This window comes from Papaver somniferum, chromosome 2 (genome assembly GCF_003573695.1).
Source record: "Papaver somniferum cultivar HN1 chromosome 2, ASM357369v1, whole genome shotgun sequence".
NCBI lineage: Eukaryota > Viridiplantae > Streptophyta > Magnoliopsida > Ranunculales > Papaveraceae > Papaver > Papaver somniferum.
This window is the reverse complement of record NC_039359.1, coordinates 64,870,090-64,931,037: the sequence shown is the minus strand read 5'-3', so window position 1 is coordinate 64,931,037 and position 60,948 is coordinate 64,870,090. Positions and strand designations below refer to the sequence as shown.

Genomic DNA, 60,948 nt, shown 5'->3' with positions numbered 1-60,948 from the left:
AAAAATAGGCTTGTTTGGTTTTCACAAAAATTAAGAAAACCAATCACTGGAGCCACTTTTCCATATTTTTTCCTAATCTATCCTTTGGTCCCCACTCATTTGTTATTAGAGAAAGAGGAGAGAGAAGTGGTTCCCTTTTTGTATTAGGAGAGAAAATGGAGAGAGATAAGCGGTCCCTCTATGGGTATAGTAGTAAAATCATAACATTTGACTTTCCACATATGGAAACAAGCCTATTTTTTTGACATACCCAAAAAAGGAAACCTGCCTATTTTTTAGAAATGGAGGGAGTATTGTCTATACTCATGAACTCAGTTTCGTTTTCGAACTAAAGTCCCTGGATTTTTAATGTATTAGGGTATGCGAACTTGTTTTGCAAACCGTGGCATTATGTTCATAAATTGGTTCTTGTATATGTACTTTGTCCACTTACAAATCAAACCGAACATGTTTCAAATGGTTCATGGATATTTCTATGAGATAGTGAACATTTGAACAACTCTCTTAAAACATATTTAGATTCATTTGATTATCTATCATGATTGATTGATTGTCAAATTTGGTCTAGAAGTGTTAGATGAATATAACTAAGCTAAAAGTGTTCATATGGCTAACTTCAGTTAACTCTTATTGATCCAACTTGTTATAAACGTTTAGGTACGTTTCACCCATATCTAAATACATAGGTATATTTAATTTATCTGTATTAAGCTAAACCATCTAACGGTGTAGATTGATTGTTTATTTTCTAAGCAAACTTAGCTTGAATCTTAAATCAGGTGTTCATCTAACGGTGGATATTAATTGCTTTGTTACCAAGCTATGTTATCTTTAATTGTAAGCAACCCTGATTTTAAAGACTATATAAGGATGAACTATATCATCTGGGAAACCTAATCCTGATACTCGTATGTGTCCTAGTTGCAAACTAGAGTCGATTCTACATTAACCTAGGTTTCCATCTCTTCTGAAAACCATTACTAGGTTTTACGACTTAAAGACTTCACTTGGGATTCGTGAAGCCAGGTACAACTATTTTCTTTGTAGTTGATCTTACTCTTTCTATCGTATTGAGTTTAATCTTATCTAAGGTTTTGTCGAGATTTATCTCCGATAAGTAAGATATGAAAAGTAATCACAACAGTTTCTTCGTCTCAGACTCTTGTGATTCCGCAATAACTTCTTTCATTAATCAGTTAGGTTATTGTGAGGTGACTAATATTTCTAGGCTTCTCTTCGGGAGTATAAGACCGGATCAATTAATACTTGAGTTTCCTATTTCACCTTGATATTTATCTTAAGACGAAAAAACAAATAGAAAAGACTTATCTGTGGGAGACAGATTTGTTTATAAGTCTTCGAATTTGGGTCATAGCAACTTCTAGGCTGTAAAGGACGTCAGCTAGGGGAATCGAGTGTGCAAGGTCTTGCGAGATTCAAGAGGCGTAAGGAATGCGACTGTACCTTAATCGGTGTGAGACTTGGTTAGGGATCAACTACATTCCAGTCCGAAGTTAATTTGTAGTAGGCTAGAGTCTTTAGCGGCTTAATACAGTGTAGTGTTCAAGTCTGGACTAGGTTCTGGGGGTTTTCTGCATTTGTCGTTTCCTCGTTAACCATATTTCTGGTGTTTGTATTATTTGTTTTCCGCATTATATTTTCTTTATATATTGAAATATCACAGGTTGTGCGTTGTTCAATCACAGTTGATAAATCCCACCTTGTTTGTTGTATAGAACTTGATTGACACTTGGATGGTCTTTGGTACCATCCAAGTTATTCTCATAACAATCAAGTTCACGAATTCCTATATATTTGATTTACTGATTGTGTTGAGAAAGAGATAAAGCTCTTTGATATCTTTCTTGATTGAGACTCATTAACTTAGTGCTCTCGGAATTATATTGGAGTTTAGTCCATACAGATTTCCGAAAGAAATAGTTAGGTGTGGTTGTTGTACCCCCACGTTTTCAGTCGTATTGTCCCGACTATTGTCCATAGATGATCACACTTGGTATCAGACTTATAGGTTGAAAATAAAAGATTGTGGTATATTTGGGTACCCTCCTCTTTTCATGTACAATTGAGTTGAAAAACGGTCTAGGTTATTAACATGCTAAAGATGGTATTTGTGGAATTACAAAGTCTGAGACGAAGAGAACTTTGTAATTTATATCAATCTTATTCCCTGATCGATAAATGGTCGTATAATAGAAGACCTTTTGAATAGACAAAAATTATAATGATCAAGATGAGATTACGGATAGATTGATTAACGCATTACATGTGATATTCTTATAATAAATATAAAACAATATAATGCGAAAAAAAATAACACAAGACACCTGAAGTTTTGTTAATGAGGAAAACTACAATGTGCAGAAAAACCCCGGGACCTAGTCCATAACTTGAACACCACAATGTATTAAGCCGCTACAGACACTAGAATACCATCGGATTTCGTACTGGAATGTAATTGAGAGTGAATCGACCATACGATCTAATCAACTTCAGTTGTGCTGCTTCACGTCTCTTGGATCTCGCAAAACCCTACGCAATATGATTTTGGCCCCTAGCTAATGTCTTTTAAAAGCTTAGGAGTTGCTTCGACCTCAATGAAGACTTTTTGACTATTCTGCCTCTAACATGAAGCCTATTTGATTCTATTTAGATATTATATATCAAGGTCCGGATATCTATTTGAAATAGACAAGTCTAGCAAACCTCAAGAATCTGCAACACTTACATTTTTATTAAAGAGAAGCCTGGATCACTACCACCCCATAAGAAAAATATAAGAAAATCAAACCTAAAGTACTTTATATATCTATCTTGTGGAATCACAAAGTTCTAAGACGATGACTACATTGTGATTACTATCTATCTTGTTCTTGATCTATAGTTCGAAAACTACAATCAATCAGTAAGAACAAGATATGATACCAAATAACTATCATGTAAATATAGTTTAACCGAGATTCACGAATTTCTTAGTCAAGTCTTTCAAAGTCATAACCTAATACAATTTCGTCATAGGAAGTCTCTAGCCGTAACTAGGACATAGAAGTATCAGGATTAAGAATCTAGTTTGCAGGAAGTCCTCTATTTATATTGATGAGCAGAGCTTGGTAGATTATAAGAAATCTAGGTTCGTGAACTAGTTTTCATGTTTAAAAATTGCTTTGTAACCAAGAAAGCAAAAATTTTCCATGTAGATTATTCATGTAAGCATGTGAGAAGTTTGCTTTGAGTCACAAAGAAGAATTATGTGGTCGTATTATAGTCGAAATGTAGATCATGCACCAAGTGGTTAACCCAGGACCAATAGTCTTGGAACTGAAAAGAATAAATTGTCACAATACCAAATTAGTATGTGAACTATTCAAAACAGTTTGTGAACAAATAGTCGTCTCATAACTCAATAGCCTTTTGTATTACACAAGTTCGAGAACTGTCTAAAACAGTTTATGTACTTGAATGGAAAAAGGTATAAGAAAAACTCTTAAAATTCATAAATCCGTTTGAGTACCATTGGAATAAAAGACATCCAGGGAAATCTAAAATCGACAAGTTCACAAACTGACGAAATTAATTTTTACACACGATTTAGTTTGGATTTAATTACCAAGTCTTTTTATTATAAGTTCAAGTTCGTGAACCGATAAAATCAGTTTAAGAATATAAGAACTAACTTGACATCTCCTCAAGCAAGTTCTTTATTGCTTGAATTTTTCTTCTTTGTAGTTGTTAATCATAATAATAGAATCATATGACATGTCTCTCATGGAATTTTGACGGAATAAACTTTGGTGAGTCTAGAATTGTCCCAAAACTAAAAAAAGGTGGCCCATAAATGTGCATTCATGCCTGGCACACAGTGCCAGTGCACCTACCACCTCATCAAATTCAGTAAGTGAACCACTTCGTTTTTTGTGTGTGTACATTCAGGCTTTGTGAATCTTCTGGCACTATAACCTCAATTTCAAACTAAATGATCTTTGTTATAAACGATAGTTTATTATATAGATGTCCACTTTAGTCGAACTCTATTACTTGGATACCAAGAATATAAACTCTATAAATAGCGTCCTAAACCTTTGTATTCTAAACTAATGAATAAAATTTCTCCCATTTTCTTTCCTCTACTTTGTGTCTCTCCTTCCCTATTTTCTATTTCACAAGACGTTATCATGCACGTTGCTCCACTAATAGAACGCACAATTGGGGGATATGGAAACTAATTGGGGATATAGCTACATGACAAAATAGGTATCCTAATATCAAATCTGGGTCACCCCTTATATAATTACTTTTTTAATTTCTAATCTAGCCCTCACTAATCAGGTTTAGTGGTTAATAATAATTAGTAAAATCTTGAGTATTTTTGAGATGGATTAGCGTGTATTTTTATTTGAATTTGTGTGAGTGAGGTGACAGTAGAAGTAGGGAAAATTATTTTTGGTTGGATATTTTTTTATGAAAATGGAAGATGATTGTGAGGAGAGAATTGCAGCTGCTGAATCTTTAGCTCAACTACAACAACAATCATATATTCAATCTTCGGTTAATGATAACAACTCACAGTTGGAGTTATATGATGAACCAACACCCTTGGATCATGATTTTCGTGAGCATGAAGTGTTTTATGAAGAACCAACCCAAGAAAGTAAACATGTTCAACATACAAGCAACCCCAACACACAGGTAATGCTTCAAAGAGGTCGAAAATTTGATTTTTTTTTTTTTTTTGAAACCGCCATTTTTTTCTCTGAAAAAGATTGGTGCCGGCAATACCCGTAGTATGAATACCACGCCGGCACTAGCAGAACCGTCACGGTATTCATACTATTTCCATTCCGGCAAAGGATATCCCGTATTTTGAAACAATTTCCGACGTGGTCTTCAACCAAAAAAACCATGCCGGCACGCAGTTAACTTTTTATCTACCACTGAATATTCCATGGAATATCCAAACCGGCATGGTTCCCTCCTAACTTTCCATCCCGATACCACAAAAAAAACATCCAGGAGTTAAAGAATTTTGAACTTAAATATTGGCATCTTATACAAATTATCGAGCACGCCGGAAACTAATACCAGGGTGATATATTAATTACGGACAACGCCGGCATACATTACCGGCTTGAAACCTTACATATCGATCATGTCGGTACCACTTGAAAAACATCCAGAAGTAGTCACTGTGGTACCGGCATTGTTTTAAAAGTATCGGCCATGCCGACTCCAGTTTCCGGCGTCGGGCCTTGTGTAAAGAGCATGCCGGTATTACGAATTCCGGATTGATGTTCAAGAAAATACAATGCCGGTACTGTTTAAAATTAGGTCCTCTTTTTCAAGTGCATTTCCGGAATGCCGGAACATTATTCGAGAATGCCGGTACTTATTTCCGGCTTTGGTTGTTTTGGTGGAACTGTTGTCGAGCATGCCGGAATTAGTACCCGGCATAGTACTTTAATTTTTTTTGAAACTAATTCAATTTTCTTTTCATACATTCCTTAGATTGTGATATACATTTATCCAACAAATTCCAAACCGCTTGGTCCGGATACGTCCGAATACTATTAAATGCCTCCGGTATGTTACCAAACAATACTTTTCACCTAATTTTTAGAACTTTATGTGGGGATTTCTTGTAATGAACCTTATAATCTTCCATTGTTTTCCTCATGTAGGGAATAAAATCTCCAGAGGAAGCAATTGCTTGGGCAAAAGAGACGGCACTTAAACACATGTGTGTGTTGGTGAGGAATACCCAACGTTCAGATTATCGTTTTGAGATGGTTTGCGAGATAAGTGGGAAATACAATAAGAAGGATAGACATAAGAGAAAGGGTTATGTATATCCAAAGAAGACTAATAGGGTATACAAGACTCATACGAGGAAGGATGATTGCCCCTTTAAGCTTGTATTATATTTAAGAGACAAAGAAACCAATGAAAAGGAATGGGATTGTACGGTGTGTTTTGGGCGTCATAACCATCGGGATCCGAAATATTTTGTTGGTCACTCCCTAGTTGCGAAGCTAAAACCTTATGAATTCGATGATGTAAAGAGAATGACCAAAGAATGTATCAAACCACGAGTGATTCTCAGAGGCTTCAAGGAAAATGATAAGACGAACGTTTCTTCTCTAAGTACAATCTATAGTGCGCAAGCAACCATTAAAAGGGTGGAATGGGAAGGGAGGACCGTTATGAAAGAATTTGAGAAGATAGTTTGGGATCACAACTACACGCGTATCATTAAAACAGGACCGGACAACAAGCCACTTCAAATATTCATTGCGCATCCTTTGCTTTCACAATTGGCTCATACATGTTGTGGTGTTCATATGATGAATTGAACCTACAAGACAAACAAATACAACATGCCGTTGTTCAACATTGTGGGACAAACATCGGACAAGTTTCCCAATTTTCTTAGCCGGGGTCAGCACCTCTCCTTCCTTATTCTTGCATTTAAACCAGTTTCCCAATTTTCTTAGCCGCGAACGCTGTTGTCATATTATTCCATTAGTATGTTAACTTTTATAAGTTTATAGATATACATTCTAATAATAGGATGTGAACAAGAATTACGTACCACCAACATGAGGGTCTTTAGAAGTACAGGTATAGTAAGTTTTTCACCAGTTGTGGAGGGAAGTTCTTCTTGTGGAGGCACTGTTTTGGTAGACGGGCGTACAATACAAGGATGGGAGTACCTCAAATGACCTCTTAGGAAGCTTGGTTCCGACTCGTAACCGTTTTCCGCCAATTCCCAACCAACCCTATCCAACACTAGTTGTTGTTCTTCCCTTTCATTCCAATGTACAAGTAGAGGAGTTGGTTTGTAAACTACCATCGTATGCTTTTCATCTGATAGACATTCAGGAAAGTCATGAGAGAATTTGGTATCAGATTTACCCGTAAGTTTTTTATGTTTGTACCCAAGTTGGCACATCACACGGCGAGGGTTATGCATAACAAATCCTTTTAAATGAAACAATGGTCCATTGTAAAATGCTACATTGTCATGCCTTGCAAAGTGAAATCCTCTTTCGTTCTTATAAGGGTCAAACACTACATCTTCGACAGCGATAGAGTCCAAAGCCTCTCTCATGGAAAGTAACCGAGTTCTGTTATTGGGCTTCGGTTTATTGTCGAAAAAGTATTTCTTAGCTATAGGAATGTGTAGTGCCAAACCATACATTGACGACTCCAAATATTTGTACTCCTTGAAAAATGTTTGGAAGTGTTCATAAGCCCACACCTACGCCAATGAAAGATCGTTCCAATGAAATGTATAAGAAAATAACTAATTGGAAAACAAAATAACTAGTTCACATTACCTGTAATACAATGAAATTCCCATTAAATTGACAGGCTGTCGCCTTAGAAGATCTACGCATATCCGCTAATAAATGTGCCAAGAAAGCAGTGACCCATGAATACTCATGAACCTCCTCCAAGGGATCCAAGTATTGTAAGTGGTTCATATGCACGCTGTTACCATTAGAGTCAGGGAATATTGCGATGCCCAAGAGGAACAACAGATAAGCAGCGATAGTTTGCTGAATTTGTTAGGCATTCAATTCCTTGCCCATCGTATTCCCAAACAACTCTCTGAGCTTGACGACTTTAATAGTCTTTGTCATGGTATTCTTTGACATGTACATATTTTCTTTTGGCATTGCCTCGTCCCAACCAAACAACTTTTTAGTCAGCTCATAGATCTTGGACCATTCTAGGGTCTTACCGTCATCTTCTTTCTTAACGGCTTTTCCAAGGATCTGTAGACCTAATATTCATTGGACATCTTCAGGGATAATGGTCATATCGCCAAAAGGAAAATGCATGGTATCAGTTGAAGCAAAAAAACTCTCCAAGAAGCAATTCGTCGTCACTTGATCAATAGCCACATAATTTTCTACCGCGGGATACAACCCAGATGGTCTTACTGCCGCTTGAACAGTCCCACACTCCCCTTCCAAATCCCATGTATCCATTTATTGATGGCGGCAAACACGGAAGGCTTTCTTGTGGTCCTATCAAAACACACCAAACAAACTTCAATTCACGGGATGTCATATTTAACAATATAATAACAAGATGCAAATGTCTTACATAATTTGAATAGATCCAACGAGCCCAAGAGTCCTTGTAGTCAAATAAGAGTTTCGGATCTCTCGGCTGACCCCAGTGTTTGCCATCATTGCGTTCTGGAATCATGTCATATGTTTTTGGGAGGTGCTTTGGTGGGTCCTTTTCCTTTTTCTCACCGGATTCAACTTCATGTTGTCCTAAGCCATGTGAGGATGATCCACCTACTAGATCAGGAGGTACAAATTTCTCCTACTGAGCATCATCATCGCTGCTTGTGTCTGTCTCCGAGGGAATCTCCTGAATCATGACCTTACCACGTTCCGGATCATCTCCACTACGTCGAGACTGAGAAGATTTAGGTTTTCCTTCATCAACAGATTTTCCCTTTCCTTTCTTCGTTTTTGCAGCTTTGGACCTACGTACAAAATGAGATTTAACAAAATAAGAAAATCAGAACCAGCATGGATGGTGAGCATAACGATACTGCCGGCAAATGTTCTGGCATTGTAATCTGAAAGGATGTTATGCCGTTTTTCAGGTACCGGCATTGTATGTAAATAAAATCCTATGCCGGTAATATGGGAATTGTCTACATATATTTAACAAAATAAGGTGATAAAAACCATCACAGATAGTGAACATTACGATACTGCCGGCAGAGGTGTCGGCGTTGAAATTCATAAGGTTTCTATGCTGGTATTCTAATAAATTAGATGCAATAAAGGGGGGATACAGGACATATAATCCGACATTGTATTCAAATTTAATGGTACGCCGAAACTAAATTCGAATTTCAATTCACTAAATTCAATTTCAAATTCACTAAATTGCAAATTCAAAGTTCCTTTTACCTAGTACAAATAATAAACATGCAAGTTTCAATTTGTGTTTTTTATATTATGAAATAAACCCTAAGAATGCTTCAATAAACATAGACATCACTTACCTCTCCATCTCTGTTATTTCCTCCTCGTCATCTTGTTCAATAGATGCTTTTGATTTAGATTTACCACCAGGATTAGGTTTTGATTTTTCAGGAGGTTTGCGAGGACCCATTCTTTTTTGGGTTTGAAGAATTGAATGAATTTGGTTCAGAGGATGAAACCAAATAATGGAGTTTAGTGGTTTTGGAATTGCGAAGTGAAAACAAAGAAATTGAAAGATGGAACCGTTTCCATTCTATAACCATCAATTTTATGTAATAATGGAGTTTGTAACAGTCACATAAATAAAATGAGAGAGTTTGTAACGGTTACAATGGGGGATAATTGGTGCGACAGTTACAATGGAGAAGAATAAGGAGTTAGAATTAGTTGTCTAACTTTGATAAGTGGAATTAAGGGGTTTGTAACTGCCACATAAATTGGGTTTGTAACAGTCATAATTCCGGCATGGACATATGGTACAATTTTATGTCGGCATTCTGACAATAAGTTTAAATTATGTCTACAATACCGACACTTGTAACGGTATAGTATTTGGTTCTTTTTCGATGTCGGAACTGGAAATAAACTTAAGGAAAAAAACAACATTAACCACATAATCTTAAGGAAATAAATAACATTAACCCAAACAGGCCCTCATAATAATCTTAAGGAAATAAAATTAGAAACATTAACCGCATAAACAACGTTACACATGAAATGAAAGATCTTAAGCTAATTGCAACTAACATCATTTCTTGGGACGAGATTCAAGAAACAAAGCAGCTTCGAAATGCCTAAAAGGCTCTTTTCTCCAGTTGGTATATGCGTCTGAGCTTGATGCCTATTCCCTATGAATCTTGCGAGAAACTCGTTGTATTTGCGACATAATTTTATGAGAGCAATTGTGCGATTCGCTACAAACACATCCCCGTAATCCATTTTGCGTTTCTTGCACTTACCGTCCACAAACTTCGGCATATAAGGACCATCCTCAATAAGACCCCAAAAAAGGTTTGAAGGGCGGTGATCTTCCGGGAGATCCGATACTATGTAGTAATTTTTAATCCATTGGGTTTCTTCCTCAACATCTTCTTCTATCTTCGCTTGTTTTACACGTTCGTATATCTCTTTAGTTTCTTTGCGATATTTTGATTCTATTGCTGCCTCTTCTTCTACTCTTTTCCTTCTAAGTATCTCTTCTTCCATTGCGGCGAGTGACTTGGTGGTTTTCTCCTTCTAAGTTTTTCTAGTATCATGGGAATTGAGTTGGTGGTGGATGATGATTGATTCCCTATCGGAGTGGATAATTTTTTTTCATATAAAAATTCTCTGAAATCGGTAGTTGGTGATTGATTTTCCATCAGAGAAATTTGTTGGAGCTCACCTATTTTTTATTTTTTTTTAGGTATCAACTGCAATAGGTGTATCCACTTTAAATAGATGAGGACACAACAACTCTTTTCCACTTTATCATTCTGACATTGTCAATAACTTATATCTCACGCCGGAAATGGTCTTTTACTGGTTTATGGTTTAAAAAAATAGCCGTTATGCATTGAATGTTCAATTCCGGCAGTGAACGGAAGATGTTCGACCATGCCGGTAGTTTATACCGGCACAGTAATGTATATAAATTCAATGCCGGAACATGGTTTATTGCACACAGAATTTTGACACCATATTCCGGCATAAAATAGTATATAATTTCTATGCCGGAGATATAACAGTATTGAGTTATGTTAACGATATAAGCCGGAACTATAATTTATTTCAAATGTAATCCTTGTCGCAGGAAGCACGAATGCACTTAGCACGTGCATCAATCCTTTAAACCACTTGGTGACCCAAGTGGACGAGTTTAGCCTCGTGAGGGTTTACATAGAGATGTACCTACAAAACCTTACCAAAAACTACCCTAAAAACCTAACCATATACCACTAAACCTATCAATCTTCTTGGGAAGAATCCGTATCCGATTCACCCAGCTGGGTGGTACTCCATGACTTTGCTTACAATGTGGTTCACGTTGACATCAAACATGAATGCTTCTCCCTTTTCCTATAAGTAACGTGTTTTCACGGCTTCATGCTACAAAAACAACACAAAAACTTAGTTTGTTACATAAAATTTGAAAAAGAGTGGATTGTGTCGAATTTATCAGAAGATACTTACAAGTTGTTTAGGGAAAAATCTATTGCGGGTGGCGTGCTCGATCCGGTGTTTCATTTTTAGATACTCAACCACCGCATTTAGGATGATGTCGTGTCGTTGCTCGATTTGTTCAGCAGTTCTTCCTTTCGGGTTACCGTAATTGTGAATAAATTTGTCAAAAACCTTCAACCACATGGAATCCCGCGTGCTGTTATCTATAGTTGAAGGACGAGTTTCGGCATACCATGCTTGGGTGATTGCTAAGTCTTCCTCGGAGTCGAACGATGCCATTTGTTGTATGTGGGATTAGGTACTATACTTAGCTATTTGTAGATGATTATTCTAGGGTTTAAGGTTTCTAAGTTAAGAGGCTCAAGGAGATATATAATAACACACGAGTTTTGGGATTTTGGGTCCAAGTATTAGCTATTTTTATATAGAGAAAAACCTCAACGACTAGTTTTTTTGAAATCACCCAAACTCCGGCATAGAAGTAAATGTGACATAGGATGCCCGCCCCCAGTACCGGTATAGTTTACCGTATGATGTTTCTGCCGGAACAAGTGAATTTCTTCACAGAGAAATATGCAACAATTACCGGCATGGTTGAACAACATGGTTTTGAACCGGTACGATATATCGGCGTTGAATATATTATTACGACTATGCCGGTATTTGTGAATTAAAAAAAAACGGCTAGTTTTTTGAAAAATAAGACCGTTGGAGATTCATTTCTATATAATACCCCCCATTCCTTTGGAAAAATCAACACAAAGAACCCACCAAATAACAAAAATCCTTCTCTCAAGAAATAGATCAATCAAGCACGGTTGAAGTTCAAAAGAGATGAGAGATTTATCATCAAGCTCTATTTGCAAAGTAAGTGGATTGAACATTACTAACAATATATGGACAGTTAATATCTTCATTACTATGACGCATAATTAATATAATATTCTCTTACAGAATCATCATTGCAGGTGTCAAATTTGCAAGTCACCTTCTCATGTAGCCATGGATTGTCCTTTTATTTATTCAAAGTGTAGAAGTTGTGATGGGACACGTCGATTTTGGATTGCAAAAACTGATGATGCTGAAAATGGAAGAATGTTTCTAAGTTATTTGAATTACCCAAAGTGCGATGAGTTTCAATGGTTTGACAAAGCTGTTGAACTAGCAGAATCAAGAGAAAACCACAAGTGACAATGCAAGCCTATTGATGGGTGTGATGGGTGCTATATGAAGGGAAAGGAATATGTCGAAAGATAAGATGAACCAATGAAGATGGTCCTTGACACCGAGATTCCAGACGATGTCAATGGTTCCACAATTGTTGAAAATGGATGGCTTACTAAATAGGAGATCATCTTAAACCAAAAGTGCTCAATTACCATGTTTTAGTATGTTTTAATTTAAAGCTTGAAATCTAATGTAATAGATTATCTAGGAATGAAATAAATAGAGTATTCCCTAACCTATTTATCAAAATTTAATGTCGGCATAGTATATTTATCAAAATTCAATGCCGAAATTATGCAAAACTATGGAAGAGTAAGAAAATCAGAATTCCGACGTAGATTCAGTAATTTCTTTAATGCCGGCACCACCCATAATCTACACAGAAACTTGGTCATTTTCATCCACTGTGTCCGGCATGGATTTAGAGATAATTTTCAATTCCGGTACAAATGGCGGCATAGAAATATAATTGCTTTTAGTGCCGGAACCAATACCGAATTTGTGAAACTTTAACATTTCAATGCAGAAGCTACCCATAATCTACACAGAAACTTGGTCATTTTCATCTATTGTGCCCGACATGGTTTGGGAGAAAAATCTTCCATGCCGGTACAAATGCCGGCGCTTCTCGTGTAAATAAAACTTACAAAGACAACATTTTACTAGAAATCTAAACATGTTCAACATAAACCAAACAACTGAATCGTGCTTAAATGTTCTTCATCAAGGTATCATAAACCAAAAGTAAACCAAATAACTAAAGAGTTCAACCAAAAATAAGTTAGAAATCGTTCAAAACATAACAACCACCATCCAAATAACGAAACAAAACTATAGAGTTCATCACTTGGTCTTTTGCTTCTTGGAAACATGCACCTTCCTTCTTTCCCCAAACAAAGCTCTTTCACTTGGGTCTTCAATTTTATCAATCTTTTCCACGACATCCTTCATTTCTTCAAGGGATATCACCTCTCCTTCCTCGTACTTGCAACCTAACATCTTCTTCAACTTGCCAAGCCGACACCACTAGTTTCATAATTCAACACATAATTAGTATATATATGCTAATATAAAATTATGTGTACATTAAACGACTAAGTAATTTACAATACTTACTAACAATCAAACGGTCTTATTAAGTTGGGACATTGTAGGTGGTGCCTCTATATGAGTTGGAACAGGAGGATTTTTCTGGGGTGGAACTTCGACGTCTTCCGGGCGGACGACAAAAGGATGTGACCATTCCAAGTAATTACCAATGTAGGTGGGATCGGCTTCATCACTGTTGATCGCAAGCTCCCAATTAATAGTATCTACCAAACGACGCGGTTATCTATCCCTCCAATGTGTTGGTTCTGGAATTGGATCATACTCTACCCTCAACCTTGTGGAACTTGTCATGGACACAGAAAGGTCAAGCTGATACCTTTCAGTAGACGCTGTCATGATGGAGGGTAATTGCTTGTATCTAAGTTTCCACATCACACTTCGAGGATCAGCCATAACGTATCCCTTTGGGTGGAACAAAGGCCCATTGTAAAATGCAACGTTATAATACCTCAAATATTTGCGGTTTTCTCTAGCCTACTTGTAAGGGTCGAACACAACATCTTTGGAATTCATTGCGTCCAGAGCCAATCTCATATCTGTCAGTCGATGATTGTTACCGGGCTTCGGATGGCTGTTGAACTGGTATCTCTTGGCTCTAGGCTCCTCGGGGTTATCAACGGGAATAATCTTCAAGAAGGGGTTGTCCTTGAACAATGTTGGGTAGTGTTCATAAGCCCACACCTATACAAATGTGAAATGATACATATAAAAATCAGTAAATTTTGTTTCTAAGTTCATGATAAAGGTACATGTGAACAATATAAATAAGAACATAAGTTTAAAAACAAAATTACCTGGAGTAGAGTGAAATTCCCGACAAATTGGTTTGTAACCGCCTTAGAGGCCCTTCTCATATCCGTCATCAAATGTGCCATTACCACGGTGTCCCAAGAATAGTTATAGACATATTCCAACGGATCCAAGTATTGAAGGTAGTTTGCACTAACCCTGTTGCTACTAGTGTCGGGGAATACCCTAGTGCCCAAGATGAATAACAGGTACGCAACGGCTGTATAACGAATCTGTGTGGGGTCCCATCCATCCTTCAAACTTCTTTCCTTCGTGTTTTCAAATGTCCTCTTAAGCAACGTCAGCTTGATGGTCTTTGTTTTACTAACCTTAGATACATAGAAGCTTTCCATATAAGTTTTGTAGTCCCATCCAAACAACTTGTTAGTAAGCTCGTGCAACTTCGTCCATTCTAGCTCAAAAGAATGATTATCTTGTTCTGCATATGATTTTCCGGTAACACTCAAGCCTAGAATGTTCTGAGCATCATCAGGGATCAAGGTTATCTCTCCAAACAGGAAGTGCATGGTATCAGTTTCACCATGATACATTTCGACAAAGCAATTGACTATCACCATGTCTGGCTTCACATAAATTTCAATCAAAGGATATAGACCAGAATCCTTTACTATTTCTTGGACCTCTTCATACTCCTTGGACATATCCCAATGAGTCGCGGCTTGGTTTCGGCAAACACGCACAGCCTTCTTATGATCCTACAATTAGGAGATAATACGATTAAGAGATTTTGCATAAATACAAAACAATACATATGCACGAGATAGAAATTCTTACATTGGTCTGATATATAGTACGAGCTCACGAGTCCTTGTAGCCAAATAAATACCCCGGATCATGAGAAACTGCGCCCCAAATTATACCACCATCAAGGTCAGGTATCATGTCATCAACATGAGGAAGGTGCGAACCTTTAACTTTTACTTTGCCTTTGGATTTCCTTTTGCCTTGTCTGGGTTGTTGACTTAGACCACCTTGTTCCACTACTCCTTGGCTTTGGTTTTCTAATTGAGTTGGATCAATCTCATTATCTTCCTCCTCACTTTCCTCTTCATCTTGCTCATCTTGATCATCTTTTTCCTCAACAGCTCTGGTAGATTCACGGATTAAGATTTTACTACGATCACGACCACTCTCCCAAATTGCCCCTCTTGTATCAGCACCCGCTTTTTGTTTTTCCCTCGAGGAGGCAGAGACTGAGGAGTATCAAGACCATCCTTCCTTCTTTTCTTAGTGACATCATCTTTAGCTTTTCCTTTGTTAGCATCCTTTGCATTTGATCTATTTCAAAAGAAGCACGAAATAAATATAAGACAACTAACTTTCATTTTTAATACCGGCATAGAATCATCACTACCGACATACTGAAAAAAGTATCGAACATGCCGGGAGCTAATACCGGCATGGTAAATTCAAACGATTGCATGCCGGAAGTAACTACCGGCATTGAAAAATAAATTTCTAGGATGCCGGTACACTATAGGAAATTCCTGGATAAGAAAATACCAGTACCTGCAGCTACGTAAAATAAAAACAAATGCCGGAAAACAGTACCGACATTGAAAAAAAATTGTCGAGGATGCCGATAGTAGTTCTAAAGTTTCTGGATACCGAAACTCAAGTACCGACATGGAATCTAACCTAAAATGTACGCCGGTAAAAATAACAAAATCCCAGGGTTTTCTGTTTATTAGAAGCTTACTACCGGCGTTGAAAAAGCGTGGGTCTAACAACACCACCCAATATTTCGCTTAGCAATCTGTATGGACAAACTCGAATATACTTTTAAGAGAATCAACAAGACTCAATCAATTAAAAGTACATCAACGAGTTTATATCTCTCTCTTGATTTGATTTCCTCAAACTGAAACTGCGAGTACTTATCAAATACAAGGAATAACTTGGATGGTACCAAAGACCAATATCCAAGTGTCAATCAATATCAATCAAAAACCGTTAGGTCGGATTCTCCAATTGATTGAACTAACGCACAACTTGTATTATTTCAATTATAACAAATATAATGCGGAAATAGAAATAACACAGAAACCATAATTTTGTTAACGAGGAAACCGCAAATGCAGAACAACCCCGGGACCTAGTCCAGAATGAACACACACTGTATTAAGACGCTGCAGACATTAGCCTACTCCAAGCTAACTTCGGACTGGACTGTAGTTGAACCCCAATCAGTCTCTCACTAATCCAAGGTACAGTTTTACTCCCTACACCTCTGATCCCAGCAGGATACTGCGCACTTGATTCCCTTAGCTGATCTCACCCGCAACTAAGAGTTGCTACGACCAAAAATCGCAGGCTTGGACAATAAACAAATCTGTCTCACACAGACAAGTCTATCAAAGGATCAATCTGTCTCCCACAGAAAAACCCGAAAGTTTTTGTTCCGTCTTTTGATAATAATCAAGGTGAACATGAACCAATTGATAATCCGGTCTTATATTCCCGAAGAACAACCTAGATAGATCTATCACCTCACAAAAATCTTAATCGTATGGTAGCGAAACAAGATGTTGCGGAATCACAAACAATGAGACGAAGATGTTTGTGACTACTTTTTATATCTTTCCTATCGGAGATATTAATCTCAAGACTATCAATCTGCTTGTACTCGTACAATAGAAGATGCAAGATCAGATCACACAACTACGATAAAAGTAGTATCGGTCTGGCTTCACAATACCAATGAAGTCTTTAAGTCGTTAACCTGGTTTTAGAAGAAGAAAACCAAAGGTTAAATGAGAAACGACTCTAGCACGCAAAGTAGTATCACACATGAGGTGTGGGGATTAGTTTTGCAGAGTTGCTAGATGTCCCCTTATATAGTCTTTCAAATCAGGGTTTCGCCTTGGTCACGAAGCAAACAAGATCCACCTTTAGATGAAAACCTGATTTAGATTCAAGATAATATTTCTCAACCGTTAGATCAAAAACTTAGCTTGTTATACACAAATGAAATGCACACTTCTAGGTTTGTTAACCGTACCCAAACATGTACATTGTTGGCTCAACAATAGTTAACCAAAAGGTTAGTCAAATGACTCAAATGAACTAGTTAGAGAGTTGTTCAATTGAAAGGAAATCTTATGTACTACACAAGACACAATTGAAGCAAAGATGATTTGATTCACTCGAATCGGTTCATGAACTTTATAGCCACAGTTTGCAATTTGCATTCCTTAGTCTTTATAAGTTTAAGTTTAGAAATCATCTTCAGATATATAACCTTCTTAAGTTCGCACACTAGGTTCGCGGACTTAAGAAACCGGGCAGAGTTTACAAACTCCAGAAGAAAATCTTGGCAAAGACTTTCCGCCGGTTCGCGGACTGGTAGTCACGCAACTAGTTTGTCAAATCCAGCAGAATTTCTCGGGATGAGAAGTTCGGCAGTTCGCGGACTTGGAAACAAGCCATTCTTCCGATTTCCATTGATCAAAAAGTTCGCAAACTTTAGTTCAAGGGATAGGACTTATGCACATATGTGTTTCCACAACAATGCTTATGTACACCATTCTTTATGCAATCTAAACTTTTATTTCAATCATTGAAACATTCTTAGAGGACGTTATACAGTTGTTACACCATTTCTCGTCAAAGTAATTTTCAATATGATTGAAACATATCATGACTTTCGTCACTGATTAATGATTTTTTGTGGGTTGTAGTAACGAGGTTCAAACTCTCGGACTTGTGAAGGATAATTTTTTAAACTTAATAAAAAAGATAAATATATACAATAAAAATATTAACACTGGTGCGAGAAACTAGGACTAAAGTTTCGGCCATTTTTCATTTTCAAGTGGTTCAGAATTTAATTCTAGGCGATTATAGTCCAAAACAAAACAAATATTAGCTCTATTCTTTGCCAAAGTAGATTCTATAAAATATTACTTGTATTTTATGAGCATGGCGCATCAAGAATCCCTAAGACTAAGCATGCTCCATCAAATAAAATCACAAATAATTAATTAAAATCTTAATTCAGTTAAAATTGGTGCAAAAAGTAAATAAAGAATTAATTTAAATTACCACATGGATGAAACACGGCCTCCTCCGTCGTCCTAGTGCTTGGGGTTTAACTCGTCATATTAATCATGTTCTCAAAATACATAATTGATGCTCAAAATTTGATTAAAAGAGTGAAAAAGTATAAAACAGTGAATTTACGACCCACAAAAGGCGTCCAGAAATCAACGATAGAAGTGTACTGCTGTAAAACAACGATACTTAGCTGCTGCTGTTGACACTGTTGAAGAACGACGGTCCTGGGACGTCCGTTCTTCGTCTTCTCCTTCTTCAACAGCAGCAGGAAACTTTCCTGCAGTTCTTCTCTTCGCCTCTGCAACCTCCCTGTGGTCTCCCAATCGACGCCAAACTCTCGACACCCCTTTTCCTTCGACCCTATAACTCTATATATACCCAACAGGCGCAAGAAATATCCCTCATTCACTCCATATAATCTTCATTACTCGGGCAATAAATGAAAATATTTTGGGAATATTTTCTTTCCCTTATCGTCTTCTGCACGCGTATTACAGCTGCAGAACTCTCCTCATTTAGCTATGTCACGCCTCTGCCTATTGATAGAGTCATAACACATGTTCTGAACACGCTCAAATTCCACAAAACTCAAGAAATCCCGTGAATAGATTCCTCCCGTACGGGTCTGCTCTGATTTCATCTGTTGAATTTTTTAGCCAAATTTGATCGCAACAAACACCCATACCAGCTTTGTTATGATATACCACATCTTTCAACAAAGTTTCAGCGATTGAATCTCACTAAAACACGTCAAAAAAAATTCTTCCCAAAGTTCTGCCAGTTGCATGCGTCATTTTTCCCGCCTTTTTTCTGATTTCAAATTAAGAAAGGGACCTCCCCTTTATCCATTCGTGGGGTCCCTTTAGCAATTGGGGCGGAAATAGTAATTTTGGGTCTGAAACAGTAATTTTTTCTGGTGTTTTTAACAACTCCTACTGGTGCTTTTAGAGCATTTCTGGGGTGCCTTTAACACTTTATCCTGGGGTGTAAAACACCACTTTTTGAGCCCATTTCTCCGCAAGGGCTTATTTCTCTAAAATTTCCTACAAAGACATAAAAGAACACAATAAATACAAAATCGAGCACTAACAATACATACAATTGAGACATATTAGACACATAAATGTGTCTATCAGTCACTAGGTAAAGATAAACTTGATCGAAGCGAAAAGCTTACCAACACATATTTCGAGATATAGATAGGCGAGGTATACTCGGCTCGAAATATCAAATGTGTATAATCAAAGTCTATATATATAGAATATGACTTCTTGTCTCAAAGAGTAGGAGATAGAGTAGATAGACTTTTGAGTGATAGATAAGTTCAAGTCTTCACATACCTTTTTGTCGAGAAGTTCCACCGTTTCCTTGAGTAGTTCTTATACTTGTATGATGAATCGCCATGAAGTCCTTTAGCTCAACTACACTTTCTATCCTAGTCCGAGACTTATCTATAATAGACTAGAAATCAAGACTTATAGTTTTGATCACTAACATTGACAAACATGCTTGAGATAGCAACACATGCGAGTTCGACCGAGCAATGCTCTATGATGATTTCTAGTTAGAGGATTACCAATCCCCTGAATGTTTCAGGCTAAAATACGCATGATATATATGACAACAGAATTATTAAACATAATTCGTTTATGTCTCTAGCAACTTACATCCAGAGAGCTCTAAAAAAGGCGATTTCCGACAAGAGTTCAGAAAACTCCGTCTCCCCTAACTGCTCAGATCTTCTTAGATCTGAGCAGTGCTTGGCTCAAATCTATAGAAAACCAACACTAAGCTCAATCCCTAAATCAACAACCATGTTTCTTGCCGATCTAATCGGCTAATCTCGATTCACCGAACTTCCGTATTCAATTGAATCTATTGCTGCTTTTTTTATGATACCCAACCTTCCTCATGGAGATGGCTTGCTTTAACTTCGACTTGATGCTGTTGGGATTTGGTTCTCAATCGATTTACCTCGGATCTGGTTTTCACCGGCTATCTTTCTCAACCTGAATCTGGCCGCTATAATCATCTCAATCTTTATCTTTGAGGTAATCTTTTTCAGGATTTTTACCGGGAGTCTTTTGAATCCAGATTAAATTTCTCTTTAATTCCTGAGAACCCCTTGATTTCTAAGCCTAACTCAGAGAAAATTCAAAAAATTATTTATCTAAATCCTCCAAACCTTGACCTATAAAACCCTTTTCTTCTTTTGATCTATCATTCCAAATTACTTTTGATGCGGCTGCTTCCTTGATTTTTCTGTATCTGAATCCTGTGTTGGTTCATAGCCTATTCTTGGCTAGTGAAGAACCCCTGATTTTGGTTTTTATTGTTATGATTGTTTTAAAATGAAGGCTTTTCTCGTCAACCACCAGTACAGTTTGTGTTTGTTGCTGGGTTTAGTTTTGTTGGTGGTTTCCCGTTCCTGTTCGTTTGTTTCTTTTCCATGCCTTGTTAGTGTTTTAGTCCCTGTATTGCAATTTTTGCAGTATGTTAATTGGTTGTTCTTTTAGTAGTTCTTGTTGGGATCTCATTGCTAGGATTCATGTTTTTCTTCTTTTCTTTTGCGGTTAGAATCGTGTCTAAGGAGGTTGTTTTTTCCCTGGATTGGTTTTATTTGATCACGAGTTTTGGTTTTGGTTTAGTCCAATTTAATCTTTAAGATACACGTTTTAAGCTGTGAGAAATCAAAGCTTATAACATAATCAATTGGTTTATTCGGCTCTATCTCCCATCTGCACCAGTTTTATGGTACCTAGCCAAAGTTATTTCAGTTTCCCAAATTCAGAGAAAATGACAGTTTATTTCAATACCATCCTTGGTGTTTTGGTGGTGCAACCAGAAACAAGCCGTAATCTTTACATTCTTACCTTGTTCCGTTATTAGAATACTAGATTCAGCTATGACCAAGGTGATAGAGTCACCACAGCGAGCAGCACAATAACTATTCACCTCAGGTTGGAATCCATGGGTTCTAAAAACATAAGGTTTTCAAAGCTTCAATTCAACCCACTTCTCAACAGCAAGCAATCTCCTAAATTGATGTACAAATTGGCCGGTGAATTCGACTCCTTTACTTCTCAAGTTTTTTTCAATTTCTTGTTTTTTACACTTCAAGCGGATTTGTATTTGTAATTCTAGTTTTCTTTACCTAGTTCAATCTAGTTAAGTCTGTATCTTGTAGTATATCTGTATTTCAGTCTTTAGTACTTTTGTAAGATTGGTATTAGGGTTTATAGCTACCGTCTTTCAAAGCCAGATATTGGAGTTTACTACAAGGCTCGATCAAATCTAAGGACTCAATTTCAAAGTTATGGATCAAGATAAACAACGAAGAAGTTTACATATATCAATCAAGCAGTTCACCGCAGCATCAAGATATAAAGGCCAGACTAGCATCTTTAATCAATTGCATCGAACACCTCTACCACCAACAAAACTCGTATGGGCACTATCGTGTCCAACAACAAAAGTACAACTTTTCTTGTCGAAAGCATTGACCGAAGGTCTTTTGACTTTCGACTGCAACATCCGCCCCCGATGAACCGATTTGAAGAACGCTTTACTGCTCCAGTATCATGTTGTTGCTGATTCTTGGCTTACCATTCAAATTGTGTTTGATGAATTTTGGGATATTATATACCCTCATAACAATATCTTAGTAGTTTATAAAATAAATACATGCTTCAAAAAAAACAAAAAAAAAACTTACTGCATACTATCTATGGCAACACACCACAAGATACATAGAGAAAAATTGGACTCGGCCTTTCAGGCTTTCACAGAGCCTGTGCCGGTATGGCACGTCGCCCTAAACCCGACAAACGCAAGAGAAAACCTAAAACCCATCGTCTCCGTCAAAAAAGTACTCCTGTTAAAATTACCATAGCGTTCTCTCGAAGCTCTGTAAATTATGGCTGCACCTTCCAGTAAATCCCTCAAGAGAAAACACCAAAAACCAAACGGAAACCCAGAGATGTCGCTAAAACTCCTGATTTGATTTCTCAAGTTGAAGACGATGATGTTCCTGATTTCCCCCGTGGTAAGATTTTATCAGTACATATGTTTGTAATTACAAATGTTTTACATAATTGAACTGTGTTTGTAGGAGGAGGAAGTACTCTCAGTAAGCAGAAAAAGAATACAGCTGAAGATGATGATTTGGGTTCTCTTTTTGGTGATGGCATTGCTGGGAAATCACCTTGAAGGTAATAATCTCATCAAATTACCTTTTTTTTTCCAATAGAATCACAAAACTCCTGTTTCTAACCTTAGGTTACATACTCAAAACACATTGAAGTATTGAATTTACTGTTTAATGTGCATGATATTAGTAGTGAACTTATGGGTTCTTTGAATATTCACAATGTTGCACCTGGAATGAAGCTTTGGGGTAATATTTCAATGCCAATCCGATTCTCGACTAAACATGTTGTTACAAACTCTATGTGAATAGCTAGTTTCACTTTGTTTATTTCGATAAAGATTCAAACACTGGGTATTTCTAATTGAGGGATAAGAAGGTCAATATGGAAACTTGATGTTTTTATTCCTTTAAGCTATTATAATTTGGTAATGCGTCTAAAGAGGAAGTTGATACCCGTGCATTGTGTTCACCCGAATCTTAACGTTTGTGTCTTTTAATTTATTCCAGAAACGCAAGAGAGATAAATTTATGGAGACTTCCAGTTCGAGAAGGGCTAAGAAAATGTCCAATTGCAGTGACCTTACGTTAAACCAAGATCCCGGGGTAGACACCGCCAGTGATGTTGACTTTGATGGTTCTCAAATGCTGCAAGGGAACGACATTCCTGGCAACCTTTTTGTAGATGAAGATTGCACAAATGAAGAATACTCAGTTACTGTAGGAGCAGAGTCAGGGGCATCTTCTTTTCCACTAAAGATTACTCTTGAAGCTGTAGATGACTCTAGATTAGATAATATTGTAAATGGAATCATGGAGCATGTTAATGAGGAAGACCCCAAAGCGGAGAAAAACAAGAGGCCTGTGAAGAATAAAGCGAAGGAAGATTGGTCAGTTTGTTATATCATCTTCACTAGAATAAAGATAACTATTGCCCAACTTTTAGCATGTCTGACACTGAAAATCCATGCACAGGGAACTTCAAGTTAGTGCGGCAGAGCAAAGACTACTTGAGAAAGACATACCTAGGACTGCTGATGCATTTGAGAAATTTGTGAGAAGCTCACCTAATAGTAGCTTTGTCTGGATAAAGTACATGGCCTTTCTGGTTTTTCTGTCTGACATTGGAAAAGCCCGCCCAATTGCTGAAAGGCATGTTTATCTGAACCTGAATCCTATGCTGTTCACCAATATTTGGAGCTTTAAATTCTGATCTTTATACGCATGCCTACAATAATCTTTTTCTTATTATTTAGTGTCCTTCCTCACTAGTACTGATGACTGCCTTTAACTTTGTGTCGTGAAAAGAGCTTTGAGAACGATAAACTCCCGAGAAGAGAATGAAAAGTTGAATGTTTGGGTGGCCTTTATTAATCTGGAAAACGAATATGGTAATCCTCGTGAGGTAAGAACGATGAACTGCTTTAGTCTACTTTAACTTCATAACATCTATGGTTTCTTAATGTGTTCTCTTTTGATGATAATCTTTCAGGAGGCTGTGACAAATACCTTTCAAAGAGCTCTGCAGTATTGTGATCCTAAAAAGGTTCATTTGGCATTGTTAGCGATGTATGAAAGGACTGGACAGCATAAATTAGCAAATGACCTTCTTGAACAAATGTCTAAGAAGTTCAAACACTCCTGCAAGGTATATTCTGGAAATGTTACTGTGTTGTCTGTTTCCTAGAATGCGAATGATCTTTCGAAGGTTTTAACATGTTACGGGTTTGTAGGCGTGGTTAAGGCGAGTAAAAAACATACTTAAGCAAGGAAAGGATGGAATCCAAGAAATAGTCAAGCGTGCACTTCTTTGTATCCCCCACCGTAAACATATTAAGTTCATCTCTCAAAGTGCGATTCTTGAGTTTAAGTGTGGTGTGCCGGATAGAGGTCGATCCATGTTTGAGGGAATGCTGCTAGAATACCCCAAAAGAACAGACTTGTGGAGTGTCTATCTAGATCAAGTAAGTCCTTGTTCTATTATTTATTGTATGTTTAAGTGTACACTCGTTGGAGGGTGATGCTCATATCTATCTACTGCTATCACCTGTACAAATGTACCCTACATTCTACCCCTTAATAGATAGAAATCCCTATTGAATTTGAGTTAGAGAGCAAATTTACTATTTAGTAATAATTCAGCGAATCTAAATCTTAGACGAAATTCCTGCAGCCCTAACTTGTCAAGAAAAGTCCCGGAACATTGCCTCATAAGCTAAATTGATTTCGGCAGTGATGATCATTACACAGCTTTATGCCAGTTCTGCTTCAGAAAATTCTTGATTGAGAGAGCTGAAATGATGCACTACTAGAATGAAATATATCTGGGCCTACTTAGATTTATATATTTTTGTTGATTTGTGTAAGGATTTTCTGTCATAAAAATGATAGGATAGGAATTTTAAAGAAGTATGAACATATATGTGATAAAGATGGTATGAATATTATTAAATGAGAATCCTATGACGATGTTATCCAATTAGTTGAGAGTAGTGGAACTGAGACCCTGTTCGCAGGGAGAACCCCTTGGGGAAACTGCATTCGTATGACAATAGTGGGGATCTAACTGAGGCGTTATGTTACTTTTCTTATTGATCTAGATGCTGATTTGTAAGGTCCTTATATATTTCAATTTTATCACCAAACAAACAGGAGATTCGACTTGGGGATGTGGATCTGATCCGTGCATTGTTTGAGAGAGCAACAAGTTTATGTCTTCCAGCCAGAAAGATGAAGGTGTGCATTATGAAATCCTACTCGTTTGATTACTAGTTTTCTGCTCGCTTTTGGGTTTGATATTTATGACGGTCTCATTTTTCTTGCAGTTTTTATTTAAGAAGTATCTTGACTATGAAAAATCTTGTGGCGACGAAGAAAAGGTTGAATATGTGAAGGTGAAGGCTATGGAATTCGTGAATAGTTCAGGGCCTTGAAGGGTTCTTATCTGCAACCTTTTGGTAGTAAGTTTCAAAGAATCACTGTTCAGAAGAATTTGGAATCCAAATGCTGATAAAGGTCAAGCAAGGAAATTGTAATCATGAGCATATGTCATTCACCAAGAGTTGAAAGGAAACTTTTGTTTTTCCCTTAAAAACAAGAAACCTGGCAAAAATTCTTTTTCTGGACCTGTACAGAACTTAAGGTGAGCCAATATTTTGGACAGAACTTAAGATGAGGGACAAAATTTTAGTTTGTCCCAGTTCTGTACAAGATGACCCTCAGGTTCTTTAGTTTGTCCCAGCGAAGGATATGAAAATGAAGCTATACAGGCGCGGTTTGCTGAATTTAGGATAAAAATATGTAAATTCTAAAAAAAATAAAAAAATGTCACTCTCCACCAATTTCGAGTGCCTCGTGCCCTTGTTCACATCTGTGCATTAGAATCCCCCAATGACATAAGAAAACTTGAGGATATCTTCTACCTTTCTGGAAGCGGGGAGATTGACTTCGACTGTGACTCAGCTAGATCAGTTGGTTGTACTAGGAAGTGCCCAGTATTTGTTTTCTTTTTTTTTTTTCGAAAAAGAGGAAGATTCCTCATTCATTCAATAAACCACCTGCTCCCTCATTGTTGTGAGAAAGAGTGTTGATTACATTTGCGTTCTGGAACTGGAATTCCAAGTTGTCTAAGAGGGTTCTAAGATCTTCCCCTGTCCAGTATTTGGTGATAGCAAATCTATTACAATAGGTTGAAATGTGAGCTGCTTGAGCTATTGCAAATCTGTTTTTCAATATAAAGCCTTGCAATTTAAAATTTATGCAATGGTCACAACTTGAATTGAAGTCTTCGCTAATTTTATATCTTTGTTCTCTAGCTTTCGCATACATTCTCACCAATAGTCTAAGGATCGGCTCTGAGTCACTTTGGAAAATGATGTTGTGTCCGCTCCACTGTTTTGCCCTTTGAAAAGCAGCTTCCGCTCCCTTTAATTCTAGCTCCTCTCTAGTTCTACAATCAGCATGCATTCCCCAAGCTTCTTTTGAGGTTCCTGTAAAGTTATGAAGATTCAGTCCCACACTAGAGGTATTAGTTGGGCTCAACATCATCATTGATATTGCAATGTCTATAGTAACTGACATAAATTTTTTATCATCATCAGGCTCATCAATTGTTACTATCAAGTTTTCATCATTCATTGGATTGTAATATAGAGTTTGCATTATGTTATAATCTGCACTATTAATATTCATCAGACTATTAATATACTTGACAATCGTCTTTGCAGTTTCAGCACTATTCTGTTTGGTTTTCTGAAACACAAGGTTGCACTTTGCTTTCCATACATGCCAAATAACAATGCTACAAAAGACAGACCAATCCATTACAAACCCATTTCTATCATGATTGTTATACATGTCATTAAGCCAGTCATGAAAATTGTTTGTCCCATTAACAACATAATGCATGTCGAAATTTAAGTGCATCCATATCTGATTAACAAATTTGCATTGTAGAAAAAGGTGAGTAAGACTTTCATCTCCATTATTGCATAATTTGCAGGAGGTGTTTATATTTGGCAATATGGCTGCCACTCTCATATTATTAGGGAGTATGGAGTGAGCTTCCTTCCAAACAAACATTTTAACAGCAGGGGGTACCTTCATGTTCCATATTTTGCTCCAATCCATATTGTCAGATCCTGTAGAATTTATAGAGTTGTACAAAGATTTAACAAAAAAAAATACCTGAGTTGTTTAGGATCCATTGAGGTTTATCTGCCGTACTTGTTTGTGGTATTTGAATTCTCATTATGATGTTAATAGTGTCCTGATCAAAACAGATTGTTAACTTGGATAAGTCCCAAGTGTTCTCGGAAGTTATTAGTTGACTAACCTTCCCAAAATTTTCGGCTTCAATACAATGCTTAGCTAGAGGAGGTTTAACACCTGGGATCCAGTAGTCATCCCATATGTCAATACACACACCCATTGCCAACTCTCCAAAAGCAATTCTTCTTTAGCTGGTTGACACCTGTTAAAATTCCTTTCCATATCCAGCTATCTTTTTGTTTAGGCTTAGGTTTAACATGTAATATATCACAACTGGGAAAATATTTAGCTTTCAAGATGGTGGCACAAAGAGAATATGGGTTTTCTTTGAGTCTCCATCCCATTTTAGCTATCATGGCAAGATTAAAATGTTGCATATTTTGGAGACCTAATCCTCCTTCACTAATAGGTTTACATATAGAGTCACAGTTCTTTAGATACACACCTTTCTTCCCATTTTCATTTAATCCTTGTTCATTTCCCCCCACCAAAAATCTCTTTGCAGTGTAGTTATAGTTTCACAAATTTTCACCGGAATTTTAAAACAGTTCATTTGGTAAACACACAAAGAAGATGTGACATTTTTTACAATTACTGTCCTACCAGCAGTGTTAACATTCTTCCTTGTCCATTTCTGTAATCTATTTTTCATTTTTCCAATCAATGGATCAAAACACTTGATTTTGGATCTATCTGTAAAAAGCGGAGATCCTAGGTATCTATCATCAAGAGGTATTTCTTGAACCCCTAAAATATCGGTGTCCTCTATTTTTATACAAGGATTGGTTCTAGTGCTAAAGAAAACCCCTGACTTGCTCAAATTAATCAATTGAGATGAGGCAGTACCAAAGTCAGTAAAAAGCTTAACTTAGTTTTGACTAGTCGTGGCATTAGCATCACAGAAAATTAGGCAATCATCAGCAAACAATAAATGACTAACAGCTGGAGCATTGTTTGAGATTTTAATACCCATGCAAAAAAGAAACAAATAAGGAGACATCAAAAGTGCCCAGTATTTGAAAATCTAGTAAGAGCCCACTATCTAAAATGAAATCAAGCATTTTATTTAGCAAAACAAAAAGTTGAAAATAATATAAGAAACGGATAACAATGCTCGGAGAAAGCCTTATCCTGCGGACTGTGGATGATCTTAACTCGGCTGACTAATATTAGTTTCAACACACATCAAGAATCTGTGCATCACTTGCTTATGCTCTCATAGCCGAGAAATCTGGAATGAATCAAGTGGTTGTGGTCTTACTTATAACTCTAAGTTGAAGCCTGGAATCATCAAAGAGGGAAAATCTGGAACTCTTTTGTTTGCAATTTGATGGACAATGTGGAAGGAAAGAAATCAAAGGGTAATGACAAATACAAGGGGTATGGATGTTGATACTTAGATCAATAAGGTTAAGATGCTCTCATATTTCTATGGGTGGTTTCATCACATTCTTTTCAGGGAACTTGTGACTGACACATTGAGCTGAGATAAAGCTGTTGGTTGTATATGTCTTGTATTTCTTTTTCCAGGAACTAGTGACTTGTACTAAAGAGATTGATTATACTAAAGCGAGATTAAGTTTGTTCAAGCTTATGGCTAAAAACCAGATGACAAAAGTTTTTTTATTTCAAAAATGTATTAGAATCAAAATAGAATCATAACAATCAAAGCAGGAAACCTTCCCCCTTCTTTGCTAGCTTACGGACTATGGAAATCACAAACCAAGGAAGGTTGTTGGTAATAGAAGCAGTTATGGCAGCTTTTGAATCAGATTTATGAAATCTCCATCACTAGCTCATGCAATGAAACCATACCCCGGATCTCCTTGGTTGCTTCTTCAGGAGGAGTTCTTGGTGATAGAAGCAGTTATGGAAGCTTTTAAATAAGATCATAGGAGGAGTTCCACATTCTGCCCTTTAATCTGACTTCACAATCAGCGAATCTCTTCAGAATTTTTGCAAAAACAACACCTTAAGTAAGCTAAAATCCTTTTGTCTTCGTTTTTTCATCTGTAGAGCACATTTCTCTTACTATTTTCCAAGCATTTGAAATTGATGGATGCGCACGAGGTTTCCAGGTATGTTTGGCAAACTACTAAATCATCATGACTTCCAAAGTTCTCAAACCCGAGAGTTTCTGTTGGAGTTGAAAAACTACTTGGGTGAAGCTAAGTCCGCGAACCCAGTCCACGAACCGGCGAAGTTCTCAAACCCGAGAATTTCTGCTGGAGTTTGTAAACTTTGCCCGGTAACTTAAGTCCGCGAACCTAGTCTGCGAACTTGAGAAGGTTATATATCTGAAGATGATTTCTGAACTTAAACTTCAAAATACTAAGGAATGCAGTTTGCAAACCGTGGCTATAAAAGTTCATGAACCGATTTGAGTGAATCAAATCATCTTTGCTTCAATTATGTCTTGTGTAGTACATGAGATTTCCTTGCAATTGAACAACTCTCTAACTAGTTCATTTTGAAGTCATTTGAACTAGTTATGGTGAAGGAGAACGTGGTTGATATGAAATGCTCATATGTCTAACCTTTGGTTAACTATTGTTGAACCAACAAGTACATACGTTTGGGTACGGTTAACAAACCTAGAAGCGTGCATTGCCAAGTGTGTGTAACAAGCTAAGTTTTCGATCTAACGGTTGAGAAATATTAGCTTGAATCTAAATCAGGTTTTCATCTAACGGTGAATATTGAATGCTTTGTTACTAAGCTAACATTGATTGCCAACCCTGATTTGAAAGACTATATAAAGGAGACATCTAGTATTGTGCAAAACTAAACCCCACACCTTATGTGCGATACTAGTTTGCATACTAGAGTCGATTCTCCTTTAATCCTTTGGTTTTCTTCTTCTAAAACCAGGTTAACGACTTAAAGACTTCATTGGGATTGTGAAGCCAGACCGATACTACTTTTATCGTAGTTGTGTGATCTGATCTTGCATCTTCTATCGTACGAGTACAATCAGATTGATTGGATTGAGATTGATATCTCCGATAGGCAAGATATAAAAAGTAATCACAAACATATTCGTCTCATTGTTTGTGATTCCGCAACATCTTGTTTCGCTACCATACATTTAAGATTGATGTGAGGTGATTGATAACTCTAGGCTATTCTTCGGGAATATAAGACCGGATTATCAATTGGTTCTTGTTCACCTTGATTATTATCAAAAGGCGGAACAAAACCTTTAGGGTTTATATGTGGGAGACAGATTGATCCTTTGATAGACTTGTCTGTGGGAGAAAGATTTGTTTATTGTCAAAGCCTGCGATTTTGGGTCGTAGCATCTCTTAGTTGTGGGTGAGATCAGCTAAGGGAATCAAGTGCGCATTATCCTGCTGGGATCATAGGCGCAGGGAGTACAACTGTACCTTGGATCAGTGGGACACTGATTGGGGTTCAACTACAGTCCAGTCCGAAGTTATCTTGGAGTAGGCTAGTGACTGTAGCGGCTTAATACAGTGTGTGTTCAATCTGGACTAGGTCCCGGGGTTTTTCCGCATTTGCGGTTTCCTCGTTAACAAAACTTTTGGTGTCTGTGTTATTTAAATTTCCGCATTATATTTTTTTTATATTTATAATTGAAATAATACATATTGTGCGTTTAGATCATCAATTAGAGCAATCCAACCTTTGGTTGTTGATTTTCATTGATTGATCTTTGGATATTGGTCTTTGGTACCATCCAAGTTATTCCTTGTATTTGATTAGAACTCGCAGTTCTTGCTTGAGTAAATCAAACCAAGAAGAGAGATATAAACTCGTTGATATACTTTTAATTGATTGAGTCTTGTTGATTCTCTTAAAAGTATATTCGAGTTTGTCCATACAGGTTTCTAAGTGAAATATTGGGTGGTGTTGTTAGACCCCCGCTTTTTCAATTGGTAACAGAGCAGGTAAACACGTTCAAGACCTTACAAGCATGTGTTTGTAGCGATATGACACTATGGACAGAAGTGCTATCTCTATTAACGTACCACCAGTCATCGATGGCTCTAATTACTTATGGTGGAAAATTGCTATGCGTAATTTTCTTCAAGCACGTGATTTTCAATCATGGGTATATGTTGTTAATGGCTATGATGCTCCCGTTGTGGCAGTTGGAGATGTAAACGTTCCCAAGAATATTGGTAAATATAATCCTGCCGAGATAATTGCTGCAAAGCAAAATTCCGACGATTTGAATGCTATCATACATGCCATTACCCCAAATCTTCAACACCATGTGTCAAATTTTACTAGGTCTAAAGATGCTTGGGATATCTTAGAAACCGTATTTGAAGGTAACTCCAGTGAAAAGGAATCTAGGCTTCAAAACCTTAATTCCTATTGGGAGAACCTTCGTATGGCATATGAAGATACATTTGATGAGTTTAATCACAGAGTGTCTGAAATTGTTAATGCATCTTTTGCATTGGGTGAGACTATTCCTGAAAAGGACATTGTGATGAAAATTCTCAGGTCTCTGCCATCTAGATACGAATCTAAGAAGCATGCCATCGTTGAGGGAAATAACCTTGATAATATTTCCAGAAATACGTTGGTTGGAAAGGTAAAGATCTTTGATCATGAGAAAACATCCAAAATCGGAAAGGATGTTTCCTTTAAAGCACAGAAGAACACTAAATTACTTGATAAAGGTAAAAGTGTTTATGTCTCTGAGGATGATCGGTCTGAGGATGATTTTTCGGATGAAGATATTGACAAATCAGTCTCCTTGATCACAAGACAGATTAGGGATATTCTATTAAAGAGAAGTAAACGGTTTTCAAGAGACAAACCTAGGTCATCAGATAAACCTCACAGTGCTTTAAGTGTAAAGGTTTTGGTCATTTTGCAAACGAGTGCCCAAATCGTAGAAAATACATTGGGAACAAAGGTCTTGCTGTAACACTTGATGAGATGTCTGAGATCTATGATTCTGATGAAGATAGGGCATCAAGTTTTGGTCTTCTATGTGAAAACATTGATTTTGATAATTGTAGCAATACATATATCAACCTTGATGGTTTCGGTGAAGAAGAGAATCCAATCAAGCTGGAAGAATCAATTGACCCATCCTTTGGAAACTCTGGTTGTAATGTTTCAGGATCTACTATGTGTCTGGATGCTTTCACACTACAGATGCCTGAATACTATCCAAGTTTGACGTTACAAGTACAAACATCAAGTGAGGCACGCCAAAAAACTTCAACGAAGATCAAATCGATTGGCAATGAAGCTTAAACTTGCTCAGAAGACTGCTGAGGTATGTAGGATTTTATCTTCGTCTAAGAAGTTGGTTTCCAAAGACAAAATAAGACCATTAGAGAAGAAGGAATGGTCAAATCGCTTTGATAGACAGAAGTCTGAGGATTCCTCTCAAGAGGAAAATGGTGGACAAATTGTTGTTCACCACATCACAAATTAATTGTGTTGTTTGGTAAATCTTGTCTCATGTTCCTGATCAAAAAGAGATAAGATTGTGTACGACTCAGGCTTTAAGAAAAAAAAATTTCTTCTTAGGATTGTTTTTCCTATCTATCAAATAAAGTAAAGGGTTATTATCGACAATTCTACTCTTTATAAGGTTTAGAATTGGGCGGCCACGAACCTGTTTAAAGGTTGCAAACCCTACATTCCTTTTTCCTCTCTGATATCCTTTATATCTTAAGACTGCTTGATGAGATTGTGAATTCCACTCACAAAAACTAGTTGTTATAAGTGTTCTCTAGGCATCATGTCTTTGGATGGAAAATATGTCAATATGATTGTTAAGCCATCAATCAAGGAACTCCTTCCTTGAAAAGAAAGAGGAGGAATACAAGAAAGCCAAGGATTGTCCCTTCTAACTCTCAGAAGTTTTCCGATGTTCTTGATGAGTTAAAGGAAGTAAGAAAGGAGATTAGTGAAATAAAGGCTTGCGTTTTAAGATCTTTGGAAATTCAGAAGGCCCTGGTTCGACATCATCAGCCAAGACGGTTTGTTGGTATTGACTCCTTCCTCCACGAACCTTATATTCCAATGGATGTTGACGACAAGGAGTTCGGGAATGATAAGGAATTTCTGAAAGATATTGTTGCCTAGTATATCTTCTTTTTGGTTTAGTTGGAAGAATAACTAGTGCTTGAATAGCAATGGTTGTGACTACACATAGCTATTATTTTTCATCTTCTTGTTCCTTTTTAGGTTTATTGGTTTAAATTCTAAAAATATTTGGAGGATGATGTTTAACAGTATTTAATCTTTATGATTTGTTATATTGCAATTTGTTATGGGATATTGGTGTTTGATGGAAGATAGGTTAAAATCTTTTGTTTTCAAGGATTATGTTTATTAATTGTCATTATGCAAATAGTGATTGAAGATAGAATGAATCCTTGTGTATTCCGCAGTATTGATCATCCCTGATCCATATTTTATGTATTACTGTGAGGCTCCGTAATGTATCTTATGTTGAGCATTATACAACCAAGTTGATTTTCTTAGCTTAGTTGTTGTTCCGTGAGATATGTTATGTCGAGCATATTGAACTAAATTAATCATCTTGTTTGGTTATTTAGTTATTGCTCCGTAAGTATTCTTATGTCGAGCAAAATAAATGACAATTAAATTGATTACTTTTATAATTAGTTTGGTTGTGTATTCCAATTAGATTAATTATGGGTTCTCTTGTAATTAATCTAGTTGAGTATTTTCGTGACTCCATAAGGTTTTCTTGTGTTGAGTATATGAACGGTTAAGATAATCATTATCTTATGGTTAACTTAGTCGTAGCTCCGTAAGTTATCTTATGTTGAGCACAATAAATTGAACTGATCACTTTTTGGGTTTAATTTGATTGCGTATTCCGATTAAATTAGTCATGGGGTTACTTGTGATTAATTTGATTGAGTTTTTTGGATATAGAAAATCATTCTCATGGTTTTTGGTGTCCAATAAAAATCCTTCTTTTCTTTCGAAATTAAGGTCACTCTTGTTGTTTCTTCGGGAATGACATCAAATAGGGGAGAGTTCTTTTGAACTTGTGCTTAATGGTTATATCTTGAGGGGTGTGCGGCTGTGGAATTTTGGAGGAGTTATCTTGTATCTTTAAACTCCTTGATGAATGCATTTAGCTTCGGCTTTATGATTGCATCTAAATTGGTTGGTATGTATTTTTTCTTTTAGTCATGAAATGTCTCTTTCGAAAATTTTATTATGATCCCGTTCCTGTACCTTTGCCAATTTTATTGACAAAAAGGGGGAGAATTAATATGTAGTTCACACTACAAATACATATGGTTTTCGGATCATTGTGTAAGGGGGAGTGGTTTCCATATGAGATGGAGTATTGACTAAGGGAGAGTGCTACATATCACCATAGTATTATTGTTGAAGTTGTGATACAATTGGGCTTTGACACTGTGTAATAATACTATGACACTGTATAACAATGATCGATACCAATGCTTTCTCATTGTTATAGATACGGATCTTCAACAGCGGTGATGCTAAACTTACAACCTTTTGGATCATTGGAGTACTTGGAAATGACGAAGATTTCGAGGAATGTTGAAGATTAGCCATGTGGAATAGGAGCTACTAAAGTTTCTTTATCTTTTTTGTATTCCATATGTATTGATAGTTTTGTCACTAAAATTGACAAAGGGGGAGATTGTTAGAGCATTGCTCGGTCGAACTCGCATGCGTTGCTATCTCAAGCATGTTTGTCAATGTTAGTGATCAAAATTATAAGTCTTGATTTCTAGTCTATTATAGCTAAGTCTCGGACTAGGATAGAAAGTGTACTTGAGCTCAAGGACTTCATGGAGATTTATCATACAAGTAGAAGAACTACTCAAGGAACCCGTGGAACTTCGCGACAAAAAGGTATGTGAAGACTTGAACTTATCTGCCACTCAAAAGTCTATCTACTCTATCTCCTACTCTTTGATACAAGAAGTCGTATGCTATATATATAGACTTGGATTATACACATTTGGTATTTCGAGCTGAGTATACCTCGCCTATCTATATCTCGAAATATGTGTTGGTAAGATTTTCGCTTCGATCAAGTTTATCTTTACCTAGTGACGAAAGTCATGATATGTTTCAATCACTTTGAAAATTGCTTTGACGAGAAATAGTGTAACAACTATATAACGTCCTCTAAGAATTTTCCAATGATTGAAATGAGAGTTTAGATTACATAACCAATGGTGGATGATAGACACAATTTTTGTGTCTAAGTTGTCCTCAATTTTCTGTATTGTTGGTACTCGAATTTGTGCTTATTTTGGTGTTTTGTATGTTTGTAGGTATTTTTGAGAAATAAACATTTTTGGAAAAATCGGCTCGAGAAATTATGCGGAGCACCCCCGGAGGACATGTGTTATGTGGACTCTCATTTCGGTTAAGGGGTACCTCAGTTGGGCACCTGCTAAGGGCACCCCAGTTTTGTTTATGGGGAAACCATCTTCTTGTTCACGGGAATATGTTTTTGGCGGGAAAGTCACATTCAAATATTTACCACCTGCATAAATTTCTGTATCAGATTTGGAGGAATTATAGTGAGATTCAATCGCTAGTTTTGACTGGGATAGACTTGATTCGATTCAACAGGGTCGGTATACGTGAAGAATTCAACTAAGTTGGGATGGATGATCGGGAACTCGATGAAACATGGGAGGATAGTTTTCTCGGGTTTTCTGGTAAGGATTGGAGGGAGATTTAACCGGAGTTTGACGCGGGATTTGATAGACCTGTTTCACTGAAACAAGACTGTTAAGTGATATGGAATCGAATACCAAGGGAAGTTACGTGTTTTTCCCACGAACCAGAGGGTGAAGTATTCTCGGGATTATTCCGAGATACTTTTGGAATATCTGTATGTTTGGAGAATTTAAAACACGTACTCAACGTGTTTATATTATGCCAGATGCAAGAAGCCACGAGATAACATCGTGAATGAGGAATAGAAGGAAATAATCCCGTGAAAATATATGTTATTACTATGGAGATATTTGGGATTTATGAGGGAAGAATCATATCGCTGTGGAGTATAAAAAGGGTCTTGGATTAGCAGAGAGAGGCATGAAGAGTGAGGGGAGGAAACAGAGCGTAGAACAGGAAGCTGCAAAGCTTGTCTCTGCTGCTGCCATTGAAGGAGAGAACGAAGAACATAAGACGCCAAAGAACAGTCGTTCATCAACAGTGACAACGACACATACTGAAGCGTTGTATTTGCTACACTGACAGTGGCATTTTCATTTATCGTCCTTTGTAACAGTTTATTTTACAACACCTTTATACCATTGCAAATCTTTTTTTTGTACTATTTTTCCAATAAAAACACCATTTGAGCTATGAGTTATCTTTTTGAGTGTGTTTTCATCATGAGAATCTAGACCCCATCGCTAGGATGACGGACGAAGCTGAATTTCATCATGTGGTAAATTTAATTAATTTCTTATTTACTTTTTGCACCGATTATAAATGATTTGTGATTTCTATTAATCAATTGTTATCTTGTTTGATAGTGTATGCTTAGTGTTAGGTGCTTTTGATACACTGTGCTTGTAATTTACAATTGATGTTTTACGAAATCTATTTTGGCAAAGAATAGAGTTAATGGTTCTTGTGTTTGGAGCTATAATTGCCTAGGATTAATTTCTGAACCACTTGAATATGAAAAACAGTGAAATCCCGAGTCTCAGTGAATTCTTCATCCCGTGACATATTTTGTATATAATTTCTTATTTTTATATTTAAGCCTAGAATCAATTTCAACAAAGTCCGAGTGAATGACAACTCTATTTACCACTATCTAAAATTCGATCAATTCTTGGCGCCGCCGACGCGGACTTGTGTATAGATTTGTTTTTAGGTTTTATTTTTATTTTTGTTCTTTTTTACAATTTTTGGTATTTCTTGTTTGTTTTCAGATTTGGAGTTGAGCTAAAGAAAAAGGGAGAAAGTGCTGAAAACAAAAGCGAAGCCAAAGAAGGAAAGAAAAGAGGAATCCAAAAGGAGTGAAGAAGAAGATTTTTGTATATAGATATTTTATTTTATTTTATTTTTAGAAACTTTAATTAGGATTTTATTGCTGTATTTTTTTTTTCTTCTTCTTTTTTTTTTTGGAAATTTTTTGGACTTTATTTTTGGACATTGGACATTATTATTTTTAAAAACCCTAAGGAAGGGTTCATTTAAATAAAACTGTTGCAGGGAAGAACGACGGTTACAATACCGTCTCGGCCCCTCGGGTTCGTACACTGACATTGGAGTCGGTGGCATGAGTCGACTTCAACGGTTCATCGTACGTCTGACACGGGAGGTAAGGCTTTATCCACCTCCGAATCCCCTGTCAGTGGGTTTATTTTGTGTTGAGAATGTCGAACTGGTATTACAATAGCCAATACAACGAATATCCGACTGATTTTCAAAATGGACATTACTTTGACCATAGTGTGAATAGTGGTTGGGAACGCCAACCTTTTGAAGATTATGGCTCATACCATGGTGAGCCCAATTACTATTCACATGAATACAAATCATACGAGCAAAATTCCTATAATTCCTCTTCTCTAGATGAGGCACGTAAGATACTTGAGTCAACGCGTAAGTTACATGAGTCGACACATAAGTCAGCGGATACAGATGACTTAGTTATAGACGAAAGAACTGTAATAATGAGTGAACCTTCTTTAGAAGATAACCTCAGGAAGTTAGCTAAGTCAACATGTAAGTTAACTGAGTCAACACGTGAGTTTGCTGAGTCAACACGTAGGCTTGAGTTAGAGACGGAAGAAAGAATTGCTCGAATTACACTGAATTGCCAATACATTGCTTCAAAAATCAACCTTGAAAGTGAGTAAAATTTTTATTTACATAATCAAGATGACAAGTATAGAATTGGAAGCAATACTTTAGATGAGGTTCAACCATTTTCATGTTATTATGATTATGATGAGGATAGTGCTGATGAAGAATTTGAAATATTTAGGCATAGTGATCAGGAATTTGTTACTCCAACTGAGCTTTATAATGATAATATTATTTCTAGTTCAAATCCAAATAATATTAATAATTATTTACCTATTCAAAAGGAAGAGGATTTGACTAAAGATAATACTTCCTTAGATGATGTAGTATTTCCTTTCGATTTCGAAGGCGATGATAGTTTAGAGGAGCGGGTTTATCCTGAGAATATTGTTTTCGAGTCTAGCTCTTTAGAAACATTAGTCTTAGAAAAACAAAATGAAATCGCAGAGATGAGTGAGGATGTACTTGACTTAGAAGAATCAATTGACCATTTTCAGGAATCTGATGACCTTGAAACTAGGGAAGTTGTGACTAGTCTTTATAGAGACACTGAAAACTCTAAGTTTGGGGGTGATTTTTATTCTCCATGTTCTTTAACTCTTACAAAGGTCCCTCACTTGGAACTTAAAATATATGCCTCAACCATTTTACAAGATTATCTTCATACACGTTTTCCTGAACCTAATGATGTCCAGAAAGAAGTTCAGTTCTTAGAAACCCATCTTCTGGTTGATGTGGTTAACCCAGGCTACGATACCTCGATTGACTTTGTTTTCCCACCAAAATTTTTTTCTCCAATTGTGGGAACTTATGAAATTCAAATGTGTCAGATATTAAGTTTCGAGACTAAACCTAATTACTTTAGGAGATTAGAGTCGACATATTTGTTTAAGGAAGACCACCACTCTCTTTGTGGTCAGTTGTGTAAGTCAAATTTGATTGACTTTAAAGATCCGCAATTATTTAGGTTATTATTATGTGCTTCTAAGTTCTTATTTGAGTTTTTCCAGACTCTAGAACCTGAACATTCGGATCTAACTTTTGAGGAAATGCAACCCAGGAAAATATGTTATCTAGACCCAGTTATAGTACCTGAACCTGAACCACAGCTAGATGTAGTTGTCTTAAACAGGAAACTAGACAAGGGTGTGCTTTATTTGTTAACTTTCTTGGCATGGTGTAGATTCCTTTTACTTGTGATACCTCTATTTGGTTTTGGTGATCCGCAATTATTCCGGCTATTACTTTATGATTCTATAAGGTGACTAATCCTTTCTTAGTCTGGCTGAAGACTTTAAACTTAGCACTTCTTGGGAGGTAACCCATGCTCTTGGAACACGGTAATATCTTTTCTTAACTCTTTTGCTTCAAGTGGTAACAGTTTCTCCTTGTTCATGCTTTTAATTTTATCTTTAGAACATTGAGGACAATGTTAGAATTAAGTTTTGGGGTATCGGAGAAACTTTTAGTTGCAATGAATAAACTCCAGAGCCTAGAAATTTATGCTTATTAAGGTTGGAACTAACCAATCTAAGTGGATGGGAACATCTTGGTTGTAGGAGTTGAGGAACCAGTCTAATTAGATGGAAACATCTAAATAGTCTATTCATAAAAGCACAGAGCTCAGGTGTTAGAATTGAAAAAAAAACATGGTAGTTTCGCCATATCTCGTTGAATCCTAATCCCTTCTGTTTTTATTTCTTAAGTGATTTGGTGGGGCACACGATTCAAGTTTTTACCATTGCTAGGTGAATTAGAGTGATTGAGATACAAAAAAAAAAAATTGAGACCAGACCATCAGACCAACCGGAATAAATTCAATAAAGTCGACCACTGGTGCCCTTGTATATGCCATTTGTCTTGACCTAGAATTAGGTTTATCGACCACTGGTGCCCTTGTATATGCCAGTTGTGTTGATATTAGTCAGACCGGTATCTCAGTCCATTAGGATAGGTTCATTTTCGTAGAGGCCTTCAGACAGATATGGGAAACATCGTTCACTTTAAACCATCGATTTTTTCTCTTTATCCATCTTCTTAATCTTTCCATGTGATTGGTTGACTCCGGTTATGATGTCCAGAAACTATCTGAGTAGAGCTCTGTCACTTATATATGAATTTTAGTATGCTGAGTGCAAACTCGTGTACAACAATTGGAATTTCGCATCAAGGTACTTCCTCCTGTAGTCAATGAGAGTATGCCAACCAAGGAGATTCTTTAGTGCCTCCCAAGGTTCTGCATAGATAGATAGGATTTGGAGTAAAGGTTTTTTGGGTACACCTCTGGTAAACTCTCCGTAGACAACACTCCGCCGCTAGGGCCACCTAGCGGTTTAACGGCTTGCTTCACGTGCTAAGTGTAGTCATTTTATTTTCTAGATTAGATTTCCTCGAGGACTAGCAAATAATAAGTTTGGGGGTATTTGATAGACACATTTTTTGTGTCTAAGTTGTCCTCAATTTTCTGTATTGTTGGTACTCGAATTTGTGCTTATTTTGGTGTTTTGTGTGTTTGTAGGTGATGAGTGCTAAAAAGTGCATATTTCTATATATTTCTCTTGGCATTTAACTCATCTTTTGTGCATTAATTCTACATTTTATCCCATATTCTGTATTTTCATTGTTTTCAAGAATAAATATTTTTCTTACTTAATTTTGCATTTTTAGGTAATAAATAAAGTTTGGATGAATAGCAGAGCGGAAAAGAGCAGAAAAGTAGTGAAAAGCCGGGAGGAATTACACAAGGAAGCCGCGAAGAATGTTGTGCACAAGACCAAAAGGCTAGAAGTGGGCTTGAAGAAGAAGAATTGTCCTTAAAGAAGATATGGGCTTGGCATACCCAAGGCCCAAAACCCTTACCCAAACCCATTTTCTATATCCAAACCCGCCTCCATTCTCAGCCGTTAGATCGGATCCATCTCATCATCCAATGGTCGCTTCTTCATCGTTCATCAAAATCTGAAGTCCCTGCAAAACACCATAGTACCTAAATTCCAAGCCTTCAGATTAGATCACATTTAGATCCTACGGTCGCTTCTTTGCCTGCGCATCAAACCTCGATACTTCCGCTTAACACTACAACACCTAACTCCATCTGGTGTCGTTAATTTTGTTGTATCTCATAATCCAACGGTCGCCACATACCTCTCCATCGTAGCCGTTCGATTCAATCTATATGGGATCATCCAACGCCTTCCACTCGTTGTTCATCAAACTCCGCTGAACCTGCTTCACACCCTAGTCACCGAACCCTATTACCCAACCAAACAGACCCTTCTTTTCCATCGGGTTCTTCCTCTCTTCTTCCCAAATTCTCTGCAAAACTCCCTTCTCGTCTGCAACACCACCTCCTCCTCTGTCTCCTCTGCCGCAACCATTTCTATCACTGCCACCACCTCCATCAGCTCCGTCCTTCCCCCAAAACCCATCCCTCTACTAGCCTAGACATTTTACAAAACTCGCACCTCTTTCTCTGAACCCTAGGGTGTGGGATTTGTAAAACATCTCGAGCTAGTATTTCAGAGACGACAAGAAGCGCAGGAGAGGAAGCAGAAGACAAGAAGAAAACCTGGGTCAGAGACAAATTCAGATCAAAATCAGTGGGTAATTTTCAATTCAAAAATTTAGGGATTTTCAAATTAGGGTTTGTAATTTAGGGTTTTGGTTGTAAACTATAAATAGGAAGTGATGTAGGATGTTAAAGGGTGTTCTTGGTTAGCCGAGATACCCCCAAATTTGGGTTAATCACTGTTTAATTTTAGTTTTAATTTTCAATTTAATATTTAGGGTTCTTCAATTTCTGTTCATGTTTGTTCTTGCTGTTTAATTCCATCTTTCAATTTTTGTTTCTCACATGTTAGTTAGTTTAATTTCATGTTTAAAACTTGATCATGTTTAGTTCCATTGTAGTGTTAATTATGTTCTGAGTCACTGCTGAGGCTCAGATGAAACCTTAGTGCACTAATGAATGATGAATTGCTAGGAAGGCATGTTTTGCTTGAGTAATGGGAAGTAGTTGGTGCTCTGATATGCCTGTGGGGGAAAATCAGTGAGCAAGCTGATTTTCTTCCCATTCTAGTTGGATGCCTAAGTTTTCAAATCTAGAATTGCATTGTTTAGCTAGGACACAAGGTGGATTCAAAGCCTTAGCTTAACCCACATTTTGTTTTCACAGTCACTTGCAACTTAACTGTTTTGTTACTTCTTCTCCTCCCTGCCCTTGGCTCACAGCCTTGGTTTCTTTGGTTTTGTTTCCTGTTTTGTCACTGTTTTGAATCTCTTGTTTTGTCAACTGTTAGCTTCTCAAATGTTAGGATTAGTTTACTGTTGTGTGTCAATGCTAGGTTAGAGCCTTAGAGCATTGAGTTGATTGAGCAGTGGGGAGAAACTAGTGCTCACTAGTGACTGTGAGCAAGCTGGTTCTCTTCCCACTCTAGATGAATGCCTAAAGCCATTTCCTTGGCTTTGTTTTTTTTTCCTTTTTTTTACTTCATTGTCAGCTTATCTCCACACTCCTGCCCTTGGCTTGTAGCCTTGGTTTGCAACTATCTCTGTTTTGTTATTACTTGGCTTGCACTGTCACCATTGCTGCTTTCTTTCCTTTCCCTTGCTGTGCACCTGCTCCTGCTGTGCCAGCCACCACTGCTGCTGCAACCTGGTTTCCACTGCTACTGCTGCAACTGAGCTTGGCTCACAGCACAAGCCCAGTTCAGTCCACAGTTAACTCCAAAGGCCTAGTTACTCTCAGGTCAAAAGCTAAGACCACAGTTCAGGTTAAGGCCTAAGGCCCAGTTCACTGTTACCAAGCCCAGTTCACATCAAAAGATATTGAGCCCAATTCTCAGTTCACTACACTGAGCCCAAGCCTAAGTTTAAGGCCAAAGCCTAGTTCACAGTTCATTCCAAAATCATTCAAAGGCCCAAGGCCTAAAGCACTTCATCATTACAACAAACCCATTAAGCCCAATTTATCCAAAGGGTATTCGTAACCCATTGGTACCACAACCCTTTGATACCTAAAGCCCAATAGCAATTTAGAGCCCAAATAGCTAGAAACTCCAAACACTCCCAATCTCTGTGGATCGACCCGTACTTGCACGAGCTACAACTGACGACCGTGCACTTGCGGTATTACTGTAGGCCCGTTTCATTTCGCTTCAATTTTATACGCTTTCCCGGGCCCACCAAGTTTTTGGCGCCGTTGCCGGGGATTGGTGCTGTGTTTTTCTTGTAGTTTTATTAGCTATTTTTGCATTTCACTGCATAGCATTTGCATCTGCATCTGCTTCACTTCATTTGCTGTTGGACCTGCTGTTCTGAACCTGTTTTTCCTCTGCTGGGACGCCACCAAGGAAAAGAACCAAAGCCCAACTGGGTTTTTGCAACAATATCAGAGCAGCTGGGCTGTGCTTTATAGGTAAGCCTAAACCCATTAAGAGAACCCAACCTGTGGGCTTCCATTTTTAATTTGTGGGCTTGTAATAATTTTTGTTTTTCTTTATTTTTTATTTGGGCTTGTAAGAATTTTTCTTTTTCTTCTTTTTCTTTCTTTTATGGGTTTGTAATTATTATTGTTGTTTTTATTTTCTTTTATGGGTTGTGCTAATTTATGCTAGGCTATGTGTAAAAAAAAAAAAAAATATTTGCTCCTTATTTCAAAAACCAAAATTTTCCCAAAAAATCCAAAGCCATTAAAACCAAATAGTGGGATTTGTGTCTTTTCAATATGGGCCAACCTAGTGCTCTCCATGAATACATGTATCCCACAATAAAAATTCCATTATCATGTATTGTATTACCTCAAACCAATACCCCTTTTAAAATAAATGCAAGCATGATACAAATACTTCCTATATTTCGAGGGTTCGATTCTGAGAACCCCTATACTCATGTAAGAGAGTTTGAACAAATTTGTCGGACTATGCAACCTGATCATATGTCCGAAGACTCTCTGAAATTGCGTTTGTTTACATTTTCTCTAAAGGAAAGGGCCAAAACATGGTTTTACGGTTTGAGACCACAATCAATCACCACTTGGGAACAACTCACTAATCAATTTTTCCAAAGATTTTTTCCACATCATAGGACCATCGCTATTTGTCAAAATATCAATTGTTTTGTCCAGTTGGATGAGGAAACTGTTTTTGACTATTTTGAACGTTTTAATGATTTGTTGAGCGAATGTCCACACCATGGATTTGAGAAGTGGAGACTTGTCGCTATCCTCTATGAGGGACTAGACTTTAAATCTCGAGCCATGGTTGAGTGTATGTGTAATGGTGAATTTCTTGATAAAACTGTGGATGATGCATGGAAATTTTTAGCTGAGATTGCAGAGAAAACCCGTCACTGGGAGTCCATTAGGGAAACTGAGATGCTGTCACATGATATTGGTGGTAATGAATTGAACTTTGGAAATAGCATGTCTAGTCCTTCTCATGTGTATGATATTGAATATGAACCTAATCTAAAGGAACATGAGTTGACTAATGACACCACAACTGCTAATAGGGACAAGTATGCATATTACTATGATGATGATGATGATGATGTTATGTTAGAAGAACATGTCTATGCTGAAAATGTTATGGAACCTTTGGGTTCAAATACATTAGGCTTCTCTGCCTCGACCTTCATGAATGATGTTTCTTCTAGTATTCCATATGCATGTGATGTTGATACTGATTTTGAGCATGTGCATCTGTCCTATGAAGATGACTTAGGTAATATAGAATCTTCTGTTGACACTAATATGCATGAAAATATAATTGTTGTGTCTGATTCTCTACCTGGGTCACGTTGTGATGTTTCCACTGATTTGCCGATGCATGAGAATAATTCTTCTGATTATGTTGATGATTTGATTTGTGTGAGCATGGTAAGCATGTTGTGACACGTGTAGAAGACTTAGGAGATGTTGATGTGATTAGTAATGATGTGCCTATCGTCCTACATAAGTCACAATCTGATGGCCTTCCACCCAACCTAGATTTGGTTTGTACCCATATTGTCAAACCGACTTTTCTGAGAGTCCCTAATCTAGGTTTGGAACTGTGTGCTTCCCAAGTCCTCTTGGACTATTTTGCTTCTAAGTATAATACATTTGAGGAACCACAGTTGGAATTAGCATGTTTGCCCGTCCCTAGCACAGTTCATTTGAGTTAGACCTTGTGCATGATGAACCCCCGAAACTGCGCGATTTTGTTTTCAAAATTATATCTTCTGTAAAATCCAGGTTTGGGGGTAGCTCATTTTGTTTCACAGCTTCACTTGCATGCCTACCATATTATTATTGTGTGAAGCTGTTGAAACCTCTACACTTTGTCTTTTGGGTTGATCATCAACTCTTTAGATTGTTAGTGTATGGTGAATTTTTGTATATAATCCAGTAGATAAAATTTCTTAAAACCCTTTTGTTCCTTTTGTATATATTTTGCTAATCCAATATGATCTCGGCTGACATATGTTGGATTCTTGCCTTGAATAACGGAGTTCTAATATTGCTTTCGCCGAAATCGGGTATTCTCTTTCCTTTTTCTCTACTCAACATGATCCTCTTCATATGTTGTATTCTAATTTTGTTCATATTTTGAAACATTGAGGACAATGTTTAGTTTAGGTTTGGGGGTGAAAAGTAGATACTTTGATAATATGCCATAATTGAAAACAAAACTCCATCTTTTTGAAAAATTGAAAAATTCCAAAAAAAAAAAAAAAAATGAAAAATCAAAATTAAAAAATTAAAAAATTAAAAAATCATAAAAATGGAGCTCATTTACCTTGAAATGTTGACTCTTGTGCAAATATGTATTTTTATTAGGAGTCTTAGTCTAGATATTTAGGCACCCTGATTCTAGCACAATTCACATAGTGATAAGAAATTTGCACGCGCACGATCTACCAATACATGTATGGCCTCGATCTTCAAGGTGTTTGATAGGAAGTCACGATTGCCAATCACTTTAGAATACTGAACGAAACTTGACTAGCTTGTTCTTTGGTTGGTTGGGATAGAAGGTGGAGGTTACATTAAGAAAGACAACCATCGAATTTAACTGGGTGCATCAAAAAGGGCTACCTCTTGCAAAGTGTCATGTAATCTTTTGTTTCCTTTTGTATATGTATCAAAAGTGTTTCTCTTTTAAAAAAAAAAAAAAAAAAAATCAAGTATTTATCAATTCCATTCTCTCTTGTTCCAAAAATAAAAGAGAGTAGTCAATGTAAATAAGAGTCATGTAAAGAGTCATCTTTTGTGTTTTATTGTAATAAGCAAGGAAGGGTGTATGCCATTGATGTACAACGCGAGTAATTGTGAAATACCTCCAACTCATTCACAATTCTCGTAAAGTCCGGACAGCTAGCTAGATTTCGACCTTGGTTCTTAGCCTGAGAAACTATCTCTTGGTGATTATTAGTCATAACATCCGATCTTTCTTTACACATGTGTAGATACACTTTACACTCTTATCACATGTCTTTATTTGTTATCAGTGCTAGGATTGTGCCTTCGATAGCTAGATTGACATCTCCATTTTGCTGTGAGCTTAACTGACTTGCACATGTCACATTTGGAAATCTGAGCTTATATTTTGACCTAGAACTTTGTAGGTACGTTCTAAGCAAACCTTCACGAGACTTCAACTCGTCCACTAGGACACTTAGTGGTTTAAAAGGCTTAGTGCATACGCTAAATGCATTCGAGAGACCAGCGACAGTGGTATAGGTAGGATTTCCTTAGTTTTGTTTTACTTGAGGACAAGTAAAATTCAGGTTTGGGGGTATTTGATGAGTGCTAAAAAGTGCATATTTTATATATTTCTCTTGGCATTTAACTCATCTTTTGTGCATTAATTCTACATTTTATCCCATATTCTGTATTTTCATTGTTTTCAAGAATAAATTTTTCTTACTTAATTTTGCATTTTTAGGTAATAAATAAAGTTTGGATGAATAGCAGAGCGGAAAAGAGCAGAAAAGTAGTGAAAAGCCGGGAGGAATTACACAAGGAAGCGCGAAGAATGTTGTGCACAAGACCAAAAGGCTAGAAGTGGGCTTGAAGAAGAAGAATTGTCCTTAAAGAAGATATGGGCTTGGCATACCCAAGGCCCAAAACCCTTACCCAAACCCATTTTCTATATCCAAACCCGCCTCCATTCTCAGCCGTTAGATCGGATCCATCTCATCATCCAATGGTCGCTTCTTCATCGTTCATCAAAATCTGAAGTCCCTGCAAAACACCATAGTACCTAAATTCCAAGCCTTCAGATTAGATCACATTTAGATCCTACGGTCGCTTCTTTGCCTGCGCATCAAACCTCGATACTTCCGCTTAACACTACAACACCTAACTCCATCTGGTGTCGTTAATTTTGTTGTATCTCATAATCCAACGGTCGCCACATACCTCTCCATCGTAGCCGTTCGATTCAATATATGGGATCATCCAACGCCTTCCACTCGTTGTTCATCAAACTCCGCTGAACCTGCTTCACACCCTAGTCACCGAACCCTATTACCCAACCAAACAGACCCTTCTTCTCCATCGGGTTCTTCCTTCTTCTTCCCAAATTCTCTGCAAAACTCCCTTCTCGTCTGCAACACCACCTCCTCCTCTGTCTCCTCTGCCGCAACCATTTCTATCACTGCCACCACCTCCATCAGCTCCGTCCTTCCCCCAAAACCCATCCCTCTACTAGCCTAGACATTTTACAAAACTCGCACTCTTTCTCTGAACCCTAGGGTGTGGGATTTGTAAAACATCTCGAGCTAGTATTTCAGAGACGACAAGAAGCGCAGGAGAGGAAGCAGAAGACAAGAAGAAAACCTGGGTCAGAGACAAATTCAGATCAAAATCAGTGGGTAATTTTCAATTCAAAAATTTAGGGATTTTCAAATTAGGGTTTGTAATTTAGGGTTTTGGTTGTAAACTATAAATAGGAAGTGATGTAGGATGTTAAAGGGTGTTCCTGGTTAGCCGAGATACCCCCAAATTTAGGTTAATCACTGTTTAATTTTAGTTTTAATTTTCAATTTAATATTTAGGGTTCTTCAATTTCTGTTCATGTTTGTTCTTGCTGTTTAATTCCATCTTTCAATTTTTGTTTCTCACATGTTAGTTAGTTTAATTTCCTGTTTAAAACTTGATCATGTTTAGTTCCATTGTAGTGTTAATTATGTTCTGAGTCACTGCTGAGGCTCAGATGAAACCTTAGTGCACTAATGAATGATGAATTGCTAGGAAGGCCTGTTTTGCTTGAGTAATGGGAAGTAGTTGGTGCTCTGATATGCCTGTGGGGGAAAATCAGTGAGCAGGCTGATTTTCTTCCCATTCTAGGTGGATGCCTAAGTTTTCAAATCTAGAATTGCATTGTTTAGCTAGGACACAAGGTGGATTCAAAGCCTTAGCTTAACCCACATTTTGTTTTCACAGTCACTTGCAACTTAACTGTTTTGTTACTTCTTCTCCTCCCTGCCCTTGGCTCACAGCCTTGGTTTCTTTGGTTTTGTTTCCTGTTTTGTCACTGTTTTGAATCTCTTGTTTTGTCAACTGTTAGCTTCTCAAATGTTAGGATTAGTTTACTGTTGTGTGTCAATGCTAGGTTAGAGCCTTAGAGCATTGAGTTGATTGAGCAGTGGGGAGAAACTAGTGCTCACTAGTGACTGTGAGCAAGCTGGTTCTCTTCCCACTCTAGATGAATGCCTAAAGCCATTGCCTTGGCTTTGTTTTTTTTTCCTTTTTTTTACTTCATTGTCAGCTTATCTCCACACTCCTGCCCTTGGCTTGTAGCCTTGGTTTGCAACTATCTCTGTTTTGTTATTACTTGGCTTGCACTGTCACCATTGCTGCTTTCTTTCCTTTCCCTTGCTGTGCACCTGCTCCTGCTGTGCCAGCCACCACTGCTGCTGCAACCTGGTTTCCACTGCTACTGCTGCAACTGAGCTTGGCTCACAGCACAAGCCCAGTTCAGTCCACAGTTAACTCCAAAGGCCTAGTTACTCTCAGGTCAAAAGCTAAGACCACAGTTCAGGTTAAGGCCTAAAGCCCAGTTCACTGTTACCAAGCCCAGTTCACATCAAAAGATATTGAGCCCAATTCTCAGTTCACTACACTGAGCCCAAGCCTAAGTTTAAGGCCAAAGCCTAGTTCACAGTTCATTCCAAAATCATTCAAAGGCCCAAGGCCTAAAGCACTTCATCATTACAACAAACCCATTAAGCCCAATTTATCCAAAGGGTATTCGTAACCCATTGGTACCACAACCCTTTGATACCTAAAGCCCAATAGCAATTTAGAGCCCAAATAGCTAGAAACTCCAAACACTCCCAATCTCTGTGGATCGACCCGTACTTGCACGAGCTACAACTGACGACCGTGCACTTGCGGTATTACTGTAGGCCCGTTTCATTTCGCTTCAATTTTATACGCTTTCCCGGGCCCACCAGTAGGTATTTTTGGGAAATAAACATTTTTGGAAAAATCGGCTCGAGAAATTAAACGGAGCACCCTCGGATGACATGTGTTATGTGGACTCTCATTTCGGTTAAGGGGTACCTCAGTTGGGAACCTGCTAAGGGCACCCCAATTTTGTTTATGGGGAAACGATCTTCTTCTTCACGGGAATATGTTTTTGGCGGGAAAGTCACATTCAAATATTTACCACCTGCATAACTTTCTGTATCAGATTTGGAGGAATTGTAGCGAGATTCAATCGCTAGTTTTGACTGGGATAGACTTGATTCGATTCAACAGGGTCGGTATACATGAAGAATTCAACTAAGTTGGGATGGATGATCGGGAACTCGATGAAACATGGGAGGATAGTTTTCTCGGGTTTTCTGGTAAGGATTGGAGGGAGATTTAACCGGAGTTTGACGCGGGATTTGATAGACCTGTTTCACTGAAACAAGACTGTTAAGTGAGCTGGAATCGAATACCAAGGGAAGTTACGTGTTTTTCCCACGAACCAGAGGGTGAAGTATTCTCGGGATTATTCCGAGATACTTTTGGAATATCTGTATGTTTGGAGAATTTAAAACACGTACTCAACGTGTTTATATTATGCCATATGCAAGAAGCCACGAGATAACATCGTGAATGAGGAATAGAAGGAAATAATCCCGTGAAAATATATGTTATTACTACGGAGATATTTGGGATTTATGAGGGAAGAATCATATCGTTGTGGAGTATAAAAAGGGTCTTGGATTAGCAGAGAGAGGCATGAAGAGTGAGGGGAGGAAACAGAGCGTAGAACAGGAAGTTGCAGAGCTTGTCTCTGCTGCTGCCATTGAAGGAGAGAACGAAGAACATAAGACGCCAAAGAACAGTCGTTCATCAACAGTGATAACGACACATACGGAAGCGTTGTATTTGCTACAATGACAGTGGCATTTTCCATTTATCGTTCTTTGTAACATTTTATTTTGCAACACCTTTATACCATTGCAAATCTCTGTTTTCTACTATTTTTCCAATAAAAACACCATTTGAGCTATGAGTTATCTTTTTGAGTGTGTTTTCATCATGAGAAGCTAGACCCCATCGCTGGGACGACGGACGAAGCTGAATTTCATCATGTGGTAAACTTAATTAATTCCTTATTTACTTTTTGCACCGATTATAAATGATTTATGATTTCTATTAATCAATTCTTATCTTGTTTGATAGTGTATTCTTAGTCTTAGGTGCTTTTGATACACTATGCTTGTAATTTACAATTGATGTTTTACGAAATCTATTTTAGCAAAGAATAAAGTTAATATTTCTTGTGTTTGGAGCTATAATTGCCTAGGATTAATTTCTGAACCACTTGAATATGAAAAACAGTGAAATCCCGAGTCTCAATGAATTCTTCATGCCATGACATATTTTGTATATAATTTCTTATTTTTATATTTAATCCTAGAATCAATTTCAACAAAGTCCGAGTGAACGACAACTCTATTTACCACTATCTAAAATTCGATCAGTGGACATAAACATTGTTGTGGAAACACATTTATGTATAAGTCCTATTCCTTGAACCAAAGTTTGCGAACTTTGTTGATCAAGAGAACCGGAAGAATGGCGTGAGCCAAGTCTGCGAACTGCCGAAGTTCTCAAACCCGAGAATTTCTGCTGGAGTTGACAAACTACTTGCGTGAAGATAAGTCCGCGAACCCAGTCTGCGAACCGGCGAAGTTCTCAAACCCTATAATTTCTGCTGGAGTTTGTAAACTCTGCCCGGTAACTTAAGTCCACGAACCTAGTCTGCGAACTTGAGAAGGTTATATATCTGAAGATGATTTCTGAACTTAAACTTAAAAATACTAAGGAATGCAGTTTGCAAATCGTGGCTATAAAAGTTCATGAACCAATTCAAGTGAATCAAATCATCTTTGCTTCAATTGTGTCTTGTGTGGTACACGAGATTTCCTTGCAATTGAACAACTCTCTAACTAGTTCATTTTGAAGTCATTTGAACTAGTTATGGTTAAGAAGATTATGGTTGATATGAAATGATCATATGGCTAACCTTTTAATTAACTATTGTTGAACCAACAAGTGCATACATTTGGGTACGGTTAACAAACCTAAAAGCGTGCATTGTCAAGTGTGTGTAACAAGCTAAGTTTTCGATCTAACGGTTGAGAAATATTAGCTTGAATCTAAATCAGGTTTTCATCTAACTGTGAATACTGAATGCTTTGTTACTAAGCTAACATTGATTGCAAACTCTGATTTAAAAGACTATATAAAGGAGACATCTAGTATTGTGCAAAACTAATCCCCACACCTTACGCGTGATACTAGTTTGCATACTAGAGTCGATTCTCCTTTAACCTTTGGTTTTCTTCTTCTAAAACCAGGTTAACGACTTAAAGACTTCATTGGGATTGTGAAGCCAGACCGATACTACTTGTATCGTAGTTGTGTGATCTGATCTTGCATCTTCTATCGTACGAGTAAAATCAGATTGATTGGCTTGAGATTGATATCTCCGATAGGCAAGATATAAAAAGTAATCAAAAACATCTTTGTTTCATTGTTTGTGATTCCGCAACATCTTGTTTTGCTACCATACGATTAAGATTGTTGTGAGGTGATTGATAACTCTAGGATGTTCTTCGGGAATACAAGACCGTATTATCAATTGGTTCTTGTTCACCTTGATTATTATCAAAAGATGGAACAAAACCTTTAGGGTTATATGTGGGAGACAGATTGATCCTTTGATAGACTTGTCCGTGGGAGACAGATTTGTTTATTGTCAAAGCCTGCGATTTTGGGTCGTAGCAACTCTTAGTTATGGGTGAGATCAGCTAAGGGAATCAAGTGCGCAGTATCCTGCTGGGATCAGAGGCGTAGGGAGTACAACTGTACCTTGGATCAATGGGAGACTGATTGGGGTTCAACTACAGTCCAGTCCGAAGTTAGCTTGGAGTAGGCTAGTGTCTGTAACGGCTTAATACAGTGTGTGTTCAATCTGGACTAGGTCCCGGGGTTTTTATGCATTTGCGGTTTCCTCGTTAACAAAACTTATGGTGTCTGTGTTATTTTAATTTCCGCATTATATTGTTTTATCTTTATAATTGAAATAATACAAGTTGTGCGTTTAGATCATCAATTAGAGTAATCCAACCTTTAGTTGTTGATTGTCATTGATTGATCCTTGGATATTGGTCTTTGGTACGATCCAAGTTATTCATTATACTTGATTAGAACTCGAAGTTCTTGCTTGAGTAAATCAAATGAAGAAGAGAGATATAAACTCGTTGATATACTTTTAATTGATTGAGTCTTGTTGATTCTCTTAAAAGTATATTCGATTTTGTCCATACAGATTGCTAAGCGAAATATTAGGTGGTGTTGTTAGACCCCCGCTTTTTCATTACCGAACAGATTTTTTGTTCCTTTACTGTTTGTAATATGATCCAAAGGAATTATTCCAGTGCATGCACTCATTGAAGTGGGAAGCGCATGGATACCGATGAAACTAAGTGAACTAGGGGTAGTTGCTTGGTCTCAACTATACGAAGTTGGTGTAGATTTTTTATAGCGGCTTAATTCTGCGAGTATTCAGTTCTGGACTAGGTGCCGGGGTTTTTCTGCAATTGCAGTTTCCTCTTTAACAAAATCTTGTAGTGTCTTTTACTTTTCTATTTCCGTAATTATAATTGTTTATTATAATTAAAAGTAAGTTAAACAAACGTTAACTCCGATATACTTGGTAATGATCCTACAGAGTTTGGTTAAGCCTGAACCTATTATCAAGTATCACAGTTTGGTAGTCGCATTGTCTCGATCTTGTATCCATAGACAATCACACAAAGTGTGAATATCGATTTGTTGCATTGTCTCGACTTTGTCCATAGATGATCACTTTCGATAAGAGGACTTATAGGTGGATAAGTAAAAGATTGTAGTGTATTTGGGTACCATCGTCTTTTCACAGTCGCGTTCCTTACGCCTATGAATCCCAGCAGGACTCTACGCACTTGATTCCCTTAGTTGATCTCACCCACAACTAAGAGTTGTTACGACCCAAAGTCGAAGACTTATAAACAAATTTGTCTCCCACAGATAAGTCTATTCTGATAGATAATCTGTCTCCCACAGACCTATGAAGTTTTTGTTCCGTCTTTTGATAAATCAAGGTGAACATGAACCAATTGATAATCATGTCTTATATTCCCGAAGAACAACCTAGAAATATCAATCACCTCACAATAACTTAATTATATGGTAGTAGAATGAAACCAGCAAGGTTGCCGATAACACCCCTTCAAGGCCCCGAAGGCCCAAACTATCCAAATTCCATAGCCTTCTTGAACAAGAACAAATGTCTAAGAAGTTCAAACACTCCTGCAACTTGCAAGGTATATTGTGGAGATGTTACTGTGTTGTCTGTTTCCTAGAATGTGAATGATCGTTCGAAGGTTTTAACATATTACGGGTTTGTAGGCCTGGTTAAGACGAGTACAAAACATACTTAAGCAAGGAAGAGATGGAATCCAAGAAATAGTCAAGCATGCACTTCTTTGTATCCCCCGCCATAAGCATACAAGTTCATCTCTCAAAGTGCAATCCTCGAGTTTATGTGTGGTGTGCCGGATAGAGGTCGATCCATCTTTGAGGGAATGCCGAGGATATTATGGTAACATACTTTACTTGAGAAAATTTGAATTTTTTGTTTTGGATCAATTTCTATGTACGAAATGCACTGTATTGACCAATGTTAATTATATGATTGTTTAAAATTTACTATCACAAACGTATTAAACTCTCACGTTTTTACGTTTACCAGGTTATCCTATTGCATTTGTTGCTCCTATGGCGCCATTGATTTTCCTTGAATCTTAAAATTTTATGTGGTACATTATTCTTTTTTTGCATTTCACTTTGCTTTAGTCACACATTTACATGACGAGTGTATGGAGTTCCTGCGGCTCCATTTGTAATGGGCCTCTCTTCTACATATTCATGATTCTCAACATGGTAACATAATGACAATCTTATTGGGCCGACCAAGCAAAGCGAGGGAGGTCCTCATATGGGGAACTTAGGCGCAGACCCAAAGAAAATAATATTCTAAAAGCCCATAATTAATTTTAGGTACCGTGACACCCAAAATTATCCGAAATTATTAAGAATCAATACATAATTCGTTATGCATCTATTTTTTCAGGGATAACTCGTTATGCATACTAGTTTTTCAGGGGTATAATTGTAAAGCAAACTTGAATATAACATATCTAAAAATCCGCGCCTTGAAATTTAACAAATTTTATCTCGTTGGAAAGCTTTTAAAGAGAGCTACGCAACGAGCAGAAACAACAATATCAAATTTTTGTTTTTCACGAAAAAATCGGAGGTGATCATCATTTTAGGCAAATTTTTTGAAAAATTGATACATAACCATTATGCAACCACCAGAAAAGATGCATAACACATCCTGCAGACGCATAACAAATTATGCAACCATTTTCTCGACTGCATAACACATTATGCATCTGCATAACAAAGTTATGCATCTATAACAAGTTATCTAGCCGTTGTTTTGGTTGCTTTTAGTGCGTACATAAAAAAATTGATGCACAATGCACTCTGCATCTATATTTACGGATGCATATAAGGTTATGCATCTATTTTCTCGATGCATAAAAGATTATGCAACAATTTTGTCGATGCATAATGCATTATGCAACAATATTTTGGATGTATATCAGGTTATGCATCCATTTTCTCGACTACGTATCAAGTTATGCATCTATGACAAGTTATTTAGCCACTGTTTTGGTTGATTTCAGGGGATACATAAAAAGTTGATGCATAATGCATTATGCAACCGTATTTCTGGATGCATAATGCATTATGCAGCCATATTTTTGGATGCATATCAGGTTATGCATCCATTTTCTTGATGCATAAAAGATTATGCGGATATTATTGTAGGTTCATGACAAGTTATGCAGTTTTTATTTTTGTTGGTTTCAACAGTAACAAAAAAATTGATGCATAACGTGTTACGCGACTGTTTTCTGGACTGCATAATAGATTATACATTAACTTTTATAAATGCATAACAAGTTATGCATCCATTCTCATAGCTGCATTACATGTTATGCAGACATTTTTTCGAACAATCAGTACCCCATCTTCATTTGTTTGAACATCACATGGAAGTTACATCCATTCTCACCAGCAAATTCCAACAAAGAATCGATGCCTTACCAACAATTACTACTTGTAGTGCTTGCAATAGTATGTTTCATCCATCCAGGCCGAGATCAAACATTCTTAAGTTAATTATGCTGTTGGTTGGACTCAAGGAATGAAAATATAGTGCTTGCAATAGTATGTTTCATCCATCCAGGTCGAGATCAAACACTCTTAATTGTTACTATTACTCCAGTTTAATCAATTAATCACACTATTTTTTCTCCTAGTTAAATGATAATTAGCTTGTTGTCAACGAAAGAAGAAGAAGATTGAATAATTCAACGCGAACACGTATGAGGTCCACCGAACACGTCAGAAACGAAGAAATGAGTCCAGTCTCATTCATCTCTCTCCGTGCTGACTTCTGCTACTTCATCGTCTTCTTCTACTACTTGCAAATCAAAAAACAAAAGCCCCCAAAACTATGTTTTTCACGACTTGATGTATAGAACAATAAAAATAAAATTGACAAAAGATTCCGTATTATGATGCACTGTAAACATCAAAAAGGGAAAAAAAAGAATTAAAAATCAAGATAACGTACAGTTCGTATAGATGCGGAGAACTATGAGACATTTTCCACTCCAGGGAGGATCATGCTAATCCATCATCTATCACAGTGTGACCCTTCGACTTTTTAAGGAAATCTTCCATCGAAATGATGCAAAGTTTCCGTTCTCATTAGTAAGAAATCTTAATGTGAAGAAGATCCAGAAATAACATCAACAGATCTACAAGGAGAGATCAATGGAGCATCTATAAATTCCTCCTCTTCTCAATACAGAGGCGGCAGCGGACGAAGACATAGATGGGAAATTCCTGCTCTCTCCTCGCTCTTTATGAAAAAAATCTCAGAAAACATAATTTTAGAAAATAATGGGTTTCGGATGAATTTTTTCACCAAAAAAGGATGCGCGCGTGAACTTCTCCGTCTGTGGATTTCACGGTGGAGAAAAATTGAAAAATGGGTCTCCCTGTAATTTTCACTCCCCATATATGGTGACATAAAAAAGGTTCAGTAGGATTTTATGGAAGCATTTCGTGAGGAGAGACGCTCTGCGAATCGACAATAGAAAACGGAGTTGACTCGGTCACTATTTCATCACCTTTTCTTAAAAAAAATTCTCTTCAGCTATTGTTTTTTTTCGGTTTTTCAATCCCTGTTTTCGCTTAAGTAGTTTTCCCCAATCTTTGATTCTTATTTAATTTCCAGTTTCAGTTGTTGATTTTTCAATTTTTCCCGTTCTCTTTCTTTAACCTAAATTTGTTTTCGTTTTCTTAGACTGCATCTACAATCCCTTCTTGGGTTTGGGTTTTTCGTTTCATTAGCTCTATGGTCCTTGCACTGATTTTTCTAATCAGTTGTATTTCTCTTTGCCTATTATTTTGCTTTTTCAGATCCATTATGAATAAAATTATCATTACACTTATTATCATTGTTTATTCTTCTCTCTGTTTTTCAGGGAAAGATTGGTAGGAGATGATGCTCGGTTGAGGCCATGTCAGGTCAGTATCTCAGTTGAGAGAGAGGAGGAAAAGCTACAGTGCTACTGGTAAGTTTCTTCCTTAGGCGGTGGAGCTTCCCCACACACAAGTAAGGATAATATTTATTTATTACAAAATAATCTTTGGGAGAAGAAAATCATAATCATTACATTGATCCCATTATCTCAAGAAGATATTGTGTATAGAAGATTAGAAGATTATGACAGGAACTGTTATCATGTCAGGATTTTAAAAATATTGCAACCTTGGAAATATCGTTGCTTTGCAACAAATGGCAACAATTTTTAGAGGCACTATCTCAGTATTCACGTGTAAAAAAATTTCTTTATATATAAAAGTGAGTTTCACTTCAATATTAAGGTTTTTAAAGGAAAACAACACAGGCTTTCTTACAACTTCTGCATCCCTGAAACACAAAATAACTTCCATTACTGGTTTTTGCAACACCAAAGAAACATGTCTGGTGTTCCCACAAATAATTACATAGCCCATCTTACTAGACTTATTGAGGATCGGGATAATCCCTTATCCTTTTCTTTCAAATATTACCTTGAATTTCTTCGTTATGCAACTAGGAAAATACAGCAGAGAAAGTTTCCAAGAGTTGTTGTCAAACTTTTTAAGGAAATAAAGAAAGGAGATGACCCAAGAGGTTTAAGAGTAGGATAAATGGCTTATTCTTAGAACATGGCGTTTTCTCCAACTGGGAAGATCATTATCAAGAAAACTGTTGATCCTAGAGTTTTTATCATAAGATTCGCAAATGCTGGTGATTATGCTGCTGCAATTTACTCTATACCAAACAGGGTGCATGGGAAGTTACTTACTATGATACATTGGGGTGGAGATACAAGACTTGAAGATATTGATTTTAATGCTCAGGACTACTGGATCAAATTTACTCTGAGGGGTGATCTGGTGGCAAAAGGTTTTGTAGCAGAATTGGTGGCTGAAAAAGTTGGTAGAGTTCTAAACCTTATGGGGCCAAATGAAGAAGGAAAGTACAAAGCTCATGTGCTAGTTGATACAACAAAAGTGCTGGTTCACCAAGTCAAGATTATTATCATTGAAGGCACTGATAGAGAAACAATTAAGATGAAAATTTTATTTATGGAGATACTTCATGGAACCTGCAGAGACTGCTGGCATGTTGATGCTGAACATTCAGAGGATAAGTGTAGAGATAGATATTTGGATTATCAAAACAACTTTCCAAAAATATTCATCTATGAAGAAGGAGAAGATATTCCAGTCATATTTGAAAACAACTCCCAAGAAAATGCTCAAGGTAATGAAAAAGTTAATCTCATCACTGATGCTGCAGCAAGTCTGAGGATTTATGATAGTGAAATAGACAAGGTGGATTATCTTAACAGAGGAAGCAAAAGGAGAAGAGTGGGTGTTGCGGAATTTATTGGTGAAAGCAGTGGAGGTGCAGAGAATATGTGCATGCAGGAAAAATGCAAAGCTAAGGAAGTTGGTGTTATAGGAGACATAAGGTCATCAGTTACTGTTGATGATCTAAAGACAACACTAAAATGGAAAGCAGTTATTGACTCAGACACAGTTAAGAAAATGCAAAAAACAGTTATAAGGATGATAGGCAAAATAAAAAGCAATCTGATTGGTTCAGACTTCTAAGTAACTACTCTATAATGGGAAGAAGAACTTGTATTGTAATAAATGAAGAGGGAGACAAAAAAGAAGAAGATGTTAATGCTACTTGAGTGGAAATTGAGGGGGATAAGAGTTTTATTCCAATAGCAGTGGCAGAGGAATTTCTAGAAGAAGAGGAAGGATAGAATATTCAACTAATGGGTGAAATCTTTGTCAACATTTCTGACGTCTCTGAAATGAATGGTAAGGAGGATGAGGATGTTGCTTGTACTGATAAGGAACACACCATTAATTGGGTTGTTTTTCTCCCAGAAATTAGAGAGAAAGTAGCTGACAATGACATGGCCAAAGCTGAACATGGCTCTGAACCTCTTTCCCCAGCTGAAACTATTGAGGTATTTCTAAAACATTTTTCTTTGAAGTTTTTCATTATAATCTATATCTCTCACATGTTTGGTGCCTATTTTTTTCTTAGCATCTCTGATTGGTATTTTTTTAAAACAAAACCTTTTACTTATTCCCTAAATGTTATCAAACTCATGCATTAAATCAAAATAGATAAAAGCATAACTTTCATATATTCCTTCTCTGAAAATACTTTCCTTAGACCTATATACATAGATAATCCCCTTTTTAAAAATCTTAAGGTGATGGCTTATGGTTATGCTTGGAGTTCAGTTGTTGATATGATCTCTCCTTTTCTCGACATGATAGATTGTTTATATGAAAGAGTGCCTTCTTTGCAGCCTAATATGCATGTTTATTTATATGGAAAAATGAAGTGTGTTGATCTTTCAGTTTTTTTATATTGGGGTTATAACTCTTCCTTTGCAACTTATATATCGAATTGTTCCCTCTTCAATACAACTTATTAGTTAGATATGTCACTGCGGGAGATGATACTAAGGATATGAGTTTAAAATCTTTTCCTGGAACCTCCAAGGAATTAGATCTAAGCTAAAACAGGATCGCCTCAATCACTTAAATAAATCTAATGACCTAGATGTTATATTTCTCTCTGAAACAAAGGTTGGAATGCCTTTAGTTGAACACATATTTAAAAAAATGAAATTAAAAGATTGGTTCATCATGCCATCTATAGGAAGATCAGGAGGGTTTGATATTGCTTGGAATCATGGGGTTTCTGCTAGGCTAATATCATTCAAAAATAATGTTTTCCATTTTCATTTACTTAAGGATAATTTTAGTATGAATATGTGTTTTCTCTATGGAGCTTTAGACAATCATAACAAAAATGAGCAATGGGATTTTATAAATAGTATAAGTGAGATAGATGTTCCTTGGGCCATTATGGGAGACATGAACTTCATAATACACAAAGATGAGAAAGAGGGGGAAATAATCCTTCTACCAGTAGTTTTTCTTATGTGTTTCATTGTATCCAAACTCTTGGTTTAGTTTATTTAAACTTCACCGGGCTTCCTTTCACTTGGACTAATAGGCACATACAGAATCAAAACATTCAAGAAAGAATAGATAGAGTTTTTATTAATCATAAATGGCTTGATTTTTTTCCAAACTCTAGAAATAATCACCTTACAAGAGTAGCCTCAGATCATGCCCCCATTCTTTTAGAAACAATACCACCAAGAGAGAAACTTTCTAGGCCTTACAGGTATATGAGATGTTGATCTGTACATAAAAGTTATAATGATACGATAAATAATTATATTAATAAGAGTAAAGGAAAAAATAAAAATTTGTTAGGAATGCTTAAGCATGTTGAATATAATATGATCTTAGAACAAGGAATAAGAAGGATTTGGGAATATATTTAGAAATATAACTACAATACTCACTGCTATTAAAGAAGAAAATCGAAAACCTTATTTTTTAGAGACTAAATTGAAAATAGAACAACTTCATAACGATCTTAGCTCTTGGTATGAAATAGAAAAAATATACTGGAGTCAGCATGTTAAAGATAAATGGATCAAGGAAAATAATAACAATACTAGCTTTTTTCATCAAAATGCTTCTGAAAAAAA

General features: G+C 37.0%; 1 protein-coding gene and 2 non-coding genes across 4 annotated transcripts; all 3 read left to right on the top strand.

Annotated features, from left to right (window-relative positions):
* The first annotated feature begins 22,285 nt into the window (after positions 1-22,285).
* On the top strand, positions 22,286-25,639 carry LOC113353427 (rRNA biogenesis protein RRP5-like). 2 transcript variants are annotated; one of them, XM_026597029.1, is made up of 9 exons: positions 22,286-22,443; positions 22,510-22,609; positions 23,056-23,435; positions 23,521-23,697; positions 23,854-23,950; positions 24,038-24,193; positions 24,279-24,509; positions 25,198-25,281; positions 25,371-25,639. In XM_026597029.1, exons 3-9 carry the CDS (start codon positions 23,077-23,079, stop codon positions 25,476-25,478), a joined length of 1,212 nt encoding a protein of 403 aa, XP_026452814.1. In that variant the 5' UTR covers positions 22,286-22,443; positions 22,510-22,609; positions 23,056-23,076; the 3' UTR covers positions 25,479-25,639. The 2 variants fall into 2 exon arrangements, with proteins under 2 accessions (XP_026452814.1, XP_026452815.1); XM_026597030.1 differs by having other exon boundaries at positions 22,286-22,609.
* Positions 24,770-24,859, top strand: LOC113354780. Its single transcript, XR_003361998.1, has one exon. It is a non-coding gene; the product is annotated as a small nucleolar RNA Z223 (small nucleolar RNA).
* On the top strand, positions 25,004-25,118 carry LOC113354786. Its single transcript, XR_003362002.1, has one exon. It is a non-coding gene; the product is annotated as a small nucleolar RNA Z278 (small nucleolar RNA).
* Positions 25,640-60,948: the final 35,309 nt, after the last annotated feature.

Excerpts from the sequence above, each read along its gene's own strand:
- LOC113353427 (XM_026597029.1), top strand. The coding sequence starts at position 23,077 with ATGGAGACTTCCAGTTCGAGAAGGGCTAAGAAAATGTCCAATTGCAGT. Across the intron at positions 23,436-23,520 it reads AATAAAGCGAAGGAAGATTG|GGAACTTCAAGTTAGTGCGG; the intron begins GTCAGTTTGTTA and ends ATCCATGCACAG. Across the intron at positions 24,194-24,278 it reads AGTTCAAACACTCCTGCAAG|GCGTGGTTAAGGCGAGTAAA; the intron begins GTATATTCTGGA and ends ACGGGTTTGTAG.